The 72,089-nt window shown below is 35.4% G+C and overlaps 2 long non-coding RNA genes across 3 annotated transcripts in view; both read right to left on the bottom strand.

The window, feature by feature from the left end:
• LOC141559654 (uncharacterized) overlaps positions 1-376 on the bottom strand; it is a 917-nt gene extending 541 nt beyond the window's left edge. Inside the window, exons 1-2 of the long non-coding RNA XR_012487516.1 lie at positions 245-376; positions 50-127 (exon numbers count right to left, since the gene is read on the bottom strand). This is a non-coding gene — a long non-coding RNA (uncharacterized LOC141559654). The remainder of the gene's footprint in view (positions 1-49; positions 128-244) is intronic.
• Positions 377-26,214: 25,838 nt separating this feature from the next.
• LOC141559653 (uncharacterized) lies at positions 26,215-51,154 on the bottom strand. 2 transcript variants are annotated; one of them, XR_012487514.1, is made up of 4 exons: positions 51,092-51,127; positions 49,766-49,838; positions 28,875-28,979; positions 26,215-27,603 (listed from the first exon to the last, which is right to left on the bottom strand). It is a non-coding gene; the product is annotated as an uncharacterized LOC141559653 (long non-coding RNA). The 2 variants fall into 2 exon arrangements; XR_012487515.1 differs by lacking the exon at positions 28,875-28,979 and having other exon boundaries at positions 51,092-51,154.
• Positions 51,155-72,089: the final 20,935 nt, after the last annotated feature.

Below are 72,089 nucleotides of genomic sequence, written 5' to 3'. Positions count from 1 at the left end.
GCTGTTATTCCTGCCCCCCCCCCCCAAACACACACAGCATGGTCCGCACATTGAGGAATGCAAGCGGCATTATCACTTCTGGATGGTTGTAGCAAGTGTTGATCTTGTGAAACATCATGGAGGCAAGCTGTCAAAAGGAGAAGAGGACTGTGGTCAGAACAAGCATTTAAGTGTCTCATCAGTCTCCTGGCTCAGCCCTTTGATGTGTTGGCCCATTTAATTACCCCAAATAAAAAATTCTTACCAGGACTCTTCGGCCTTAATTCTGGAAAGATCCTTCTCACGAACATATCTGGTAGTTCTTGTAATTCTTGCCCCATGTTCAGATGCCATATGGGGGATCCCAGAATATTCCAACCCAGAATAGATCTCCCCTAGTGAAAGGATGATACAAGGAGACTGAGAGATAGTTGCTGTTCTCTGATCTCTCTCCTCTTCCTTCTGTCTCCAATTTATCTCATTCCCAATCTACAACACCTGTGTCAGCAAAGGCTGCCCTGCAACTCCTTCAGATGCTATGATCCACAGGTGTGGAGGCTTTCAAAGTAGGGAAAACCAAAGCAGGGGAAAGGTTTTAGCCAGCCATTTGATGTTCAGAAAGCAAAATAATAACTCTAGGAAATACAATAATCTTTGTTTAAAGCAAAATAATACCTCTAGGAAGTACAATAATCTTTGTTTAAAGAAAGAAAAGGAAAATTAAACATTTAGAAAGTTTTATACTTGTTGCAAATTTTATCTACTCAAGAACTGCAAAGTAGAAAGGATTTTACATTTCACTTTGCTAAAGTGATGGAGGCCACCTGTACTGTTTTTCTTTCCTCCTTCAGAGGATTCAGTTAGATGAGTTCTTGGATCACTTACAAGGCTCTTATCTATCAATAAACAAGAATTACAAATAGAATACAAGAAACATTCTCTCCTGACCCTGTGGTTCATGAATTTATGAAACAAAAAGTTTGTGATGAAAATGGTGATTGGGATTTGGAAGATGTCTGACAAAAATTCATATAAAGGTCTCTGGAATAAGAACTTACTATTTGATAAAAATTGCTGGGAAAACTGGAAAATAATATGTCAGAAAATCAGTATAGATCTACATCTCACACTCCATACCAAAATAAGGTCAAAATGGATACATGATTTGCGTACAAAGGATGATACCATAAACAAATTATTCAGATCTTTAGAGAAGGGAAGAGAGAACTAGAACTAGAGAACATTATAAAAGGCAAAATGGACAACTTTGGTTATATTAAATTAAAAAGGTTTTGCTGAAACAAAACTAACAGAAATAAGATTAAAAGGGAAGTACAAAGCTGGAAAAAAATCTTAACAGAAAGCATTTCTGATAAAGGCCTCATTTGTAAAATATATAAAGAACTTTGTCAAACTTATAAGAATACAAGTCATTTCCTAATTGATAAATGATCAAAAAATATGAACAGTTTTCAGATGACAAAATTAAAATTATTTATAGCTATATGAAAAAACACTCTAAATCACTATTGATTAGAGAAATACAAATTAAAACAATTCTGAGGTACTACCTCATACCTTTCAGATTGGCTAAGATGACAGGAAAAGATAATAATAAATGTTGGAGGGGATGGGGGAAACTGGGACATTAATGCACTGTTGTGGAGTTGTGAAATGATCCAATCATTCTGGGGAAAAATCTGGAACTATGCTCAAAGAGCTATAAAAATATACATACTCCTTTGATACAGAAGTTCCATTATTGGTTCTGTTTCCCAAGGAAGTCATAAAGGAGGAAAAAGGACCCATATGTGCAAAAATGTTTATACCAGCTCTTTTTGTGGTAGCAAAGAATTAGAAAAGGAATATATGCCTATCAACTGGGGAATGGCTAAACAAGTTGTGGTACAAGAAATTAATGGAATATTATTGTTATATAAAAAAATACTAAACAAACTAATTATAGAAAGGACTGGAAAGATTTACATGAACTGATGCTGAGTGAAACAAGCAGAACCAGGAATATATTAGACACAATAACAGTAAAAATGTGTGATGATCAACTATGAAAGGTTTGGTTCTTCTCACTGGTTCAGTGATACAAAGAAATCCCAATAGACTTTAGACAGAAAATGTCATCTGCATCCAGAAAAAAATCTAAGGAGACTGAATATAAATCAGCACATGCTAAGTTCACTTCTTTTTTCTATTTTTTTTAATTATTCCATGGATTTTTACTTTTGTTCTGATTTTTCTCTCCCAATGTGATTAACAAAGCAATATGTATTAATAGCTAAGGGACATAGTCAATAAAATATTGAACTTGAAGGCAAGAAAATCTGGAGTTCATAATCCTCTCTCAGTCACTTATTAGGTATAGGCAAGTCACTTAATTTCTCTCAGTTTCAGTTTTCTCATCTATAAAATGGGGATAACAATAGTACCTGCCTCAAAAAGTTGTTGTGAGGATGAAATGTGACAATGCATGTAAAGCACATCATTAATTTTAAAGCACTATATAAATGCCTGGGATGATAATGATGATGATTATTTTAGGAGTCTTCTTTCCTTGTCAGACTCATAAAAATCATCTTTATCATCTGGCATCACTTTCTAGAATTTTAGAATGTGGGACATACTGAATCTTCTCCCTTCCTCCACTTAACTTCAGCCAAGAATGTGGATCCTAACAGTTCTTATTGACTAGCTTGAAAAGAATACCTTTGTTTATTTGTTACTGGAGTTTAGAAAAAGGAGTAGGTAAAGGCACTTTCATGACATTTAGATTTGGCAGATGACTGCATTAGCAAAAACCCTGATTTTTGGAAAGATTGAAGGCAAAAGAAAAGCACAGCAAAAAGGACAGCAGAGGGTAAGAGGGATAGATAACATCAAAGAAGCAACAAATATGAGATTGGAGAGGTTTTGAGGGAAGTAGATGTTGGAAGACCTGTCATGTGTGATCCATGAGGTCACAAAGAGTTAGACACAACTGAAATGATGAACAACAACAGTAACAAAAGCAGTGAAACCTCCAACATCTCTACTAGGAAAACTCTAAATGTGACCGGGCAAAGAAACCTGGTCAATCCCAAAGTGGTTTGCCATTTCCTTCTCTAACTCATTTTACAGTTGGGGACACTGAGGTAAATAGGATTAAGTGACTCGCCCAGTGTAAAATAGCTGGTAAGAGTCTGAGGCCGAACTCAGGAAGATGAGACTTCCTGACTGCAGTCCTGGTCCTCTATGCTACAGTAGACATTTAAATATTTTTGATACAATTGTTGCATTGCCCTGAAAAACACTGTATGGAATTTATTGTCCTGAAATTGCAAAGTGGTTTTTGTCTTACATGTGTGTATATATATTTTTATATGTGTGTATGTGTGTGTATGTATACATATCCACACATATATATGTGCGTGTGTGTGTGTTTGTGTGTATCTATATGTATAGATGTAGATATATGTAGGTTTCTGCCTCTAATTGTTGTAAGCTCTTTGCTCTTTTGCCTTCCCATATTCAGGAGTAAAATTTCAAAGTCAAAAGTATCTGATGTTGCTAATGAAGCATTATCATTAATTTCAAGACAGATGCTGAAAACCATTTTTCATCAGCCTGCAGAGAGGAAAAATACATGTTCAAACTCATTTAGCCAGTTGGAAGTGTAATCAAACCCCAGCATATAAGATCGAAACATTTGAATAGGACAAAAATTAAACTAACATTGAATTATCATTAGGTCACAGTTCCAGATTTACTTTGGCTGGTACAGATATAGCAGAGTGAGCTGCACCTCATGAATGTAATGAGAGACAAGATAGTGAAATCTACTCAATGAAAGAAATTTAAGGTTAGTTATTCTTATCATGAAAAATAAAGTTCACAGTATCCTCTCCAGGTAACTAAACTGATGCCAATTCTGGTTTTCATAGATTCTCACAATTTTAACGCTTGAAGAGTTGTAAAGGATCATCTGGACAAATACCTCCTCTCATTGCTCAAATGAAAAACTCATGTCCAAAGACCCTATAAGTGAAGTCTATGGCTGTTCTTGATCCCTCTAAAAGCTACACTCATTTATTTGGTTTCAACTTATCCCAATTATTAATATTACAAGTAGTCTTAGCTTCATGGACTCTTCTCAATTTGAGGGGGAAAAATAAGACCCATAAATCAGTGATCTTCACCCCCTCCTGCTACTTTCTGTTCAATACAGGATCATTGGTTTAAAGATAGAAGTGGTTTTTAAAGTTACCCAGTAAAATCCCTTCCTATTAGAGTTGAGGTAATCAAGGCCCATATAGGTTGAAAAGATTTACCCAGAATCACACATGTGAAAAACAGCAAAGCCATGATTCTAATCTAATTCTCATTCTTCATTCTGTCCACTAAACCTATTTATATTCATTTACTACCTACCACATGATATTGAAAATGATGATGATGATGATAAATAAAAGTTATGTAAAGCTTTTATGCAAAGCTTTTATGTATATTAATCTCATTTAAGCCTCATGGAAATGTTGTGAAATGTTTGCTATAGGAATTATTAACCCCATTTTACAGATTAAGAAACTGAGGCTCAGAGTGGTTAAGAAACTTTCCCATGATCATAGAGTCAGAAGATTATCAATTCAGAGTCAAAAGATACAATGGAGTTCCTCTAATTCAATTCCTTTATTCTATAGATAATGAAACTGTACCTCAGAGAGAACTAGCCAGAGTCCCACAAGTATAGTCTATGTGAGAAATAGGTTTTGAAACCAAGTCTTCCTGACTTCCTGACAGTTTAAGGAAAACTGTTTTATGTGTATCGTACAAAATTGTTCATTAGAAACAAGAACATGATTCTTTCCATAATATTTAAGCTCGTCATCAAAGAGATATGATCTGTCAGCAAATATTTTTTAAATGCCGATTACAGATCAGGTACTGTGCTAAGTGTTGAGGATTCAAAGACAAAGTGAAACTACTTCTGTTCCCAAAGAACTTATATTCTAGAGTCTCTGAGCCAGAGCAAATACAGGGTATCCTAAAAGTCTTGTTTTAAGCTATAACAGCTTGAAGTTATAGTTTATACACCTTGATAGAGCAATGGATAAAGTGCCAAAACTGAAGTCAGAAAGACTTCTCATCTTCCTGAGTTCAAATCAAGGCTCAGACACACTACTTGGGTGACTCTGTGCAAGTCAATTAACCCTGTTTGCCTCAGTTTCTTAATGAACTAGAATAGTAAATCTACTCCAATATTGCTGCCAAGAAAACCCCAAATGAGGATCATGGATAGTTGGATACAAGTGAAAAATTACTAAACAATAAAAAATAATTAAAGACCATTATAATAAGCTTCAATAGCTTAAAACTGTTCAATGACTTTTGGTGCCCTATATTTATTAATGATTCTTAATCTGAGACACTAACATTATACTTTCCCTTAAAGAAAGCTGAATGATTATGAAATATATCAGTGTTGGACCACAGATAGACCAAGTGCCAGAAACAAAGTCACTATGACTTTTCTCCAGGATTCAATACACAGAGAGGCAATATTTCCAACATATTCCATATAAGTCCCTCAATTGACATGAAAAGAAAACTATCATCTCACTATAAAGAAAATAATATTTAAATAAATAATAATATAAGGAAAGTATAAAACTATCAGCTTCTATCACTTTTTTATAAACACATTTTTCAATACTATACTATATTTTTTAAGGAAAATGTCATCTTATATGCAGCTTTAGCATTAATATTATCCAGAAAATTCTTTACAATAAAAAGTGTGGATCAATGAAAAGGGCTCAAAAATTTGTTCAAAATCTAAACATGTACTTATAGATAATATAACCTTGACTGAGTTTATCAAGAACTCCAAGATTTGGCTTAGTTACTTAAAAATTAAGGGGATTAGACTAGATAACTTCCAACATCCCATGTGGTTATATCTCTATACCTATAGCCAGGGAGTAAAGTTGGCAGTTAGGTGGTCCAATTGGATAATGTACTAGACCTGAATCAGGAAGACAGGAATTCAAATTTGACCATATACTTATTAATTGTCTGACTTGGCCAAATCACTTAACCCTCCACTTCAGTTTTCTTAAATGAAAAATGGAGATAACAATAATAGGAATTTCTTATATATATAAAGAGAGAGAGAGCTTTATACATGCTAATTCTGACTATTATCCTATGATTTTTTTAACTATAGATTTAAAAGCCTTCCTCAGATTCTCCAAGATTCATTACTGAAATAAACTATTTTTCCTGGGGATTTGTCTGTGAGAGAAAGAGACTGATAGATGAACAGCTATCAAAGAAACAACAACAACAATAAACATCTGTGATTTTTATTATCAGTAGCAAATTTTCTCACTTCCTCCAATCCTTGTTTCACTCATTGAGAAGGAAAGAAACACAACACCAATTATATATATGAAATCATGTTTTCATATTACCCATGTTCTGGAGAGAGAGAAGGAATAAAAAAATAAAGTGAAAAAAAATATCAATTTGCAGAAGTTCATCATTTCTCTCTCTGGAAGTGGCTAGCTTTTTTCATCATTAGTCTTTTGAAATCATTATGGATCATGTGTATTTATCAGAGAAACTAAGTCTTTGATATTACATAATTACTATTGTATACAATGTTTTCCAAGTTCTACTAACTTCATTTGCATCAATTCATGTAAGTCTGCTCAGATTTCTTTCATCATTTCTCATAACCTAATAGTTTCCATAACAATCATATATCACAAGTTGTTTAATCATTCTCCACCATACCTTCAGATTCCAATTCCATGCCATCACAAAAACGTTACCATAAATATTTTTGTACATAGTTCCTTTTCCTTTTATTTACTTTTGTTTTGTTTTAATCCCCCTTCTAGGTTAAAAACCTAGAAGCATTATTCTGGATCCAAGGGAATGTATAATTTTATGACCCTTTGAGCACAGTTCCCAATCTGAACTTGTTTTTTTTTTCATTTGATAATTGGTACAGCATAATTGCTTCACCTTGTAGTCCTATATTTTATTATTATTACTTATAATAATTATTATCATTTTTATATTTATTACAGGAGTTTAAGGCTTGCAAATGATTTTGAACTAATTATCTCATTTTTCCCCCCAACAATTCTAATAAATGGAAGCTATTGTTATCCTCAATTTATAGATTAAAAAACTGAGGCTTGCCTGGGATCACACAACCAGTAGTCCTGACTCTAGGTCCACTGTGCTTTTCAGTATATTATCTAGATACTTTATGTTGTTTTATACATTTAAAAATTATTCTAAGAGTAGTTCACAGGTTTCACCTGAGTGCAAAGGGATCCATGACACAAAATAAGATTAGAAGCCTTTGATCTAGTCCAATTCTCATGTTAAAAATTAAACAACTGAGGCTTAGATCAATAAAGTTACTTGTCCCCAGATCATACTAAGAACTGGGATTAGAAAACATGTCTCAGGATTTCAAATTCAACACTTTTTTTTTTACTATGCCACATTGTTTCTATAAAATATCACATTTTTGTTATCAAACTGTGCATACCCTTTGACCCAGCAGCGCTACTACTGGGATTATATCCCAAAGAAATACTAAAGAGCGGAAAGAGACATATATGTGCCAAAATGTTTGTGGCAGCTCTTTTTGTTGTAGCTAGAAACTGGAAGATGAATGGATGTCCATCAGTTGGAGAATGGTTGGGTAAATTGTGGTATATGAAGGTTATGGAATATTATTGCTCGGTAAGAAATGACCAGCAGGAGGAATACAGAGAGGCCTGGAGAGACTTAAATCAACTGATGCTGAGTGAAATGAACAGAACCAGAAGATCACTGTACACTTCAACAACAATACTGTATGAGGATGTATTCTGATGGAAGTGGAAATCTTCAACATAAAGAAAAACCAACTCACTTCCAGTTGATCAATGATGGACAGAGGTAGCTACACCCAGAGAAGAAACACTGGGAGGGGAATGAAAATTGTTAGCACTAATATCTGTCTGCCCAGGTTGCATGTACCTTCGGATTCTAATGTTTATTGTGCAACAAGAAAATGATATTCGCACACATGTATTGTACCTAGATTATATTGTAACACATGTAAAATGTATGGTATTGCCTGTCGTCGGGGGGAGGGAATAGAGGAAGGGGGGGTAATTTGGAAAAATGAATACAAGGGATAATATTATAAAATATATATATATATATATAAAATAAAAAAAAAATCACATTTTTATTTATACTTCTAAATGTCTTAGTAATCACAATGTGAATATATTTTATTACAAGATGGCATATATACAGAATTACAGATGATCATATCCAGAATAATAAAATAAACTAATCATATTTACACAGTCTCAAAATTTGAATTCTCTTCTTCTTGACTAATAGATTAATCATTGATTCTTGTCTGACTCTTTTTTTGAGTCCAAAAGTACTTCTTTGGTTGTTACTCTGCCCCTGAAAACTCTCCGGTACACAGATAAAAAGTGGTTGCTGACATCCTGCCCCTCTAATAAATGCAATCCTTTCCCCAGGTAGAAAATGTTCTTGCTCCAGTGACCTCCTTACTGCCCAGACCCATCACTCTAATTCTAATGACAACTGTTTTGAAATACAGCTGCCAACATCATCCCCATTTAACCAGTGAAAGTTTTATCTTCCTTTATCTGTCCCTCTATTTTCAGCCAGAAAGAATAATGTAGCTACATGATTTAAGGAGGGAGGGGAATATACAAACCACTGATCATAAATGATGAAGAGTAACATACTTGCTATATTTTGCAACTGAGTGGCAATAAAACTTTAACCATTCCCACTGTCTCAGAGAAATTGGTATAATAGAGATTCATGTAATGGAAAGATTGTTGGTTATGGTGCCATGGAAATTGGATTCAAACCTCAATTCTCTTACTTGGTAGCCATGTGACCTTGGGGTGCTTGCTTCACTCTCTAGGTCTCAGTTTCCTGATCTATAAAATAAGGAGTTTGTAGAAGCTAAGTGACAGATTGGATAGAATACAAAGCCTGGAGTCAGGAAGATCTGAATTCAAATACACCCTTAGACATTTTACTAGCTTGTATGATCCTAATCAAGTCATTTAACCCTGTTTGGCTCAGTTTTCTCATATGTACAATGAACTGGAGAAGGAAATGGCAAACCATTTATCTTTGCTCTCCAAAGTCCAAATGGGATCACAAAGAGTAGGACACAACTAAAACAACTGAACAAAAAATAAAAAAAGCTAGACAGAAGAGGCATTTACAAAGCACCTACTATGTGCCAGGCACTGTGCTGAGCATTTTACAAACATTATCTCATCTCATCCTTGCAACAACCCTGTGGGGTAGGTACTGTTATTCCACCTGCTTTATAATTGAGGAAACTGAGGCAGAGAGAGATTAATTGACTTGCACATATTTAGGAAGTATCTGACATAAAATTTGAATTCACACTCCCTGATTCCAGAGCCAGGACTCTTATCTACTCCTGAGCTAGACTAAATGAGCTTTAAAAGCTTTTCCAAAGTCAAGCCCTTTGATTTGAGTTTCTCTTTCCCATCTAGCTCTCCTCACAAGTTTTGATTGAATTCAAAAACTCAAATAATGAAAGGTTAAATATCTTGTTGGTAACTCCCAAAGCCAAGCCAGATATTGGAACCAATTGAGTCATTTTTCAGAAAATCTTTGATCAGCTACATGTGATCATGTAGGATTAGGGCATGCATTTGATATTGCCAAAACATTTATCCCTAACCTTGACATTCAATGCATAGGAAACTCTAATAGCATTTTGCTCTTTTTATTCTCCAATTCAACAATGTGATTCTATAAATATTTATTAAACAAGTGTGTACAAAGCACTATATTATGCTGTGGGAATATAAAACTGAAGAAATACTCTTCTCATTCATGAACTAGAGAAGAACACAATATGGACACAGATAAATAAATTTCAGAACTTGAATCTAGGAGATAGAAATGATAAGGGAGTGTATTCCAAGCAAAAGGAATAGACACAGAGATGAGAGATAGAGTTGAGTTTGGGGAACAGTTAGTTTGGCTGGAATGTTGAATGGAGGAGGGAAAATAAATACAATTAATCTGGGAAGGGGGATGGGTAGTAGAATATGGAGGGCTTTAAATGCCAAATTTAACATTTGTATTTCATCCTAAAGGAAAGAGGAAAAGAGAACTTAAATATTTCCAAGTCAGAGAGCAACATAAAATATTTATTAAATACTTCTTATTTGCCAGCAACTGACTTCAGTATTAAGGAGACAAATATAAAAAATTGAATAGTTCTGGCGCTTAAGGATGTTGTAGTCTTACAGGGTATACACACGCGCACATACAGAATTTCTATATACAAACTATATACAAGGTTACCTGTTATGGTGTGAGATAGTAAGAGTTGCTATGTGAGTAAGTGGGAACTGGGAAAGGCTCACATAGAAGTTGGTGTTACAGTGAGTATTAAAGGAAATCAGGGATTCTATTTCACAGATGGAATATCAGAGGGTAGGAAATAGAGCTTTATATGTGAAAATCAGCAAAGATAGTTTGGCCTAACCATAGGTTTGTGGAGGAGGCTATGGAAATAATAGAAAATAGACCTATGATTTTACTTATCTGGGTAATCTAAGATGAGGACTTGAACCCTGTTTTGAGGGTGATCCTCCTTTGAGGATGGATAATACTATGCCATACTATCTCTTTTATAAAAGGAGCAATGGAAAATAGGGCAAGAAAGGAGAGTGAGTCCAGGTTCTGAAGAACTTTGAATGCGAAACAGATATATATATATTTGATCCTAAAAGAAACAGAAATCCACAGGGAAGTCATATGGCAAGACCTAATTGCTTTGGCAGTAAATGGAAGATGGATTTGAATGGAAAGAGGCTAGAAATAGGGAGGACAATTAGGTGACTGTTGCAGTAGTCCAGGAGAGAGGTAATAAGGGCCTGAATTGGGGTCATGGTTGTAAGATGTGTTATAGAGTGAGAAGCAAGTTTGTCAGCAAATTAGATGGGTGGGGTGAATGATAGTGACGAGTCCAGTATGACTGCAACAATACAAAATAGATAACTGGAGAAATAAATTGTGGTGCTTCTGATAGACATAAGGGGATCTGGAAGAAGCAGGATAAGATAGTAAGTTCTGCTTTGAACATATTAGTTTTGAGAGATCTATAGATCATCCAGTAGGAGCCTAGGAGACAGAGTAGGACTGGGCATACAGGATGAGGTGTCATCTGCATAGACATAACAATGGAGTTAATGAAGTCACTAAGTGAAAATGTAGAGAGAAAAGAAAAGAGGACCCAGGACACAAGCTTGAGGACCATCCACAGGTAGGAGACATGAGATGGCTAAATACCTAACAAAAGAGACCAAGAAAGAGACTGACATATTTTAGGAATCTTTATTCAGCAGATTTATAGAGGCTAGGCTAGAAAAGAGAGAGGGTTTTTAAGCAGGGAAATTCATGTTTTTAAACTCATTTATCTGATAATATCATAGAATGGAATATTTTGGATGAATAAAATTAACCAGATAACTGGTTTGTTTTTTGTTTTTTGGGTTTTATTGTAGGGGGGCCTTTGGTTTAATTTTAATGGAAATCTCTGCCTCCTTAAATAGAGCATATTAAGCATATATAATCTTCCTTCATTCAAAATCATCATTATTAATGTCAGTTATTGTGTCACCTCATATAAAGTGACAAAACCCTCTGAGATCATTGAGCTGAATGTAGTTTATTTATACATAGGCATGTTTTCTCCCTGATCTTCTAGGGTAGGGACTATTTCTTTCTGTCTTTATAACTTCTGCACCTAATGTAATGTTTAGTACATAGCAGGTGCTTAATAAATGCTTGCTTGCAGCAGTCACCAAAACCATTTGGTATTGGCTAAGAAATAGACCGGTCGATCAGTGGAACAGATTAGGTACAAAGGACAAAAAAGGGTACATCTATAGCAATCTAGTGTTTGATAAACCCAAAGATACCAACATTTGGGGATAAAAATGCATTATTTGAAAAAAACTGTTGGGAAAACTGGAAATTAGTATGGCAGAAATTAGATATGGACCCACACTTAAAATCATATACCAAGATAAGATCAAAATGGGTCCATGATTTAGGCATAAAGAATGAGATCATAAATAGATTAGAGGAACAGAGAATAGTCTACCTCTCAGACCTGTGGAGGAGGAAGGAATCTATGACTAGCGAAGAACTAGAGAGCATTATTGATCACAAAATAGAAGATTTTGATTACATCAAACTAAAAAGTTTCTGTACAAACAATACTAATACAAACAAGATTAGAAGGGAAGTAACAAATTGGGAAAATATTTTTATAGTTAAAGGTTCTGATAAAGGTCTCATTTCCAAAATATATAGAGAATTGATCCTAATGTATAAGAAATCAAACCATTCTCCAATTGATAAATGGTCAAAGGATATGAACAGACAATTCTCAGATAATGAAATTGAAACTATATCCACTCATATGAAAGAGTGTTCCAAATCACTACTGATCAGAGAAATGCAAATTAAGAAAACTCTGAGATACCACTACATATCTGTCAGATTGGCTAAGATGACAGGAACAAATAATGATGAATGTTGGAGGGGATGTGGGAAAACTGGGGCACTGATGCATTGTTGGTGGAGTTGTGAAAGAATCCAGCCATTCTGGAGAGCAATCTGGAACTATGCCCAAAAAGTTATCAAAATGTGCATACCCTTTGACCCAGCATTGCTGTTATTGGGCTTATATCCCAAAGAAATACTAAAGAGCGGAAAGAGACCTGTATGTGCCAAAATGTTTGTGGCAGCCCTTTTCGTAGTGGCTAGAAACTGGAAGATGAATGGATGTCCATCAATTGGAGAATGGTTGGGTAAATTAAGGTATATGAAGGTTATGGAATATTATTGCTCTGTAAGAAATAACCAGCAGAATGAATTCAGAGAGGCTTGGAGAGACTTGCATGAACTGATGCTGAGTGAAATGAGCAGAACCAGAAGATCACTATACACTTCAACAACAGTACTGTATGAAGATGTATTCTGATGGAAGTGGATATCTTCAACATAAAGAAGATCCAACTCACTTCCAGCTGATCAATGATGGACAGAAACAACTACACCCAGAGAAAGATTACTGGGAATTGAATGTAAAATATTAGCACTACTGTCTATCTACCCGGGTTACTTATACCTTCAGAATCCAACACTTAACGTGCAACACAAAAATTGGATTTACACACATATATTATACTTAGGTAATACTGTAACACATGTAAAATGTATGAGATTGCCTGTCACCTAAGGGAGGGAGTAGAGGGAGGGAGGGGAAAATCTGGAAAAATGAATACAAGGGATAATGTTATAAAAAAATTACTCGTGCATATATACTGTCAAAAATGTATAATTATAAAATTAATAAAAATAAATAAATAAATAAATGCTTGCTTGCTTGCTTGCCTAATTGTGCTAAATAGTGACTTTTCTATTTCCTTTCTCAGTGTCTTATATAACTTCTCGATGGGTCATCTTCTAGCATTCATTTTATACATACCTCTATTTTTATAATTCAATATCTGCCTAACTTATGAGTGAACTAAATAGTGCAGAAGAAAACATGTAATCATACATATTAAATCTTAATTTTACATATAATATTAAATCTGTGGGTTGAGTGAATTATTATGATGATTATTTTCTTTACTGCTTAGAGATTTTTTGTTTATTTTCCCTTTCTCAGCCATTTACTAAATGGCTCTGATTGCTAGAAATTGGACTATCAGTTAGGTGGATTGTCATGTAACAACAATAACAATATCCAAAAATTATGTCACATGTGCAAAATTTTTCATACTTTTCAATGAACTTTCACATAAATTAGTTGTCATAAAATTCCTATGAGATAGGATTTACTAGGTCAAAGATTATGATCCCCATTTTATAAACAAGAAAATAAAGTAAACAGAATTAAATGATTTTTTTTCCAAGTTCATAGTGACTAGGATTAAATCTGCTAGATTAAATGCTAATTTCAGTTTCTGCTTAAAGGGATGTGTGTATGCGTATATATGTATGTGTGTATGTGTATGTGCATGTGTGCTTTAAAAGAACTAATTCTAAAATATAGTTGTTGGAAGTTTAATTTGACTGAGAGTTCTGAGCCTAGTGGTTACTGATTTTAAATGTGACAAGCTTTTTTATATGACATCCAAGTTCCAGAAATGTTGTATAATTTTGAGAAAATATAAATTATCTAGTTATAGTCTGAACCTAGAAAAGACAAATTTTAGATCTAAATGGTCTAAGTTTGAAGCTGGAAATGATGGATTTTTCAATTGCTTTTGAGGAGTATGTCTAGCTGAGCAGAGGAACATATTGGAAGCAGAAAATCAGAGAAGTCACTTAATGAATTAATTAGTTTGGCTTGAGATGTCATTCCCAATGAGATGTTTGTCAAGCAAAGCATAGATCAACTGAGTTTAGCAGAGGAAGCATCTGCTTAACCTAGAAACCATATTCATCAAAAAAATGTAATGGATGATGTTTGAGAAAGAATAAAGACACCAAGATTTCAAAATTATGAGTAACCCTGAGCACATAAGTTTTTCTCACTTATGTGCCTCTTATTCAGTTTTCTCCCCCATAAATTCTTTTTTATTGTAAATAGCATTTTATTTGTCCAATTACATTTAAAGATAGTTTTCACTTTTTTAAAAAAAGATTTTGAGTTCTGAGTTTTACTTCTTCCTTCCCTTTCTTTCCCCCTCCCCAAGAAAGCAAGCAATCTGATATATATTATACATTTATAATCATATTAAATATATTTGTACAGTAGATTTGTTGTCAAAGAAGAAACAGAACAAAGATGGGAAACCATAAAACAAATAAAAACGACAAAAAAGCTTCTTTGATCTGTTTTCAAACACCATAATTCCCTCTATGGATCCATCCCAAATTCTTAATTCTGTGATGACAGAGTATAACCTATTTACAGATTGTAATGTATGTATTACTCATGAACTTATTTTAATATGAGTATTTATGATATGGCTAAGTAAATGGATATGTTTAAGCTATAAAATGTCATTGTTTTGTGGAGATTATATAAACAGACATACTTCAGTAGGGTTTCAAGAGCTGGTAAATAGGGAGTGTATATTTACCCTTATTATACCTAAGATCATGAGAGAGTTTGAGTATATTATGTAACAGTGGTCTTCTCCTAAGATAAATCAATTTGAGGGAAAGTTAGAGAGAGCAAGACAATCCAAAGAGTTATAAGCTTCATGAGGCACTACTAGCAGAGTCATGCATTTTACATACTCCTTACACCAGATTCTATGCCTACAAGTATCTGTCAATTATGATTCAATTCATAGTTCCTCTACCATCTACCAATCCCTTCTATTTCTTATAGATTTAGTGTTTTTGTTTCAATTGCTCACATGACCTCACTGGTCAAAATTAAACAGCACTTTAATTAGGTTAGTAAAGCATGGTGAAAATCAAGACAGCACTAGGAGCTTCTTTCTTTTTTAAATAGCTTTTTATTTACAAGATATATGCATGGGTAATTTTACAGCACTGACAATTGCCAAGCTTTTTGTTCCAATTTTCCCCCTCCTTCCCCCCACCCCCTCCCCCAGATGTTACATATGTTAAAGTATAGATTAAATAAAATATATGTATACATGTAGGAGCTCGTTTCATAAAACACATCATTTTAAGCATTTCCCAGTTCCAAACTTCCAAGATAGAATTCCTCTCTTAGGTTAGAGTTTGGTCTTTTCCCTTCTTTTATCCCCAAGCTGTATCACAGAAACAAGAGAAAACCAACCCACAAGTTAGTTCATTGTATGTTTATCATACATTTTTTATAGGCCTCCCTTTCCCCCCAAAAGTGAGAGACAAGAATTAGCAATTAATTCACAACAGATTTTCACACTGGAGCATTAATAGTATAGGAGAACTTTTGGTGGTTCCCATGCCAGAGCTGCATAGATAAGAAGAATAGCAGATCTTGGAAACTCTGCTCCAGGACATAATTCATTAGGAATCCCACAATCCTAACACTGGAAAGAATTCAAGTGTTCTATAGGCAAACCACCCATGGGACACTATCTGAATGTGATAAATCTAATGCTGAGGACAACCGAGGGAAATATGCAAACTCTCAATCTCAGGTGTCATTTTTCTCTGTCATCCCCCTTCAATTAATATAATTGATAAAATTAATACTGAGGTAGCTACAAAAAACATTTATTAAAATAATAGATGGAAAGCAACAATGTTTGTGTCTTCTAGCATTGGATGTAAACATCCACTAACTTTTTCTGGGACAAATTATATATGTAACCTATGAAACAATATAACTTATTCTGCCTGAAGAATGTTCAGGCATTAGATGTGGAATCACAAAGGTTCAGTGTGACATTCCCACCACCACCACCAATGGTTCTTACTCCTCTGAAGATAGTGGCAAGATTCCCACACAGAGGAACTCAAGGGTCTTTGATGTATTCTATCTGTTTCATTATGTCTTTGTATTCCCAGGAGTTAGCATAGTACCTGGCATATATTAGATTCTATACATATACACACATTTGCATGTGTATATACATATATATATATATATACATAATATACTTACAAATAATATATATAGTATATTCAGATAGAGGCTTGTTGATTGGTCAATTTAGAACAATTCAGTCAGAACAATTTAGTTATAACTGTTGTACACTGAAGAGGGCCCACAGTTTGGGATTTTGTGAACTGGTGTTCTTTTTTGCTATTGAATTGTTATAGTCACGTTCAATTTTCCACCTCATTAGGACTTTTTTTTTTTTTGGTAGAGTGGTTTGCCATGCTCCTCCAGCTCATTTTTCAGATGAGGAACTATTCAAGGAAAGTTTGACAGAGAGGATGGGTTTCAAGCTGAATCTAAAAGAAAAGATAGGACTTGAGAACTGTGGGAAGGACATACAAAGGGGAAGAAATGGAGTGAGTAAAGGGAAAGAAAGGGGAACGGAATGGTCATGCATGTGTAAAAAGTAAGGCTAGAAAGGCAGGTTGGGAACAAAACATGGAAGGTTTTAAATAGCAGGTCAAGAAGTTTGAACTTTACCTTATAGGTAATTGGCAGTGCTTCCGAGGATTGTTCCACCCTCCACAACAACTATTATGAAGAAGGGAGCAGTCATCTCCTGGCATACTGACAACCTGGCATAGCTGAAGCAGCAAGGCATCATGAGGAAGGAGGTTGCATGTAGATGAGTCAAAGCACAGTCACCACTTCAATTATCACCTCCCCTCAGACTACAATGGAGTCAGCCCAACCCCTGAATCTGACAATTGTATTTTGCTTTACACAAAGAAAATGCTTAATAAATGGTTTTAAATTTATTCATTCATACTGAGGAAGTTTTGTGAGTAGGGCAATGACATGATCAAAGTTGTATTTTGGGAAAATTTATCTGGAAGAAGAATGCAAAGTGGATTGGAGAAAGAAGGGGAACAGGGAGACCAATTAGCTCTGGGAATTAAAAGGAAGGAATAGGTTTGTAACCTTTTTGAAGAAAGAATAAGCAGTATTTGGTGAAAGATTAAATGTAGGAACAAGAGAAAGAGAAACATTTATCTATATTCCCCACTATAGTTTCCAAGATGACTCCATCATTTCTGAATTACTATGGAAAAAACATGCATAGTAAGAGTGGGTGAGTTTGGAGCATCATTTTTACATAGCACAAACTATTTTGGGATATAAGCTAGACAAATTTTAAAATTATATTAGCTCTTTCAGGGGAGTGGGCTATCACAGGAAAATATTGGGGGATATTTGATTAAATAATATCATTAATTAGAACTGTCAGTTGTACAATGTTAACTGATGTTCATAATGATGACCCTAGGATAACACAAGATTCTGAAGTGGCTTCTAAATCATCAACAAATAAATTATCTCTGATATAGTCTTGTGAATTAATTCTCCTGGGATTTCTATTCTTTGAAATATAATCCTTGAAATCACTTAGTATCACTATTAGCCAAAATACTTTATACACCAAACACCCTATTTCTCAATCATGACAGATTATAGAGCTTAAAGTAACAGACCAGAATTTTATGTACTATATGATCTTTAGGCCTGAAAATGTAAAGAGTCTCAAAAATCATCTGGATCACTCAGAAGGAATTACTAAAGCATAAATTCTCCAAATTCTTTGCCTGATAAGTCACATATATGGCATTGGGAGTTTTGTGAATGAAAGTTTTCATAATCGTTTAATCTATTAAAGATATCATAAATAAATGTTTTTTAATTCTATTTATCTATTTTCCCTAATATGGTTTCCAGTCTCATCAGAAAACCCATGTCCTCTAGGTTTTCCATGCTCATACGGCACTCTGTGTCTTGAAATAACTTTTCTCTTCTTCTCTTATTTTCTACAGAGGCAATGTGATGTAATGGATAAAGGCTCTGGATATAAAATCAAAAAGAGCTGGATTCAAATCCTGATTGTGATATTTAACTAATTGTGAGATCACAGGAAAGTCATTTGTCTTCTCTCAGATGACATATCAATAAAATGGGAATACAAATATTTGTAGAATTCATCACAAGGTTTTTATGACATTTGAATGACAATGCAAAAATACTATGTAAATATTTCTTCTTCTATCATTATTATTATTATTATAAATTCTACCTATATTTTTGAGTACATCTTTTGTAAGCCCACACTAGATTCAGCTAATATCAGCCAGTTTAACACTAAAAACTATTCTCTAATAGTTTAGAACATGTGAGCTGCACCTTCCCATAAATACATTTCTTTGTGAGCATAAATAAACTTAAAGGCAAAGTGGAAAGAATACTAGGCTAGGAGGGTCAATAAAATCTAGGTTTAAATTCTGCTTCAGAGCTTACTGAGTGAGACAAAGTGCCAGTCACTGAACCTCTCAATGCTCAATTTTCTCATATCAAAAATGAGAGGGGGGCAGTCTACTGCACAGGGTTGTTTTGAGAGAAAGACTTTGCAAACTTCAAAATCATTATATAAATATGAGTGATTATAACCAATGTTAGCCTCTTCTTCCCTTCACATCCAAGTACACACACACAGCATCCAGAACATCCTGGGCCAGTACCTATAAATAATTGATGGGCTTCTGTCCCATTATAATTATTAAGATGTGCTCTTTTCCCTAACATAAGATTTTGAACCTCAAAAATAACATGTTGGAGGCACTTAGGCCAGGCTTTTGTCTCTATCTGTTGAAACAAGATTAAAAGAAAAAACATGGGTGAAGGGAGGACATGAAGGTAATAAAAAAATGTTAAAAAGTTAATAAATTGAAAAAGAACAATAGATACTGAGCTAAACAAAGCATCCTAGAAATGTCATCATGGGCTCTGTGGTGATTTCTTTCTGTCTAGAGGTCTTGCACATAGTAGGCACTTTTGAAGATAATTACTGAATTGGATTAAACCCACAAGTTCCTCAGGAATAGCAGTAGAGGGAGAGAGTACCTTCAGGAGCAGCTGCCCTAGGTGGTACTGATATTTTAAGAACTCTTGGTGCAAAGAAGTCTTTCATCAGCATTGGGAAGCTGCTAAAAGTAGCAGTAGAAGCAGCAGAACCTTGGCTATTCTGCCACATTGAGCCCCCCCATATCCTTCCCTCTTGCATATACACAAGCCTGAGGCTGTCCCCAAAAGCACCGAGGCATTGTCCTCCTGTACCCCTCGCTGAGATGTTTTGCTTTAACAAGTTCTAACTCAGCAACTTCCCTAGCTTCTCAATTATTTTATGGTGTTCCATGAAATATTGTCAACGCTGTCCATTGTCTCAATCCCTATTGTCACCATATGAAAAGAAATCACAAAGATAGGAAAATTACAGGAACAGGAAGAAACCAACTTCAGACAGAAACAGGTACTATCTTGGAGGTCAGCCCATTAGCCATGATTGCTGCTGAAAATGCATTCCTCATTTCCTTAAAGCCAAAGGTACAAAGAAGAGACATTTCAGAGGCTCCAGTTATTCCCAGGATCCAGTATAAAATCTCCCTTTTGGTTTTTCAAAGCCCATCATGACCTGATTATTTCCTACTTTTCCAATCTTTTTATATCTTACTCTTTGAGTCGGTGACTCTGGCATCCTTACTGCCCCTCACACATGGTCTCTCAACCTCAAGCATTTTCACTGGCTATCTCTTTCCTGCTCATCTCCACCTCATGGCGTTCCTGGCTTCCTTCAAGTTTCAGCTAAAATCCTACCACCTGCAAAAAGGCTTTCTCAGTCTTCCTTAATCCCTCTAAGTCTATCCTCTAGTTCATCGTGTATATATTGTTGAAAGGAAAAAAATGTATTTGGGCTTTCACCATTATTAATAAGGCAAAACTCAGGACAAAGAAAATTAAGTTTTTATTACAGATAACCAAGGTAGCAATATATTGATGGACTGATCCCTGAAGATCAGCAATGGCTTCAAGATAGGGAAAGCTTTTATATTTATCTTTAAGAAGACAATTCAAGTAAGTCTGACTCAGCAGGAGATTTTGAGCCCTTGCATCTCAGTCCCTCTCAAGGAAGCAAAAATATGACAAAGAGTAGGTGATAGAAAAAGCTACAGACTTGGAGTCTCCTTCCAGACCAGAGCCTCCCCCAACATTCTCTCTGGATATGGAGAGCTCTTTCCATCACAAGTTCACAAGTCTATTGGAATTGGCTTGAATCGTTTCATTGATGAAAAAAGGCAAGTCCACCACAAGTCATAATCAGGGGTGGTACAATGGGTAACTGAGTCAAAATAACTTTCAACAGCACTATTGGGTTAGTACTCAGTACTGGCAATGGAGTTCTGTATTTGGCAGATAGGAGAAAATGATCACTTTTAACAAATAAAAAAGATCATATATTTACAAATGGAAGTTATTAGAAGTAATTGAGGACAACTCCCTCATTTTATAGAGGAGAAAACTAAATATCCAAGGGACACTGGCCCAGGTCACACACTTAGTAAGGATTTCAAGCAGTATTTGAATCCCAGTTTTCCAAATTCCAAGTCTACTATATCACACTACTTCAGGAGGTAGTATCTGAGTTATATTTTGAAGGAAGAAAAGAATTTTAACAGGCTAAGAAGTTATCATTTGATCCTCAGGCCTTCCTTCCTTTCCCCACACCCAACACACACACAAACACACACACACACACACACAAAACATCCCGAATACATCATCTCCTCTATTCCAAGGCAAATTTCCCTTTCTGTGCCAAGATCTAGATCCTAAACAGTTAAGAGGGGAAAGGATTTGACAGAAGCAGATAGCAATAGGAACCACAATGGAGGTTCCAGAGCCAGGCACAGAGCATGGCAAAAAGTAGAATTGCAACTTGGATTGTAATGCTGGCTAGTTTCCACCCATCCTATACTTTCCAAATCCTTGGCCTTAGGCAAAAAAAAAAAAAAAAAAAAAAAAAAAAGGGTGGAAATTTTACTGGTGAGGTTATTTATCTCTCCCTTGTTTCAAGTGCTTTGTCTTGCCATGCTTGCTAATTGCTATTTATGAGTTTTTTTAAATGAGTCCACATACAAAATACTCACCCAACACATGATGATTATGCAAGAATGTTAACCTTTGTGGGTAGTATCTGGCTGCCATTCTACTACTTCAGTCATACCGCAGAAGTGCTTAAAGTAGGTTCCTTTGCAGCTTACCCTAAGGCACAGGTTTTTCATCTTAATCCCAAAAACATTTTTAAAAAACTTTTGAAAACTATTTTAATATGAATGATGATCTTTGTAAATTCAAGTATTTTATTTTATGTTTAAAAACTTTATGTATCAAGAGAACATTATTCAAGGCAACAACTAGACTATGTGATGATTAATTGTGGTAGACTTGCCTCTTTTCATAATGAAATAATTAAAGCCAATTCCAATAGACTTGTGAACTTGTGATGGAAAGAGCTTTCCACATCCAAAGAGAACTATAGAGAGTGGACCAAAGCATAGTATTTTCACCTTTTTTTTTCTTCATTTTTTTTCATTTTATATGATTTTTCTTATGCAGCTAGATGAATATAGAAATTTGTTTAGAAGAATTGCACATGCTTAACCTATAGTAGATTGCTTGCTGTCTAGGAGAGGGAAGAAGGAGGGAAGGAGAAAAATTTGGCACATAAGATTTTACAAAGGTGAATGTTGAAAACTATCTTTACATGTATTTGGAAAAATAAAAAGCTATTTAAAAATAAATTAAAATTTAAAATAATAATAAATTAAATAAATGAATGAAAAATTCTTTGCAAGAATCAATAGGTTTCACAAGGCTGCCAATGGGGTCCATCATTCACAAAAAAGTTTCATGAGCTCCCTGAGTCATGTTTAAATAGTTATAAATATAACAAATAATATAAATAATTACATCTAACACATATCACTTTGAGGTTCGCAAGGTGTTTACATATATTATCCCATTTGTGGTGGAGGTGCTAATATTATGAAAAACTGAGGATGATCAAATTTCTTGTCCTGAGCCACAAAGCTAATAAAAGTATCAGAAGCAGGATTTGAAATTAGTTCTTTCTCACTCCAAGGCCAGCATTCTATCCAATATGCTGCCTAGCAGACTGAAGTGATTTAAGAATCATAGGACATTATCTCCACCAGCACAGAAACCATTAGGCAGTCACAAATGCAATGGTACATTTGGATTCTACTGCAAGATGCAAAAAAGTTGGGACAAAATTAGCAATTAGGTGCTACTCCAGGCTTTGGGGAGCCATTAAAGTTTTTGATCAAAGGGGTAATATGATCAAACCTGATGAGGTAAATGGAACCTCAAAATGATGAGGTAGCATGAACCAAATCATGAGCTAAATACCTAATGAGGAGGTATATACCTCAATAGGATTAAGTGAGGTCTAGTGGCAGGATTCAGGGTACAGGGAGTCACATGGAGCTCCCCTGCAACGCCCTTAGGATTCGGCGCCAGGATACAAAGTAAAGTCAGGTCTAGTGGAGGCGAGAGACCCCTGTAAATGAATTTACAGGCCGAAAACCTAGATGAGTAAAAAGATGTTTATTGCCAGGTTTGGAAGCAAGGTTAAGGTCTGATTAGTAAAGGCATTAGATAGAGGAAGATAAACGCCCAAAAGCGGCGGGAACAGAGAATCTCTGATGCAAGCATCTTTCAAATCTCTGACCAAAGAGGATTCTAGCTTTGCTGTTTTTATCTGCTTGAAGAAGCAATGGGCGGAGCTCGGGTTAATTCCTTAAAGACCAGATTTTTTGTCGGGCTTTATCCAACCCAGCTCAGATACGGTGGGGAGGCTGGGTACAAGCCCAAACTAGTTTGACCAGATCTTATATCAAAGGTAGATCAGACAAGGAATCTTAAAGGGGCTACGCCTGCAACAAAACCTATGCCCCAGGAAGGATAATTTTGGCAACTATGTGAAAAAAATAGTTGGAGAGAGGGAGAAAGTTGAGACAGGGAGGCTAATAAAATTGTCCAGACTGGAGATAATGAGAGTAGTTGTGTGAAAATAAAACAAGGCAAGGAGCAGAAAGATTTTATAGCAATCATATGGATATGAAACTAATCATCTGTGATGGATTAGAGACAGGATCCAAGGAACCATCACACAAAATATATGAATATTTTTTATTTTAAAATCATTTTATTTACATCAATGCATTTAAATTATTTTCATTTTGCAAACATACTACTATATAGTTTTAGTTCCAGGTGTTAAAACTCAGCAATATCTTTCTAAGACTCTGACCTCACAGTTACCTTCTGCAATTCTGGAGACCTCTATTTTTACCCCATTTATATCATCAACTGGCATGGTCACATATTGGATTTGGTCATACCATCTCTGAGATCCTAAACCTTACAATTCCACCCTCCTATCATGAACTAATTCTCACATCCCACATATTTCTCACTAAGCCCATTTTTGATTTCCCAGTCACCTCTCTGGCTCCCTTAGCTTCCATGTGGCTTGACCCTATGGTGGGCTAGCACACAAAGAGTATTTAGTAGTTTCTTGTGGATTTAAATTGAATGTTTCATTAGCATCTCCCCCAAAGACCTTAGGAACTTGATTGTCTACCATTCCAACCCCAATACTAAACCTTGGGCAACTCCCACCATCTGATTTCCTTGCCACAGCAGTTGTGCAGTTAAGTGCTGCTTGAGAAAGTCATGAAATTGTGATGATTTTACTCATAATAAATTATAATGAGCTGATGGTGAAAGAGTAGATAGAGGATAATCATAAATTCAAATTCCACATCTGACTTGTACTGGCTTTGTGACCTTAGGTAACTCATTTAATCCCTCAGTGTCTCCTAGGCAACTCTAAACTGTCTTTCTTTGTCATATTTGTATCCCTAGAGTGTAGCACAGTGACTGACACATAGTAGTGCTTAACAAATGGAAGGAAGGAAGGAAGGAAGGAAGGAAGGAAGGAAGGAAGGAAGGAAGGAAGGAAGGAAGGAAGGAAGGAAGGAAGGAAGGAAGGAAGGAAGGAAGGAAGGAAGGAAGGAAGGAAGGAAGGAAGGAAGGAAGGAAGGAAGGAAGGAAGGAAGGAAGGAAGGAAGGAAGAAAAATCAATTTCTAAGTCAAATCTCTACTATGACCTACCAACATTTTATTAGACATTATTGATTTCTCATATCACCTCCCACAGCAATTATTCCATTCTTTCTGCTCATATAATCTGACCCCACCTACTCATACTGAAGCTGATATAACCTCTTATTTACTGGGAAGATCAAGGGCCCACAGTATGTGTTCCTTCAATATCCCTCTACTACACCTCAAAATTTTGTTATAGTTTCAACCCAGTCTTTCCTCATTCCCTCCTGCCCTAGATATTCTTGCCAAAGCTAACTTCTGTCTCTACTTTTCCTTCCATCTCTTCCTGCCTCCTTTAGAACTTTGCTCCATCAATCATTCTCTCTCAGGCATTTTGAATCTCTCCCTCTCTGTTGGCCCTCTACCATCTGCCTATGAACCTACTACCAGCCAATTCACCTGTGAGTAGATCATCTTTCTCTCAGTTATTCTGGAGACTTACTGATAAGCATTCAGCTTATAAGGCTGTCAGCTGTCAGAAAAGGATAGAGCAACAGATTACCTATCCAGCTGCTAAAGAGATGACAAAGACTACAGGAGAATCAGTATAGAATCCCTGGACCAGAGATTCATGAAAAGGAAGATTAGATTTAAAACTGGAAAGAACCTCAAATATCAACTAGTATAATGGTTTCCATTTAGTAGGTCTTACACCTTTTGAGGTTTGAAGATGGTACAAAGTGTTCATAAAAAAATTATTTAGTGGTACTTTAAGCAATAAATAATTGCAGAATATAATGAGTAATATATTAAATTATTCTGGGAGTTCACAGTGTATATTTAAAGAGTTTACAGAAAAAAAAAAAAAAAAGGGAACCACTTATCTTGTCCAGCTTCCTAATTTCACTTATTATCTATGACCCAGGGCTCTCTAAGAATACAAAGGTAAAAAACAAACAAACAAACCAATTCCTGCTGTCAAAAAGTTTGCAGTCCTAGGGAAATAAAGCAAAAGGATGATTCATATGTAAAGCCTTCGTAAAATATGAGTAACACCGTCCCTTCAAGAAAAAGAATTCTACTTACAATAATAATAGGTAGCATTTATACAGCATAATAAGGTTTGCAAAGTACTTTATAAATATTAAATCATGTGATACTCACCACAACCCTAGGAGGAAGATGCTATTATTATCTCTTCTTTGCAGATGAGGATCCTGGAGCAAGTGACTTACCCAGGATCACACAGCTAATATCCATTGTACCATCTCACAGTCTAATTACAATACAAATATAAGAGAAAATATATGCTCATTTCCTTCACCACAGAAAATCCTTAAGTCTCAAATTTCACAGATACACTCAAACTTACATAGAAAATGCAAAATATCTCAAATATCCTATAAAAACCACTAACTTTTAGAATTTTTCTTATAGTATTGTCAAGAGAATTAAATGACTTAATATTAAATATAAAATAGTTTTAAAACTTTTGAGCACTAAATAATTATATTTCATTATTATTTTTATTACTCCTTGGCCTTAGTTTTAACTAAGATAATCAGCTCCATGTTTCTTTGGTACTTACCAAACCACCATATTATGCTATTAGAGAGACTAGATGAAACTACAACTAGGCCAGTTCCTTCCAGAAGGTAGCAACCCTGCCTCATAATGTTTCAGTCTGCACTTCTGCCAGGCCCAGATCTTGTTGGAGTAAAATATTATTGGTCTCAGCTCCAGAAAATTGAAGAATCAAATGTTTCTTTCCCAGTTCCCTCCTCATTAAGAGGTGAGATATTACTCTGGGAAAAATCTATGTTACACTGTTCCTTCCATGCCATCCTGGAGAAGGGGAAGAAAGAAAGGAGCAGTTGGAATCAAGTACTGCTAAAGTTATGATGGTCCTAGGCATCCAGGATGATCAAATAGGTCTTTCCAAGATGATTTTACAGGACAGTAATTGTTCCTTCCAGTTTACCTAGTAATGGCTAATCTTTGGAAACATAAAATTGTCTGAAAAATATTTATGTTTCAGAATTTCTGCTTCTCTTCATTCTCTTATTCATCTTTCCAATAGCAATTGCTTGGGGAAGCTCTGGTCGCCCAGAATTAGTGATTCATGGGCATTTTGTTAAATGATTGGTCTCTTGAGCCTAGAACCGTATTCTGCTCCATTGCTACCACTTAAAAACATACTTTCTCATGTGAGCCCCTCCATCTGCTATGTTCCCAATCGCAAGCAAGTTTCTCTCCAAATGTATCTTCTTACTAAGTCAGGCTCGAACCCCCTTTCTGGACAGAAGCCAGTTTTACTAAATTTAACTTGTACTTGTTAGTGATTTGGATTTGTGTCAGTGAGGCTAAACAGGGCTTAAAAAATTAATTTCAAATCTTGAGCTAAGATGCAATAAAAATCCTAAGGTTTTAGCCCTGACAGCTAGAGCCAACAGGCATTGTTCCATAAAAACAGGAAAAGGACCCTGTTTTCACCAAATACCCAGGGTGGTGTTAGGCCTTAACATAAACTTGTTAAATTCTTCTAATAGTTTTTTTTTTAAAGCTTACCCAGCCACTAGCATGAAACACAATCTACTTAAAACAAAAGAGCTAGGCAGCACACCCATATTGCCAAGGCTAAACGCTTTTAGCTAGTTAGGGCATTAGCCAGATGTTGAAAGCCAGAGGCATCCAACAACACTGATCATTATGGCCTTCAATCACCCCATTATAATTTACAACAAACTAAGCAGAAAGCCATTATTTCCACCTTTAACATAAAGTTTTCCTCAGCCTTGGAGCAGAGTTTTGCAATGGTCTGACACACCATCTGTTCCAACTTCGGGTCGCCTTCTCCTGGAACTTCTAACAGTGGAAACAATTCAGGGACCAGGTCCAGAAATATGAAGATGTCATTTGGTAGTATCTTGGAAAGGTGAAAAATCCCAGAGGGCTCTCATAAGAACCTAAAAAAAGGGGACTGATGCTGTAATTAAGTGAAATAATAACAAACCATAATAAAAAGCATAAAATGAACAAACATTATGAATTAATCATACTTAGACAATTACAATCCATATGGCTTGTTAAACTCAATCTGCTACCTGTAGTGACATCGACTGCAGGCTGTAGATTCAATGCTGAAGCTTTTTTCCCCCAGGATGTAATTACTTAATTTTGTGAATGAGAAAATGATATGCAAAAAGCAGTGTTTCCATGCCTTGGTATCCGCTTAAATCCCCCCAGGTTAGTTAAAAAGCATGCCTGCCAGTTAAGACTTTGGAATTTCTTTTCTCTGGTATTGGTCTACTTTAAAGCATTGATATATTTCTTTCCTCCCATCCCAAATCCTGCATATACCTCTAATTTATCCTAAATATGTAGTTGGAAATTAAGAAATCTTGTGGATAAAACTTCCACTTGAGCTCAGAATACCCTTTACACCAAAAGGGTTAACATTGAGTCTTTCTACCTTTTAATCCCTTAATCCTAACAAGTCACTAATGTGGACAAAAGGTAAATGGCCCTCAAAACTTGGTTCCCCATTAACACCCCCTAGGGAAACTCTCATGTAGAAAGGAGCAGTTAGAGTAGAAAGTAGAAAGGTCAGTAGCATGCTCTTATTCAGGAAGACAGAAGTGAGTGCTATGCTCCCAAATTCAAACTCAACCAAGTCCTTTGTACCCCATCCACCATCACAGGGATCAACTCTAGAAGAACAGTTGAGATAGACTTATCCAAGAAAAATAGTTATCCCTTCCACATAGTGCCCTCCACTATCTAAAAAATCCATATAAAATTTTTTGACCCTCCCTTTGTGCCAGTGAAGAAGTTTTTCCTTTTCTTTTATGGAGTGTTTACCGTATTATGTATGGGCATTTGTTGTAAAACTTGGACATGATTATGGTATTAAAAGAAAATATTTTGATATTATATAATACTATACATATATTTTATGCATTTCTGAATTTCTAAATTTTTTCTATTGTTACCTTCTGGCTTTCACATATAATCTGAGGTTTCTATAAAACTTCCAAAAAAATTCCGATTTAATTTCTTATGCTGTCCTACAATATTTCAGAATCACAATGGGGAAAGTCATGATTTGGAAGGGATAACTGTAATTGTATAATTGTAATTGTTTGAATGCTAAGCATGGGTACTGCAAAGTAGAACTGAATAGAAATGAGAAAGCTTTTTTTTTTTTTCTCCTGAGGCAACTGGGGTTGTGACTTACCCAGGATCACACAGTCAGGAGTTCCTGAGGTCACATTAGAACTCAAGTCCTCCTGACTTCAGGGCTAGCACTCTATCCACTGCACCAGCTAGCTGCACCAACTCTCTAAAAAGAGAACGATTTTTAGAGTCAATTTTAAATTTCCAAAGGCTAGCCATTAGTAGGTAAAACCTAGACATTTACACAGGGGACCCAGCAGCCATGTGGCAGTAACTTCTGTCTTTATCAAGTCAAGTCAACAAGCATTTATTAAGTGCCTACTATATGCCAGATACTGTGCTTTAGCTCTTGGGTTACAAAAAAAGGCAAAAGATAGTCCCTCTTCTCAGAGTTCACAGTTTATTAGAGCAGATCACATGCAAACAGCTATGTACAAACAAGGCATATACAGGATAAATTGAAAATCAGCATGGGGAAGACACTAATTTCTTTTTTCCCATCCCAGTAGGAAAGGTCTCTTATAGAAGATGAGACATTCTCTGAGATTTAAAGGAAATCAGGGAAACCAGGAGGTGGAGGTAGCTCTGAGGAGGAAGACAAATTCAAGCAAAAGAGAAGGTCAGGGAATGTGCTCAGATTGGAAGATGATCCTGTGCCCTCTTATGAATTAATTGTCTTCTAATTAAAATGGACTCTTTGCTACTTCTATCTCAGGGTATTTTTTTTTTGGCTTTTCCAGCCTGTGTGCCTTTACTTCTTAGTTCACCAACAATCATCCATGAATCACTGATCACATGTTGGGCATTGGGCCCTGGGAAGAAAATAAACGGCAAAATAGTCCCTGACCCCAAATACTTTATAATTTAATGGAGGAAATAAAATATAGATAACTTTAACACAAGTCTATACAGTAACCTTTCAAAATAGAATGGTTTTCCTTCTTCCAATTGTTGAAATCTTTATTTCAAATCCCAGGCCATAATCTATTTCATCTCTGAAACTTTCCCTGATCCTTCTGAGCTATGTTATCTTTCCCTTTTCTATTTCTGATGCCCCTCATTTTAGACCTTTCTTTTGGTCTCCTTATAACTTGAATTATAATTAGTTGTCTTTTTCTCTTTTTGCAGACACTAAGAGGATAGCACCTAAAGGCCTAGCACTCTGTTTCATTTCCTCTTGCTATCCCCAGACCAAGTCCAGAGTACTTCACATAAAAGGCACCTAATAAACAATTGTCTAATGAAATTAAATCTATGTATGTTCAGAAACTGAAGGCCAAATAGTCAACCAGCTGCCCTTTTCCCAAACAAGCTTTTGCAGTTATTTGCAGGTGGCAACAACTGCATTTTCAACTGCTTGCAGCTGGCAGGTGGCTATTTTCAGAAATCAGCAGCCATGGGATTCCTTCTTACAAGGGGCAAAGTGACTAATTGCATCCACCTGTGGTCAAACTAGCCCACAAATGGCCAACTCTCCTGCCTGGGTCCCCAGTTCTTGCACCTGTATCAACTTGCAGGAACAGAATCTGCATTGGGGGGGGGGCAGGAAAAAGAGAGACTGGAATCAGAGCAAGATGAAATGGGAACCTTATTGATTCCAAGAAGGCAAGCTGAGAGGTCAGTGTCTATCCTAGGAATTCAGAAGATGTTCAAAGGTCTTGTGTTTTATTTGAAGTGAGGGAGTGCCCTATTTGTTCAAATATATCCATAAGCATCTTTTAAGTATATGCATTCCAAATAATAACGATGAAGATAATAATTAACTGCTCTTTAGATCTTCTGTCCTCTCTTTAGGGAACTGGCTGTAGCTATTACAATTGGGCTTAACAGCCCAAGTCTGAATTTTCCTAAAAAATAAAAATCAGGCTGTATACCAAAAAAATCTACTGTATACCAGTAGAAGATATATTGCAATGTGTGATGTGCTTTAACTGACTTAAAAGGAGTCCAAAGCAAACTGCTAAGTTTGGAAGGTACTAGAAATATGTATACCTTGAAGACCCAGTTAGCTTTTCCTTTAAAGGTAGAAATAAATGTAGATCAGAACTAGCCTGTCTCCCCATCTTCTCCCCCTCCCACAAAAAAAGCCCTTCTCCAAGACACAGCTGCATTACATTATTTATAAATCTTGCAGGTATAGATATAGGCTATGTTGCTCTTGGTCTTAATTATTGCTGACAGCTAGCTCTCAGAGAACCCTGCACTGCCTTGGAGGGCAAAGGTAAACAACCATGTCTTTTCTGCTTGGACTGTGTGATCTGAATAACTTTACAAGTTGAACTGTCTTGTCATAGCAAAGCATTGTCAAGTATTTGGTTTGGTCATTCTGGACACAACTGTATCTGACTTATTGGTTATCCATCATACAGACTGTAATAATGGTTCCTTTTATCCTTGATGCAGATTCCATTTTCTAATAATAAAAAAACCCAGAATTCTACCCAATGCTTTAAAGCAGGGCAGTAAGAGCCCTGAAGCTTTTAAACTTGAAGATGCCATCAAGGAGGTTAATAATTCCTGTTCAATTCTGGACCTGTTACAGCTAGGAGCCCTGGGAATAGCAGTGACTCCCCTCCCCCAACTCCAGACCATCTGTCTGCTTCTAGCCTGGACCTGCAGATAGATATCACTTTAGGGAACAATTCCTGTGGAGAAGGGTCTGGAAAAGCAGAAGAGAAAGTCCTCACACCAAAGTCATTGGCATGGTCAAATAGTACTACACCAGAAACGGGTATGAGTTCATCAAAGGAAATGAAATTAAAGAAGATGCATTAACAATTGCTTTGTTGCTATACCCTAAGAACCATGGGATCTTCTGAGTTGTAACTGAAAGAAAACTATATGTGTTGTCTCCCTCATTCAAATGCATGCTCCTCAAGAGCTGGAACTATGCTCACTTTTGTATTTGCATCTTTGGTACTTAGCACTTTGCTTTGCATATAGCAAATACTTAATAAATGCTTTTTATTCATCTAAATTACATTGGATATTATATATCGTTAATTTGTTAAAATAGTAATTATTTAAATCTTCAAATAATCTAGGACACAAGTTCTCTACAAGCTATACTCTTGTGATATAACTTATTCTCTTGAGCATTTATAATTATCATGTGCATCTTTGGGCATGGAAATCTTAAAGTTTAGGGATGATGTTTTAAAGTCTTTGTAATCCAACCATTTAGGACTATAGGAAGCACACAATAGTTATTTAATAAATTCTTGTTGAATTGAATCTTGTAATCTTCATACTTCTTAGCAAGTTGTATGGCTCTGTGCTGTAGAAATCTTTAGAATGTTGATTTTTTCCTCATACTTTCATCAAGTATACTATCAATTGTTATATAAACCATTCTCAATAATAATTTATAGAAATGAGAAATAAGGCATACGTTGATAAGTCATTCTTGTCTTCATTGTCTTTTAGAGGCAATAATACAGCATGTGATTTTGCCCATTCTTTGGAATTTTTATAAATGCTTTGAAATTTATCTCTTAGAATAATATTTTGCAACTGATACAGATATTTTTTCCATATGGGGGAAGTAGAAAAAGACAAATGTGTTGACTTTAATTTTGGTGTTTCCTGTAAAAGTTTTGCTGATGTAAAATGGTCTCCAAAAAGGCAGTTCTTCTAAACTCTAAGTATGTCCTATTCCAAGAGGACATACTTGGAGTTTAGAAGAACTCTATTTAGGTTCCACATGCAATGTCCACTATGTGCCCACAGCTAATCATTCTATTTCTCAATATATTTGGCAACTCTCTAATTATCAGTTCTAAAGGAGTTGCTCCTCTACATTATAGAAGGTTTCTTTACTGTAAATTTTCCTCATGAAAGAAATCTGAGCTCCAAACAAAACAAAAATACATCTTCACAACAAATGGGCCAACAATCCAGAAAATGCCTGAATCAATGAATACTTATCTTTACTTATTGCCAAATGGAAAGACTTGGTAGATAAAGGTAAAAGTGATTTAAAATATAGCCTCATTTATATAACACTATAGAAAATAACGGTAGAAGGTTATGAGTAGTATCAACTTATAAGACAACCAAAAACAATGAAAGTGAAAACAAATCTAATGAAAGTATAACATGAGACTTGAGCCATATTAGAACACTTAGAGATGAAATTGTCAAGAACATAACAATAGATATAAAATGGAACAATTTTTAATGTTTCTATAATGCTCTATTTTTATCATCAGTAACCAAAGAGCCATCACATTTAGACTTGACATTTTTATTCCTCAAAGTTCTATATACAGAAGTCGAAATATCATTTAGGAAGAAATGAAGAAAAGTGATAGGGACCAGATCAAGTGCTCACTTTTATCAAGTGTCCATATTGGAAAACATAGTGCTGAAGGGTCAAACCCTTTACAAGATAGCTCAGGGAAGGGAAAGTACCAAAAGAAGAGAAGAAATCACTGATAATTTAAAGACCTTCCCCCCCCCCCAAAAAAGGGCAATGGTTTGATTTTTAAAATAATCTCCATAAATCTCCAAAATCCAAGTATATGACTGTATATTTATCTCCTTATATAAGAACAATTTCCATGTTCATTGTACCATGGATAAGTTTTCATGGAAATAAGAGGAGAAAATAGTCTTTCAAAAAAAATACTCTATGATGGATCAGATTTATATGATCATATGACTGACTGAAAAGTGTTTAGGACTCAAGATTCTATCATGATTACCATTCATTGTCCCCAATTTCCTCCAATAATCTGGAAAAAATAGATTTGGTAAGGCAAAACATAGTTCCAAAGGAAGTTTCCTTAACTATTTCTGTGTTATGAATCTTTCTGATGGTCTGATGAGAAGTTCCTCATGCATATGTTCAGATCATATAAGACTTCTTAATGAATGTGGCTACGTTTATAATCACTGATAAAAAGTGAGGCATAAAATAGGCAGTTATATTCTTGCCAACAGTCTTCCCCATTGCTATGGAAAATGTTTTGTTAAAGGTCTCTTTAGATAGTGAGGTACTCCAGATGCCCTTATTTGAAGATTATATTATGCCAATTGCATCCAGACTCATAACAAAACAAGGTCTGTTCAAAGAGATCCATATCCATAACACTCAGCCTAACAGTCCAGAGAGGCAAAACTAAATGAAAAAAAATCTCAATTTCTAGATTATAGCATTGGTCAGCTAGTCTGGTACTCAGAGAGGTGACAGAAAACAGAAATCTTGAATGCAGCACTGATGCCCATCTTTTATTAAAAACACATAAAATACATACAGCTAATATACTGAGTTAAACTTTTAGAGGATTAATGGGAGAATATAGTTATGAATGAAATAGTATGAGTATCACAGGTGAATGGATCTCAGAAACTATTATTATCTCTATAAAAATCCATATTGTAACATTCCCCCAACAAGTGACCATTCACCACTTTTTGGAATATATCTAGTGAGGGAGAACTGAAGCCAACTCAAATTATTAAAAAGCATTTACTTAATCTCAGTCCTCAGGCTTTCTCTACACAATTTCTACTCATTTATCCTAATTTCTTACCCTTCCTCTTCCAAGGCCCAAGCAGGACAAATCTAATTCCTTTTCTAAAAAAGATTTCAAATCCTTTAATGCAATTATTATGTCTCTGCAAAATCTCTTTTCTAAGCTAAATATTCCCAATCCTTAAAATATTCTTTAATCAGTCTTCATTTAGTATGATGTCAAGACATTTTACCATCCTGTTCACTCTCAGAAGGATTGTCTCTAACTTGTCAATATCTTAAAATGAAGCACATAGAATGGAACAAAATACTACAGGGCAGAGAATAGTGGGCCCATTGTCACTGTGATTCCATTGATGTAGCTGATGTTACACTGATTTTTTTTTTGGTCTGCCATTTCACAATATTGGCTCATATTGACCTTGTATTTCACCAAAACTTTTAGCTTTTTTTTTTTCAACAATTGCCTCACTATACACTACCCTGTAAAATGTTGATGCAGTTGTGAGTTTTTTAATCCAAGTATATGACTGTATATTTATCTCCTTTACATTTCATTTAATTGGATCTAGTCTGTTATTTTAACCTATTAGATTCTTTTCAGCTTCCCTATCTCTCAGTATATTAGCTCTCTCTTTCCTCCTATCTACAAATTTGACAAGTATATTATCTATGCCTTCTCCTGAGTCACTGATTAAAATGATGAATGGTACAAGGCCAAGGACAACATACTAAGACATTCTGAGAGAGAGACCTCTTTTCCAGTTTATATTAATTTGTCAAAGACTATTCTTGGATTCCACTTATTCAACTAGTTCTGAATTTGAACTGTACAATCACCTAGCTCACTTCTTTCCATCTCATCCATAAATGTAAGAGACTCTTCAAAAGCATTGCTGAAATCTTGATGAAATTGGAACCTGAATCCCACTTGAGACACTTAATAGTGTCATGACTACGTGTGGGTCACTTAACTGCTCTGAGCCTAAATTTCTTTTCTAAAAGAGAGATGATACCTGCGTACCTTCCTCACAGAGTTGTGGTAAGGATTAAATGAGGTCCTTGGGCACAGAACTGAAAAACTTAGGAGAAAAAGTGTCATTTTTATCATTATTACCCATCAAAGGCAAGAGATTCAGTAAGCAAGGGCAGACTTGGGAAGAGTACAATTGGCTCAAAAGACAGTATATGAGAATGTGTTTTGTATTTCTGGACCATGGCTTTAAATATAAGAGTGGCAAACTTTTGGCCTAGAATAGAATAGGGATGATAAGAATATAGGTGTCAGTAGTATTTATAAATCTAATCAAAAATTTTAAATTTAGAAGAAAGGGAGAGAGAGAGAAAAATTTGTTGTAATTGTTACTCAGTTGTGTTTTACTCTTTGTGACCCCATTTGGGGTTTTCATGACAAAAAAAAATTGGAATGTTTTGCTATTTCCTTCTCCAGCTCATTTTTATAAATGAAGAAACTGAGATAAAGTTGAGTAACTTGCCCAGGGACACACAGCTAGCAAGTGAATGAAGCCACATTTAAATTCAGGAAGATGAGTCTGGTTCAAAGCCTAGTGCTCTACACTACCTAGCTACCCCCAAACTATCTATCTCTATATACATATATCTATATTCATATCTATCTATATAGATATCTATAGACACAGATATAGATATATCTGTCCCCAAACTATCTGTATCTGTATCTATCTATGCAAACTCCCAGTAGTATATCCAGCAAGCTAGGGGGTAGTACCAGCAAAGAAGGCAATAAAAACTACAGTCTCAGAGGCTTATATAAAAAATGCACAAAGCATATATAGCAAACAAAACAAACTACAAATCCTAATACAAGGAGGCAATTTGACCTTTAGATTTTAAAATTTAGACTTGATGGAGCATAGCTCTATGATGATTTTCCTTTTTCAAAAGAAATAAAGTACACGGGAGAAGCCAAAATAGCATTATATATTAAGAAGAAATATTCATGTAAATAAATCCAGGAAAGACTACAGAGGGCAGAGAAGAGGGGAAGCACAATAGACTTGAAGTATCCAGACATAAGGGGGAAGGGAAAAACTTCACCAATAAGAGCCCAGCACTGATGATCATGGTTAGCTTGATACCATTCTTCACTTGCCTCTCTCTGAACTACGTTCTGGTGTTCTGTGAGTGAGCTACAACTGAACAATGCACATTTTTACACACACCCAAAATGTCCCAATGACTTATTATTGTTCTCTTTCCTTTCTGGTTGCATTTGAGTGAGGAGGCAAAAGGGTGCTCTCCATTCTATAGGCTTGAAGTCATAAACCCAATGCCATACTATTGTTCCTGGCCCTGTTATATCTATTTTTCTTGTCTTAAGTAAAGATATAGTACAGATAAAAGAGACACAGACTTTGATCTTGTGAGTTTTGAAAGCTTGGGCTCCTGGAATGAGAATCTATGCCAGATTTTGCAGGCAGATCACCTCAATAAGAACCAAAACCCTGAGCAACCTATTTGACCTATCCAAGTAGTTTATCAGCACTGCTTATTATGTCATCCATAACTTATGCCACATTCAGAGCTGAACATGGTGGGGAAAATATTTATAGCAGATATGTTGAGTTTGAGCCGATTTTCCCCAGGGACTGAGGAGATATAGGGAAGAGTTTGCCCCTGTCTTGGAGATGGTAGTTCATGTCATATCTTCTCTATCCATTTATAAAAATGAATTGGTATTGTGACACTTAAAAAGTTTGAGACATAATTTCTGGAGAATTTAATCATTTTATTAATAATGCCAACAATTCATAAAAGAATGGTCATTTGACCAATTCTCTTTCTTAAACCAATAACCCCTCATGATGGTGGGGTCACAGTTTATATGCTCTCAAAAGAGTAGGTATCCCTGAGAGTGGCAATCACTCTCATTGGTTAACAATTGAAAAGAAAATATATGTTACACTATGCCACCTGCCTGACAAAAGGGAGTATAAACATTTTCCCAGACCTGTCTGAATAAACACAAGGAACAGGAATGTGCCTATTAGCCTAAACTTAGAATTTCTTTTGCTCTCTAATTAGATCTTGGCCTGGGTAAATCTTTGAGAAGAATTTTCTACACTGATTGATTTCTAGATGATCAAGCAGAAAAGGGGAAAAACTTTGGTTCTTATTGAATAATTAGTTATTAATACAAGAGAGAAATAATCATTTGTCACAATGTTAATTGCTTGGGCTGATATTGAGATGCTAATTTTGGTATGAATGATATTGAGAAGATATTAAGTGGTTTTGGCCATTGATATTGAAAAATAGATACCACAATTATAGTTCATGCTCATAAGATAAAAAATACCCCTAGAATCTTGAGGAAGAAAATATAGCCAGCCATGAGCCAAAAAAGTAAGTACTCTATTTACTAGTATGAGAAGATGCTAAGATTTTATGTCTTTATAAAGGCTACATAGAAATCTGCTGGAACCTTCTCTCTGCCAAAAGCAGAGCAACTGATAGCTTCTTGACTTGCCTTAATGTTAATTTTCTCCTTCAAAAGATGGAGAAATCAAATGGCTGGAAATTCTATACTAGATCTGATTTTCACTAACAGATAAGAAATGGTTGTTGGAGTGGAAATGATGGGGACCTAGGGAGAGAAGAATTCCTTCCTACAAAGGTTTGTGATAGAAAAATGGAGAAAATTCTGTAATGGCTTGTCATGCACACCAGAATTTCAAGGGTCACCATATGGAAAAGAGATTAAACTTGTCTTATTTGACCCCAGAGAACAGAGTCTGGAGCAATGGAAAGATGCCACTTTAGGCTTAGGATCAGTAAACACAGCAATTAATGTTATACAGAAGTAGAAGGAATAGCAAAAATTGGATGATCACTTATCAGATATTATAGAAAGACAATTCTTTTTCAGGTGTGGGTGTAATTTGGTTATCGATGTCCCTTTCTACTCCAAAACTCTTGTGATTCTGTAATTCTAGCATTTCTAATGTGACAGCCTTGCTCTAATCTCCCTCATTTCTTTCTACTGTTTTTTTTTCTCCTTATGTTGCAGAGCATCCTGAATGATTTTAATTTGAATAGCCACCCCAGAAAGTGTCTCAACCAAAGTGCAGTTGAATTCATCATAACACCCCCATACTCACGTCTGGCATGAACCTTTGTAGCTATTTCCAAATGACTGATGGGGAGAGAGGAAGGAGAAGCCAACTGCTGAGATCTAGGACACAGAATACTGAAAAGGAAATCCTCAAAATAACTAACTGAAAATGCCATTGAATTTTTAAAGATCTCTGGTTGAGAATCTATTCAATCAGTTGCTTACAAGGTAATTGAAGCAGTTCTTTGCAAGAGGCCCTAATTTAAGTGCAAGTCTACATGTTGGTTAGCTTTCTGAAACTAAGAAAAGTCTTAGAGTTGGGTCATTGGGGATCCTCTTTCAGTGAAGAAATAAGAGCTGGCAACAGAAGGAAAGAAAAGCAGGCAGGAGGCATAAAAGAAATGCAATGTGTTCCACCTCACCATCCATTCCTTTAAAATAAATTGTTTTATTGCTGCTCTTTAAAAAAAAAAAAAAACATCTTGTCAGTTCCAAAGGACTCATGACAAAAAATACTCTACACTGCTGGAAAGAGACCTAATGAACTCTGAGGACAGACTGGCATATAATTTTTTCACTTTATTTTTCTTATATGTGTTTTTCTTTTGCAACGTGGATAATGTGGAAATATGTGTTGCATGATTTCACATGTATAATTGATATCCTATTACTTTCTGAATGAATAGGAAATGGGTTGGAAGAAAAGAGAAAATTTTAAATTTGAATTTAAAAATGTTTAAAATAAATTTAAAAATAAAAGAAAGATGGGAAAATCAGAATGAGCAATAGGTCTTCATGGAATTTGTTTCAATTTTTACAAATATTCATTAAGCATATAATGTGTTCTAGACCCTAGGGCTAGGAGCTGGTAAAACATATAGAAAAAGCTACAAAAACAAAGACCTTCTTGTTATTGCAAAATGATTTTCCCAGAATAGAATCTTCCTTTGTAACAAAGTACATTTAAATAATTATAACAAAGCAATATATTGGATCTGACACTGTATGGCTCATTCTGTCTATACCTACAGTCTAGCACCTTTCTGTTCTTTTTGGTAGGCATGAAGTTGAGTTGAAGAATTTGAAAACTATTGCTTCAGATTAAATAATAGTTTTCTCTCAAATCCAATGTGGTAAATACAATAGAAGGAAGTGGGGATGGTGAGGAACAGAATACAACTTATTCTAATTCTTAGCCTACCAAAGATGGATTGTGCACTGAATTTTCAGTATTGTTTCCACAACACACATTTGGTCATTAATTTTTTTTTCATTTCTCCAGAACTTATATTTGTTTCCAAAAGGATGGAGGTGGAATGATAGAATCTTATCCATAATATCCACAATCTTCTTCTCTCTGCCCCCTGCCCAGAATTTATTTTACAGCAAGTATAATTTGGGGCTTTAGAAAATGTGCTGATGACTGGCAACTGCCCATCTCTCTGCTGTCAACACTTCAGACACCATTTGCATTTTTCTAATTTAGCACTCTTGCTTCAACAGTCATGTAAGATGTTTTCAAAGAGTAGCTTGGCAACCTAGTCACAAGTTAAGATGCCTATTCCCAAGCTGATTTATCCATTTGTTTAAATCTTGTTTGTCAGGTGACTTTGGGAATCACTAACTATATCCACTATATCCAGAGAGTGATAGTATAGGGGTTTTCAACCAATCCTCAAATACTTTGGCATATGTTAAAACAGCTATACCAATGCTATTCTATTGGTTAGTTTCCTCTCTGCCCAAAATGAGCAGATGGAAAAACAATTACAATATAAACCTATCGTTTTAGAATTAGGGCTTGAGATAGGGAAAAAAAGAAAGAAAAAAGAAAACCAAAACTGACCATGTCTCTATCCCTCTGACTCTTTTTACATAAATTATTGTGATAATTAGCATTTTAGGGCATTGTGTTTTACAAAGTTTTTTCTATATAATATCTCAATTGACCCTTACAACAACCCTTACAACAACTCATTATTCCTATTTTATAGATGAAGAAAATAAGACAAAGATTAAAGAACTTGCTCAGTCAGATTATTCAAGGCAATTCCAATAGACTTGTGGTGGAAAGAGGTATCTGCATTCAGAAAGAGAACTATGGAGATTGAATGTAGATCAAATTAGTGTTTGCTTGGGTTTTTTTTTTTCTTTCTCATGTTCCCCCCTTTCAATCTGATTTTTCTTGTGTAACATAACAAATATGGAAATATGTTTAGAAGAACTGCACATGTTTAATCTATTTTGAATTGCATACTGTCTATAAAAGGGGGTGATGGAGAGAGAAAGAGAAAAATTTGGAATGCAAAGTTTTGCAAAGGTGAATGTTGGGAACTATCTCTGCATGTATTTGGGAAAATGAAAGCTATATTTTTAGATTTAAAAAACTACTATGTAAATGGTAGGTATCATTATTATTACTGTTATTTTAATAAAGAAACTCCAGGTCAAAACAAACAAAGAACTTGCCCTAAAATAGTATCTGAGACATGATTTGAACTCAAGTCCTCATGCCTCCAAATCATTTCTATCCATTTCACTACCCACCTGCCTTTACCACTTCCAGGAAAGAGAAGAATGGGAAGAGTATGTTTCTTAGAGAAGGCAGCTAGGTGACTCAGTGGAAAACCTAAGTTCAAATCTGGCCTCAGTCACTCACTGGCTGTTGGATCTTGAGCAAGTCATATAATTTCTATTTGCTTTAATCCATTGGAAAGAAATGGGAAACCACTTGAGTGTCCTTTCCAAGAAAACCCAATGACTAAAGACAGACATGACAAGGGCAATAACAAAATGCTACTTATAAAGCATAGTTTCAAAAACTAGCAAAAGGAATTCTCTGCTTCTCCAAACAGCAACAACCTTCCCTATCTGTTCCCCAATATCTTAAATTCTTTTAACAGAAGACAATAGCTATAATTCTACAACTTGAAATAATTTTTTAAATGCAAAAAGCCTGAGAGACATAAACATGAACTGAAATCAATGAAGAAAAAAGCACTGGGAGTCTGGATCTTTAGATTCTCATTCTACTCTCTGGAGCTCAGGTGTCTCATTAGTAAAGTCAATCAATTAACAAGCCTTTATTAAGCACTTATTACCTACTGGGCACTAAATGCTAGACATTAGGGATAGAAGGAAAGGCAAAAACACAGGCTGTGTCCTCCAGGAACTCACATTTGGATGGTAGAGACAACATGCAACCAACTGTGTATATTAAAAATATATACAACTGTTATAAATAAAACCCAAGAGATTGAGTTTTCAGGTAATTAGTAATCAGCTTGTTAATTAGGGTAGCTAATAATCAATAACTTAATGATTAGTAGTTTCTCTCAGTAACCAAATACACTGAGAAGCTCTGAAATGCCCTAAATGCATCTTCTGACAGGGATCTCCTCTCACAAGTGAAACTTGATCCTGATTGGTAGTACGAGAGATAGGCTAAAGATCTCAGCTCTTCCTGCTAAGAACATGGCTTGATCTTGAGATTTAGCAGCTTTAAGGCATCTGCGCAGGGAAAGCCATTTCCATTCAGAACTCTTTAGCTAGTTTTCTCTTCCATGATCTGGGTTGCCCTTAACTGTAATGCAGGGCATCAAGAACAAGAGTTCCTTCTGCCAAGGTAAGGGCTTGTCCAAACTGGTTCTGCTTATACTCTAAATAGAAATCAGTTTCCAAGTTAGGTGAGGTCCCCACCAACCTACTTAACAAGCATGGGCCTTGCGGGCTAGAAATAATCATATCACTCAATCATGCCCTTCTGAGACCAACTGACCTTTTCATAAGTTAAGTCTTAACAGAAACAGAAACAGAAAGAAAAGAATAGATCATAAACTAATATTTTGTTAGTATAATATTAATTTCTCTCATTTTAAATGAGAGGCTAAACAAAGGGAAGGACAAGTGAAGGGAGGAAAAGAAGGATCAGAGTGTGAAGAACCTGTTGAAGAAGGTAGGGTTTGAACTAAATCCTAAAGGAAGGCAGAGAAGTCAGGAGGCTGCATTGAGAAGGGAGAACAATCCAGGTTGGAGAACAACCAGTTTAAATGCATACAGTTAAGAAATCGTGTCATATTAAAGAAATAGCAGAGAGGACATTTCAAAAGTTTGAGAGACATAATTTCTGGGCGATTAATCATTTTATTAGTAATGCTGGTGTTTTAACAAAAAGTCAGTGGTGTTTTCAATTGCCAAAGACCTTCATGGTGGTGGGTTCATAGCTTATATGCTTTTGGAAGAGGAGTTTCCTATTGGTGGCAATCAATTTTGATTGTTTAACACTTAATGAAAAATGAATATTACAATGAAGAGCTGAGAGTGACATCGTGTCACAGAGAGACTATCCCAATGCCCAGATCACCACCAGCCTTGGGCAATCTGGATAAAGAATCTATCTCCACCCAAGCCTGATTGAGTGGAATTCACCTTAGAGATTCCTTGTAAGGTTGGATAGGGTCCAAAAAAGGAGAATGAGTTTTTTAAATGAGGAATTTAGGGAAAAGGGGAAACTTTTGACCTCCTGAAATAATTTGTTTTTAATAATTAATACTGGGGCAGCTAGGTGGCGCAGTGGATAGAGCACCAGCCTTGGATTCAGGAGGACCCAAGTTCAAATCTGGTCTCAGACACTTAAAACTTCCTAGCTGTGTGACCCTGGGCAAGTCACTTAACCCCAGCCTCAAAAAAAAATAATAATAATAATTAATACTCAATTAATAAAGTAAAAATAATTAATACATTTAAATTAATTAATAATAATTTTTCTCAATAGATCATGAAGAAGGACTTAGTGCAAGAAAGGTTAGAAGGAGCCAAATTATAAAAGTCTTACAAGTCAAGCAAAAGATTTTAAATGAGATCCTGGAAGTAATAGGAACCCACTGAAGAAGGAAGACTGTGATATAGGAAGACCACTTTGGCAGTTGAATGGAGGATGGATTGAAAGAGGGAAAAATTTAAGGGCCTGTGACAGAATTAGAATAGAGGGGAGAGGAAACCTATGTAAGAGATATTTCAAAGGTAGAAATAGCAAGGCTTGACAACATATTTTATATGAAGAGTATGAATTGGAAGTCAAGGAAGACACTGAAACTGAGATAGTTACATTAAGGAGCAAGATTTTCTAGACTAAAATCATATGTAGATATAATTAATTAGAACTAGGATAAAAATTACTGATTTCCTTTTTCCTAAATATAAGAAAGTACTAAAGACGGGAGGAGACTAGAAGCACCAAATACAAGCTTTGTCTGCTTTACAGTTTTGTCCCAAATCAATCCTGGAGGAAAATAGCCAGGGGGAAAAAACACTAAGAATTTTTTTTAATATGATAAGAATGAAGTAGAGCTCACAATAGCCTCTGTTCAAGAGTGAGGAAGAACAAAAAAAAAAAAAAAAAGCTTCGAACAGAACAGGAATCATGTGCTCCCCAATAATTCCCAATCAATTCCTCTACCTTAAAAAGTGAATTACAATCCTTTCATTAGTCTAACTTTATTCAGAAATGATGGTTTTGAGGAAAAATAATTTGTAAGCAGACATCATTCATCATGTTTACATGTATTAAGTTAAAAGTAAAAAGACTTAAAACTTGGTAAATGCTTAAAACATTTTATTAATTTTATTATTTGCAGACCTCTTAGGGATATGATGCTTAGGAAACAAGTCTTAGCAAAATGTTAAATTTGAGTCTTAACGGTAAGATTGATTTTTTTTTTTTTAGTGGTGCAAGCTCTTCTAGAGAATATCTGATTATTGTTATTCTTTGGCCCTCTAAGAAGAAAAATAATCCTTACTTTGTGCTAGGGAATGAGCAAATAGGGAATGAGTGAAATAATGAAAGGTTAGTGTCCTGGCTTCTTTCTATATATGCTATGAAACCATTGCTATGGTTTAACTTTTAAATTCCATTTCTGTGGGTTTGAGCATTAGGTCTTTTGGGGCTGGTGAACACATTTGCATAATCTGTACATGATTTTTTTAATCCTCAAAAAAAAAAAACTAACAAGAGGGTCATTTTGTGCTTTTTTTTTTTTTTTTTTTTAAGAATTGGACTAAATCAAGGCAATTAGTGAAAGGGAAATGTTTATAGCAATCTATCAAGGCAGTTCCACTAATGTAATGATTTAGCTCAAACCCACTAAAACAAGAACATGTATCATTAGAATGAATCAGAATCAAAAGCAATGCAACTTATTGCTTACAGTAATTCCACATACATCATCTCATCAGCAATGCCAGCTATAAAATTAAGGGTATACAATTAGTCAATCAGCCGGTTCCTGAATTAATTAATTATGCGAGGAAAATCAGCAAGCAAGGACAGGACTACATCCAACAACATACTTCCCCTTCTCTGAACAATCCTCTCCATTAATTTTGATCTGTTTATGTAGTAAATCATAGGCCTGAATCTTCTCCAGATGGTCTGAGTGATCAGGGCAGCTTTCAAATCTATCTTTACAATATTCTTACTTTATAGTGACCTGCTTTTGAGCTAATCCACTTTGAAGTTATTTAATCTCATTTCTTCATGTGGGGATGATGGTAAAAGATGGTGGGGGTGATGAGCAGAGAATTGCTATTTACCCAGAAAATCTCAGGTTTTAATTTTCAAGGGTCCATTTAACAATAGTCAATGGGTCCATGAAAAGTGAGTTTAGCCCCCAAAAATCATATGGCCCATAGTACTGCCTTTGCTTCCCAACCTAAGCTGTATAGTATGACTATACAATTCTGCTGCTTCTCAACATTTTGATTCAAGCCTTCTCTTCTCTTCTCTGACTTTCTCTTTTTCTTCTCCTCTTCTTCTTTTTCTTATTTCTCTCTCTCTTTCTCTGTCTCTCTTTCTTCCTTTCTCTGTGTACATTTGTGTGTCTCTGTCTCTCTCTCTCTCCTTCTCGGTGTGTCTTTTTAGCTCTCTTTATGTCTATCTCTGTTTCCATCCCTCTATCTCCCTCTCTCCCATATATGTGTATATGTGTATATTATATGTATCTGTATATCTGTTTTATATCTGTATGTACTTTGGGGAATAGATACCTGGATGGAGAAATGAATGGATAGATCAATGCCATAGGACTCAGAAGCTATATAATAGGAAACAAAAAGAGTGATCACATGAAACATGTAATCGATTGGGAATCAGGACCTCTAGGTTAGAGTCTTATCTCTACCACTAATTTTGTAGCCTCACCCCACTTCTCTAGAACTCCCATATTCTAATTTATGAAACTGTAATAGGAGAAAAGAAGAGGAAGAGGAACACAGATCTGATGCTGTCTTAAAGGCCTTTCCTGCTCTCATAGTTCATCAGGGAGTGCACATGTCAGCAAGGCAGAGAAACTAGACAAAGAGATGCGCTGGCAAAGCACTTTCTCCTATAGGACTAGTTAGGTCTTTTTTTTTTTTCCTTTTGCAAAAAAAAAAAAAAATTCATAAAATGTCAACCAAGAAAAGGCCAACTTTTTGTTAGGACTTTTGCTTTTTCTTTCATAGCTTCCTTTTTCTTGATTTTTTTTCAGGCAGACCCTAGTTTCAAGAAGGTAAACAATGTTGAAAGGGAGATGAAGAAAAGGACAAGCTGATTCATGAAGAAACAAAGTCATTCAGGAAGATCTTTGTTGCTTGTACCTCAACCCATAGAAACATATCAGCAAGAATGGAGCTAAAAGTCGGTCCTTTCAGGGAGAGAGGCAGTATTACTGAGCTCCAGCAGTTTCAAGCTATTTTAGGGGAAAAACAAATAAGAGAGATGAGGGATAAAAGTATAAATGAAAATTTAACTTTTCTTGGGGCAAAGAAGGGGGAGGTTTGGGCTTGCAATAAGTATAAGGAATTCTCAATATTAGAAACTCTCTTTACTAATGCAAGCCTATAACTCTCTATGGTTTAAAGTCTTAGAAAGTTATCTGGGGAACTGAAAAATTAAATGATTTGCTAGTGGTCACCCAACTAAAATGGAGCAATATCAAGACCTGAAACCAGGTTTTCCTAACTCCAAACACAGCATGCTATCATTCTATATCTAATCCACAATAACAGGAAAATTGTATGAACCCAAAGAATATTCTTATGTAAGGATTTTTCAGTACCCCAATTTGCCTTGTTGGAATTGTTCTTTAAGTATCATCCTACTCACTTTTCTGAAGGAAATCTGTACCTCATCCTAAAGATGGAACAAAATATCCTTAGATTCTTCTCAATAAAAAAGTTTTTGGAATATGGTTATTGGCATAGAGAGAGAGAGCAGAGACTCCATTGCAGAAAATTGATATACAAAGGCAGCTAATCACCAAACATTTGGTTTGGCTCAGTATGTGCCAGGTGCTGTGCAAAATACTAGAGGGACAAAGAAAGGACTTCATCCCCTAGAAATAACAAAAACAGTTCTTGCCTTCAAGGAGCCTCCTTTCTAATGAAGGAGACAAGAATCCTCACTCCTGGGCTTTTGTTCTGGTTTTTAGTCTTTAGTTTTTTCATCTATAAAATGAGGTCAAACTTGAGGATCTAGAAAATCTCTTCTTCTAAATTCTAAAATTGCTGATTCTATAAAAATATGAAAGACCAAAGGTAACTACTCCTATGACTAATCTTCTAATGAACTGAATATCCAAAGCCTAGGAGTAACACCACTAAAGTCCTGTTTGACAACTAGAAATTTTTAAGACAAAACAAGCCAAGAAAAAAAATGATAGTTTTAGAATTAGCAATTGGCATATATAAAATTATGTGTAAAAGAAGTACTTAGTTAATAATAAACAGATAAGGAGATTCAGATAACATTGAGAAGGAATATTGGACCTCATGTGATCCAACTGCCTCATTTTCCATTTGACCACTCTCGTGGACTTCATGATTTCCAGAAACTCATCATCTTGTAAAAATGATACCAACCGTAAAATTCACCCCTCATCAGTTCCTCTGATCCTGGGGCTCCTCCCTCCCTCTAGTTGGAAAGTGTAGAGGGTAAGCATCCAAGAGAGCTCCTCCAGGAGCCTCCATCTAAGGAGAGGAAACCAGGGTGGACACCATTTACCACTTGATTACAGGGCTTCATCCTGCCCCAGCTGATGGGAACCCTACTTCCCTGACTGACCCTTTTCAGCTTCTTTTTACATGTTCTCTCCCCTATTACACTGTGAGTTCCTTGAGGGTGGGTATTACCTTTTGCTTCTTTGTGTCTCTAGCATTTAGTTGGGGTTTATGGGGTGTTAAAGGAGGATCAGTATCTCTGTTGTGTTGACTTTATGAGACCTTTTGGGGACTGCTCTCCTCTTATCACTCAATTCTCACCCATGGGTCCAAGAAGCTGTAGAACAAGCAGTGACCACAATCTAGTAAACCATGTTGAAAGTAACATCAGTGAGTTAGGGGAATGCCTAATCCACCAAGATGAAGACTTCTAGCAGAACTGGCAGAGAACAACTTAATCTTATCCAGAGAACCACTCTATCTGGCTTTTTTTTGTGAGCTAGATATAGTCTAAGTAGAATTTAAAGCCTGCCCCCTAGAGAAGAAGGTTCTAATCATCAAACTCTAGCCAACTGGAGCTGAGGTGGTTGTCAGACAGCAAAAGTGTCAACACTCAATTGAGGAGCAACAAAGATATGATGCAGAGCAGAGAACAGCAGGGACTTGTTGCTCATATGCTGACCTGCAGAGAGTTATTCTCTTCAGGGTATAAACTCAGAAAGAGCAACATAATGCAATTACAAAAGATACAAGCAGCCTTGAAGTTTTTAGGTGCCTTTCCAGCTGTATGCCCTAGCTATACACTTCTTCTCTGTGTGCTTCCAAAACTAAAGATTGGTTTATTTGTGGAAAAGTTTGAGTCAAGTTTCTGACTATGGGTAGGGGTGTTCTATTCCTACTTTTTAGTATGTTGTGTCATTAAGTGTTATAGCTTTGAACCATTTGTATCCACTGACTGACTGAAAAAAATAAACATATTCTAATAGTGAGAAAATATAGACAGATAAAGCACCTTGAACCTAGAGAAGATATCCTAAGAGAACCATATGTAAGATGAGATTGTCCCACATGCTACTTATAAAATGTAACTTGTAGCAGATAGATTAAAAAGAAAGGTAGAAGTAGGCAAAAATGCTATTTTTAAAATTCATTTCTAAAACAGTAAATTATATTAACATTATTAGCAGATTCATTAATGTGTTAGAAATGATGTGAATTAAACCAACATCTTCTTATATAGACTGACACTAAGAAAAGGGCATGAGTGTACTTCTATGATATAATCACAAAATTGGTAAATAAATGCAAGGCAAATATTAGGGGAGCATGGTCAAGATTTCTGTGATTTATTTTCCTCATCTACAAAGTAAAGTTCCTGGGCAAGATAATTTCACTATTTCACGAAAAGCCCAGTCTCTCCAAATGTCTTTTTCTCTCTGTTCTAATCCTGAGTCTCCAATCTCTTCCACGTCTGTGTCCACAATCTTCTCATCTTCAAGATGCTTCCTCCTCTATGGTGACTGGTGAATTATTGCCCTGAACTATCATTTCAGAAGAGCTCTGGACATTCATACTCACTCTTTTGCTCCTGACTTTTTAGACTTTTCCACCTCATCCCATACAGCTACCACCATGCTCCATACTACTCCTGATTTCTAGTTTCTTTTTATGAATTGTCTTTCTCATTAGATTATAAACACCTTGAAGGTAGAGATGTATTTGTTGTTGTTTGCTTGTATTTGTATTCCCAGCACTTTGCATAATAGTCTTTTTAAAGTATTTAACAAATATTATATGTATTCACCTATTTACCTATTACCTATCTAAAATGCATCTGTCCATCTATCTACATTCTATCTAACATCTATTATCTATTTAGCATCTATCTATCAATCTAGCATCTATCTGAACACTCTCTGCTTCTATGTAGAGAGTATTTTACAAACCATTATTTGTGAACTTTTCACCATAGGTTGGTCAACTCTACAGAATAATGGAATATCAAACATGAAAGTTCAGTATAAATTTGCATCATACTTAAAAAAATAATCACCTCCCAGTGTTAAGAACATATATACATACATGCATACACATTCATATGTTTTGAATAGTTGAAGTAGATTAGAGGCAACTAGGTGGAACAGTGGATAGAGTTCTGGGTCTAGCATTAGGAAAATCTGAGTTCCAACCTCAAACATTTACTAGATGTGTGACCTTAGACAAGTCACTTAATCTCTGCCTCAGTTTCCTCAACTATTAAATGGGGATAATAACAGCACCTACTTCCCAGGGATGTTGTGAGAATCACATGATAACTCATCAGCACAGTTCCAGGCACATATTATATGTTATATAAATGCTAGCTATTTTTATTATTATAAACCATCACATAAGATCTTACCTCTAACGTGTCTGTTTCCTCACTGAAATTTTTTCAAAAGCTGGTATTCTAAAAAGTTAGTTCATGTGCCTGGCTAAAAAAAAAAAAAAAAAAAAAAAAAACCTTAAGTTATCTTCTTATTCATACTATCTTTCTGGAAAGTTGTTTTCTTTGAAAAAAAATAAAGAAATCTGCCCATTCCAAATCCATAAAATATATTGCAGAGATATTCTACAAAGGAGCCTCAAGGCCATCTATTCCAACCCTCTATTTTAAAGGATGAGAAAATAAATCTCGGAGAGGTTGGGTGTTTTTCCCAAGGCCACACAGATAGAAGGCAGCAGAGGTAGTATTGGAATCTAGGTCCTTTCTATTCCAGAGCAGCACCCTTTGCTCTTGGCATTGTAAGATGTTGTCTCTGGGCAGTGGTTAGTGCACAGCTGTGACGTCAGGAGGACCTTAGTTCAAATCTGACCTCAAATGTTTCTTAACTGTGTCACCCTGGGCAAGTCACTTAACTCCAATTGCCTCAGCCATAAAAGAAAAAGAAAAAAAAAAAGTCTCCCATAGATGGAAGGAAGAATCATCTTGGTTACTTGGGCAACAATGTAACACCTTAAAGAGATTCATAAGTAGCCCCTTGATGTGGGCTGCCAGATATATAAATTACATTTTAAATCAACATCCGCTCAAAACCACCTTTACAGCCCAGCAATGTTTCTCTTACCAATCAATCAAAGGACAGCTTGGTTCTAAGCAAAAGGCATTTCATAAACCAGCAGAGAAAAATAAGACAAGATGGATTCTTACTCCCCTCCCCCTCACTGATATATACATCATCACACACACCTTCCTAGTGAGAAAGGGAGCACATGCAGGGACTAGACACATAGTCACGGCAAGTCATCCTTTCAATGGCACTGCTTACTCCATGATGGAGCCAGTATCGTCGGGTCACTGGGTAAGCTGCGCCACCAGACAGCTTCATTGAGTTGCTCTCTGCTGCCCACTACTGGATGCCTTCACCCTTGCCACCCTCGGCTCCCTATCTCTGGGACTTCTCAATTCCATCCGCCCTTTCTGTCTTTCCCCTCTAGGTGGAGCACTAGCAACCCTTTTAGCTCATATTTCTAGGGGCTGCTTCAGTTCTTTTATGTCAGAGACCCCAGTCAACCACACCTAGCCACTAGCCAGAAAAGCCAGTAAGTAGTTAAGCTTATACACACACACACACACACACACACACACACACACACACACACACACACACACACACACATACATTTTTTTTTTAAGTTGTCTATTTTAAAATACAATCTGTTTCTATTCCACTTGCCATTCACTGACCTTAGACTCACTTGGGGGTTGGAAAATTCTTTTCAGCTCCTATCATGCCTGTCACGGTCCGTGTAGATCTCACCGTGGGAGCAAGACTGAAAGGGACTGGGTGGAACTAGCGACCTTTGTCCCATTTCCCTCCCAGTAACAAAGTCTCTGTCCTGCCTACACACATAATAGAATGGGTGTCTAACATGCATACCACAAAAAGCGTCAGTTTTCCCTCATTGAATAAAAAAGCTGGTATTCTAAAAGCTGGGTAACTAGCCATAAATCTACTTTTTTTTCCTTAAAAAAAGCTAATTTGTCTCCTTATTCATCTGACTCTGGAAAGGTGTTTTCTTTATGGAAAATAAAGAAATTTGTCCGTTCCAAACCCACAAAATTTCCTGCAAAGATATGATATAGTATGGTCATATCCTTTTGTAGGTTTCTCATAATCACACTATGATATTATGAAAATGGCAGAAACATTTATTAGATTATATTCTTCCTTTTACTGATATTATTTCTTTATGAAAATCCCTGAAGACTTAGTCTTCATCTAACCTACACTGCATCAAGCTATCAGCAAGTACAATTTCTTATTCTTGCCAATAACTGTTCTTGCCTACTTGTGGGGTTGTGAGTGTGAGTGCTTGAGAGTGTCTTCATGTAATAACCTCTGGGCACTCAGCCCGGAATAGTGGAAACTTTTTGGTTTAATATGATGCATAGTTTCCCACATTATTTTTTAAGAAGGGCACTTTATAAATGATTAATGCTAAACTATTTTAGCATTTAGTCCTATCTGACTACAGGGAAGAACTTTACTGCAAGGCAGAGGTCTAACAAGGATCCTTTTGTATTTTATCTTCCATAAAGCATTAATAATTTGCATTCATGTAGGCTGTAGTAGTACCAGCTGGTTTGGAGAGGCATTAATGCCCTTGCTTGGGTCTACAGACTTTAGGCAAGGAAAAACATCTACTAAGGTCAGAGAGGGCCCTGCCAATCATATGGGCTACTGGGTTGGGTTCCTTTTGTGATTCCTAATTACTTTCTATTCCCTTTGTGCCAAAGGGTTGCAAGTATCACAGCAAAATCCCTGGTGGTTTCTGTCTTTCCTAGTCCAGCAGGTCCTGATCACACACCACTCATGGTTAGATGAAGAGAAAGAATCAGGGTCAGGGAGCATCTGGAGAAAAATGAAGCCACAAACATGACAGTTTTTAGATGTGTGCCAAAGAAAACTGATGGTCAATCTGCTTTTTATTGTAATGTGTGATTCACCAAAGACAACGCCCTGGATATCCCTCTGCACTTTGCTTTAAGATCTATGTTGTTTGCATTGTTGGTCTTAATTCACCTACAATATAGAGACGTGATTGGAAGCAAAGATTGTGTTTTTTAAATAACAAGGAAAAAGCATTAATCTTTTTAGGGTTCATCTAATACCCTGGCTCAGGGGTGATATTTCCACACCTCTTTCCAGGCTGATATAGAAAACAATTTAATTCATTACTCCTCATCTGTCTGGATTTTTCTTTTTTTTTTTTTTTTTTTTTTTTTTTTTTTGTTTATTTGTTTGTTTTTTTGAGCCAGACAAATGTCTGAGAAGGTTCTGAAAGAAAGGAGAAAAGGGAAGATGATATTAAGGAGTGTGTGGTTAGTAACACTCTTTTCCAGCTGCTACACTTAATTCCTCTCCAGCCAAAATAGTCTAGAGGAATCTGGGACTCTTTCCTCACCCATCCTTGGGGATTACTTAGCCTGAGCAAAAGGGCATGTCACTCTTTGCAAAACTAATGTTAATGAATGTCAGGAATTAACTAACTACACAGGTCATCCAGGAATTACATGCTGGAAGGAGTGAGGAGAGAAGTCAAATCACTCTTCTTAAGACCTCATGGGAAGTTAGTAACAGTGAGGATCTGAATCATTCAGTTGGGAAGGAAGGATGGATAGCATGCTGGAATTGGAAAGTCAATCTTATCTCAGATATTTATTAGTGTGAGCATGGTCAAGTCATTTTACCACTCGGAGCCTGTATTCTCATCTCTAAAATAGGATATAATACCTGTATTGCCTACTTTGCAGGATTATTTTAAGATTAAAAACTGTATAAATGTGAGTTATTATTAACTTTAAGTCTATATGAATTTTGTTTGAAAATATCTCATTTTAAATTGTTTTTCTGCTTTCACAAATATCTACTTAAAGGGGAAAACTTCCAGTTCAGCACAATTGTTATTAGTTGCCCACTATGTATTAAGTGCTAGAAATAGAGAGAAATATTTTAGAACATATAGGTTCTTTTCCTTTCCCCCAAATCATCTTTGAAATATACCTAGTAATGGTGTTGCTAGGTCAAGGGATATACATAGTTTAATAACTCTCTGTGCATATTTCCAGATTGTTCTCCAAAATGGTTGGATCAATTCAAAGTTCCACTAATAGTGATTTAGTAGGGCAAGAGTGAAAGAGTGAAGGGAAGAAAAAACAGAGGGGAAAAGAAAGCAAGCTACGTGTTAATTTCATTATTTATTTAAGAGGAAAAGCAAATTGTGCATAATAAATTAGCAATTTCATGTGCAATCATCTTTTTTCTATTCTCTTAAGCTGCAGAAATGCTTGTTTTATTCCTTAATTCAGAATAAATTAAAATTTAAAAAAGAAAAGAGATACAAAAAGAGATCTTATTCTTGTGGCACTTTATATCTAATAGTATATGATAGATACAAATAGAGAATTACATACATCAGTAACTAAGATAAGGATAGATTCCAAATTTGTGATGTCATTAAGAAAGGAAATTCATAATTCTATATATTTAGAACTAAAAGGAGCTTAGAGGACATCAAGAGCAACCTTTTCATTTTACAGATGAGGAAACTAAGTCTCAGAGATGGAAAGTCAATCAATTAGCATTTTAGTAAGTACTAGTGTCAGAGACTGTGCCAAATGTTAAGTTTATTTGCCTATAGTCACTCTCCCAGTACATATCAGAGATACAGACCTGCTTTTATGCCATCACTATCTATTATACTGCTTATACAATCAAGAATATGATCATCTGGAAAATTCTATCTACATCCAGAGAAAGAACTATGGAGTCTGAATGCAGATGAAACATACTTTTTTCACTTTGTTTCTTTTTTCTTGTGGTTTCTTTTCCTTTTGTTCTGATTCTTTTTCACAACATGACTAATGTGCAAATATATTTAATATGATTGTACATGTATAACCTATATCATACTGCTTGCTTCTTGAAAAAGAAGGAAAAATGGAAATTAAAATATTACAAAAGTAAATGTTGAATTATTTCTGAGATAGCTTCTAGCTCCAAATCTGTGATCCCTATGATTATCAAATCTTCAGAAAAATTGCATTTGAAATGGTCTGTATTCATGGATGAACACAAAAGCTCATAATGGTAGATATGGTACTAACATCTTTGGGATAGTGTAGTATATGTTTTCAAAATGTCTGCTCCTCAATAAAATTTGTCACAAATTATAGTGTGTCAGAGTTAGATGTTATGTGAGTGATTATCAATTACAAACTATACCTAAACCGGAATTTCCGTAATAACATCCCAACAAATAATCATTCAGCTTCTATTGAAATTCCTTGAGTGAACTGGGAACTCTTGGAATAGCATATCCTACTATTAGAGAGGTCTAATTATTCTAGCTTTTTCCCCTCTTACATTCTCCCCCACCTACCCACCTTTAGCAGATGGCCAGAAAGTAGACCCTCTTTATGAATTTTAGCCATTTTCCTAACGGGGTCTGTAGATTATTGTGAATTGTTAATAACTTTTCATTTGCTATAAATACCATTAAAAAGCCAAGAAAGGAACTGAGAGGATATAAGGGCCTTTATATAATCCCTAAACTGAATGAAAACAAATTTATGTAACAAGATGTGGCTAGAAAGTCTCAAATGAGGAGGAAACAAAAATGAATGAATACAGGTTGTCTATCAAGACTTTCTACGGAAACATCCCCTAGCAACAAAGTTAGTTACAAAAGTTTTCTTAATTATAACCATTGCTCCTAATTCTGCTATGCCAGCTTGATTGCCTCATCCATATAAATTTCTCTTCTAATTAGATTTTGTATTTATTAAAAATAATCAAATATTGTATGACAACAACAAAAAGTAAATGTTGGAACCTAATAAATTTTTTAATTAAATTTTTAAAAAATATGATCATTGCAAGGGAAAATTCTAGAGCATGCACTAATATCTCACAAAATATCTCAGAAACAGAAATAACTTTCATCTATTGGAGAAATGGATAGAAGGGGCAGGAAAGGTAGAAGAGAAAAGGAAAAAAAGGCTCAGGATGGAGAAGTTTGAACCTAGGTTGTGTTAGCGGAAAGAGAGGAATTTCGGCAGATAGTACATACAGAGGAGGTCCATTCCAGACATGGAGAAGATGGTGTCATGAACAAGATATGGAATCCAGATAGGTCAAAGCAGATCAAAGAAAGCAGGAATGAAGGAATAGGCAACAAGTATAGCTTCCTATAAACTTGACAGGAAAAGAGAAGGAAGAAAGGGAAAGAAAAAGGGTTAAGGGAAGATTATTTTTGGAACAGAAAGGTGATGTGTGTGTGTGTGTGTGTGTGTGTGTGTGTGTGTGTGTGTCCCTCATAATAGACCATGGAGAGATTCAGACACAGGTCGTGAGCTCTGAGCTTACTGACACTTCTAATGGAAAAAACAAAACCCAGTGACAGCTCCTGCCCTTCATCACTGATGCTTCTGCCTGATATTTCTATGGCAAACTATTCACTGGTACATTATCAAAGTGCTTCTAAGTCACCAATTATAGTCTATGGTTATTTCAGTGACTGAGTTTCATCAAGACAGGAGATTATGAAATTTCTATCACATTTTTTTTCCCATTTTACAAACCAGTGGAGTCATAGGAACCAAAGCCACAGGTGGCTGGCTCAGCAGAATCAATGAAGGCATAATGAATGGGTTCCCCTCCCCTCTCGCCACTTTAGGTGGCTGGTTCAGGTCAATGCTGTGGGGAAGGTTGTGTTGGCACAGCAGTACCTATCACATCTGCTCTGAGAATGAAGAGAAGGCTACAGATGCTAAGGTTGTCAGTCTAAATGAACAAAAAAGCCAAGCGTGTTCAGTAAGGAATGTATTCCTTACCCTATGGGGGACCATCATTAAGAGGCAGGTACCATATAGTCTCCTAGTTGACCTTTCTTAGAATTATTAAACCATAAAACCAATTTCTCTGAAATTTAGTATAGAAATAAATGCATTATCATTTATTTGGGGTTTTTTAAAGCTTAAGTTAAAAAAATTACTCCATTTCTAAGAAAGAATATGTCACACTGAGCATTCAATTGAGGGCTCTAGATTCTGACTCCAGCTGTGCTACTGACTCTGAATAAGTCATTTGACTTCTTCATTGTTCTATCCTTACAGAGACAATATTCTTAACCTATAACTCCTTCCAGATATTAGGATTTAATCCCAAATAGTTTTGTTTGTGTGAAGGTTTAGGGACATGAAAAATGGGATGATGCACAGGAATTCAGTACTAATGGGGAATGGAAATACTTTTGGCACAAATAATTATTAGCTGGGTGACCCAGGTTAAGTCACTTAACCTCTGTGCCTCAGTTTCTTTATCTGGAGAATAGGGATACTAATGGCACCAATCTCACATAGTTATTGTGAAGACAAAAGTAATATGTATAAAGTGCTATTGGGGCAGCTAAGGTAGTGCAGTGGATCGAATGTCAGACTTGTGGTCAGAAGATTCATTGTCCTGAATTTAAATTTGGTCTCAGACACTTACTAGCTGTTGAATATCCTTGGCAAGTCACTTAATGTATGCCTCATTTTCCTATGGAATTTTTCCTATTCCTATTTTATATATGCCTGTATGCCTTGGTTTCCTCATCTGTAAAATGAGCTGGAAAAGGAAATGAAAAACCACTTCAGTATCTTTGCCACGAAAATCCCAAGTGGCGTCACAAAGTCACAACTGAAATAACTGAACGACAACAACAAAATGCTTTGTAAGCCTTAAAGAACTATACATGCCTGCTATTATTAAATAAAAAATATATAGGAGGTAGATGACAGTGCATTTGGTTTCTCAATTCCATGCACCTTCCTGACTTTCCACCAATACCACTGGCTATTTGATCTGTCAATCAGCAAAAGCAGTTAACAATAATTTTAATGATTATGATGCAATTCTACTTTGCCTGATATTGAACAATGTCCTTCTATGACCAAAGAATATGAAAAGATAGGTCATATTCTCTTTCCTTCTTAATTTATAATCAACCAGTCAAATGAACATTTATTAAGCACCAATACACCAAGCACTGTGCTAGGTTCCAGGGACACATAGACAAGAAAGAAATATTCTCTGACCTCAAAAGATCTTACAAACCATGGGAAATAACATTTACATTTTTGTAATGTAAATTACAAAATTTATTGATTGAACAGTGAAGGAATGGGAAATAAGTATAGACAATGGTATGTAAATTACTTTCTTGAGAAGTTTGACAGTGAAATAGAGAGAAGAAAGAAAAGGTTGAGGACTCAAAGGAAGGTCATTCTAAGAACAGAAAAGTTTGTACTTGATAAATATAAATGTGCACTAATTAGTGGGGAGGGACTCTAGAGCTAGGAAATCAGGAAAGGTTTCTTCAAGAAGATGACATAAGCTCTTTTGAAGAAGAGATGAAAGTAAGGGGACAATGTATCCGGGACATGTGGAACAATGGAAAGACATAAAGGTGGGAAATAAAGTGTAGAGTAGGAGGACTTATTGTAAGACCAGTTTGATTAGACAATAAAATGAAGGCAAGAAAATAATATAGAATTAGGCTAGAAAGATAGCTTGTAGTCAGATTGTTAAAGCTGGTAATTTCTAGAAAGAGAAGTTTATTCCAGAGACTATTCTAGAGCCAATAGGAAGCCAAAGTTGTTCATTCAGAATGGGACTAATAGAGTTATACCTCAATTGATTAAATATAAGAAAACTATTCCACATAGCATTCTGAAGATGAAGTTAAGAAAAAGAGTTCTTAATTTTTTTGTGCCATGATCCCCTTTAGAAATATGGTTGAAGTTAGTTTGTGGACCCATTCTCAGAATTTAAAAATAATAATAATTAACAATATTGATAATGATAATAACTGATATTTATAGCAATTACTACATGCTAGGCACTGTGCAAAGTACCTTGTAATTATCTTATCTTTTCCTCACAACAATGCTATGTTATAGTTCCTATTATTATCATCCCCATTTTACAGATGAGGAAACTGAGTTGAGTAGATTAAGCACCCAAAGTCACAGACTAGAATTTAAAATGCACAAAGTGCTTAAAATTAAAAAAGGAAACCAAATTATATTGAAATGTAGCTATTTTTAAAATTGTTTTTAATAGTTCACAGACTTCAGGTTAAGAATTCCTCCTGTATGATGATCAATTCTGATGGACTAGGCCCTCTTCAATGAGATTAACCAAATCAGTTCCAATAGAGCAGTAATGAACTGAACCAGCTACACCCAGCAAAAGAACTCTGGGAGTTGACTAGGAACCACTATATAGAATTTCCAATCCCTCTATTTTTGTCTTCCTGCATTTCCTTCACAGGCTAATTGTACACTATTTCAAAGTCCGATTCTTTTTGTACAGCAAAATAACTTTTTGGACATGTATACATATATTGTATTTAACTTATACTTTAACATATTTAACATGTATTTGTCAACCTGCCATCTGGGGGAAGGGTTGGGGGGAAAGGAGAGGAAAAGTTGGAACAAAAGGTTTTGCAGTTGTCAATAACGAAAAATTACCTATGCATGTATCTTGTAAATAAAAAGCTATAATAATAAAAAAAAATTACAAAAAAAAAAAAGAATTGCTCCTGCAAAAGTCAAAATTCTTGAGGGCAGACACTTTATTCTATTAAAATAAATTTTATTATTGTTTTTGTATCACCAGTATCTAGCATTGTGCTTTATTCGAAGTAGGTACTTAATAAGTATTTTGGTGAAATGAATGAATGAAATGTGGAATTGTCAGAGCAATAACAGATGGCATGGCAGCTCCAGGTTGCTTTTTAATATCTTTCTCCCAACCTGAAGTGTGAAGGATAATGTCCCTAAGTATTCCATTGTAGTTATGATTCTCATGCTTCCAAAGAAGCAGAGTATGGCCAGTATGACTCATAAATAGCTATAGATGTCTGGGGAATCTGAGTATTGATGTTTTAAAATCCTGCTCTCCCCTATAGTGATGCAACTAAGAATCTGGATAGGGATAGAGCTAAAGAAGAGTCGCAAAAAAAAAACAAATTAAATGTCTGGAACAACCTCTGATAGTCCCTTCTCCAAAATGATACATCTGCTCCCCAATACTGATATTTGATATTGATATTCCTTCCCACTCTTATAGATTACAATCTCTCTATAAATTGAGGTGATTTCATGAGTTGCTATAGCTAAAAGAACTCATCCACCCTCTAGTGATGAACCCTACTTTGGATACAAGATGATTTAGAAAGTTAGAAAGGCTTTTGCTAGCTAGCTTGAAAACCTAACCACACATTAAATTCCCAACAACTAATGATCTTCTGAAAAGCAATTTGTTTTTAAGTCAAAAACTGCCTGTTCTTACCTACTAGAATGACCTCAAAGATGGCACTGTGTGACAAATTCTATGTCCTGAAGTGCAGTTACACAGAATAAAGTTTCCTATGATTGGTCTTTTAAAGAACTACACAATGTCAAAGTAAATTCATAGCTTGCATAGTATAGAATCAATGATTCAAATAAATATTAGTCAATTGATTGATCAATAAGTATTATTAAGTGATTACTATTTTTCAGGCATTGTGCAAAATGTTGGGATTGAAAGAAAAAAGCAACAGTCTCTACCTTCAAGTAATTTACATAGGAATGAGGAAAGCAACATGGATATAACAACTTTATAAGATTATATGCAGTGTATATATAATGTTAGAGGGAAAGGTACTTACAGTCAGGAGAAACAGTAAAGACCTCCTACAGCCTAAATCCCACACTTTCCACACACAAAAAAAAAATAATAATAATTTGGCATTCCAGAGAATAAGCACTATAGGACTGGAAAGGTAGAAAAATGAGAATTTTGTATGCAATACTCATTTTAGTAGCCTTTAATACATTGCTAATACATAGCATTTATTAAATGAATTAGTAATTTGTTTTCTTATCTATCTTTACTGTCTTTTTTAAATGTTCTTTATTTCTAAAAGACTTCATAATTTACTAAATTGTGACATGAGGAAGTTCCCACAATGAACTAAGAGGATTTTCCTCAAGAATTCTTCTGTGGTCTATCCATGTTGTCTACATTACATAACAGGAAAAGCAAACCAACCATGAACAGACCAGAAAATGGTGGGGAAATAATAGCAATAAAACTCAGACAATGGTAGAAGGGGTAGCATATCCCTTAAAAAGCAAAGACTGTCATTGCAGGTAGAGGAAGATTGTCTTTCACCAAAAAACACAAAACTAATTCCATCTAACAGGAAACATGAAAACTCTGGAGAGGAAATAGTCTAGGACAGCTGGAGCCCCTCCCCCCCCAAAAAAAAACAGCCAACCCTTTTCAGAGAAAGCATGTGATAATGAGAAAGGGAGAGGCCATTTCCTTAGAAAAAGAGAAAAATTTGTTTCTCTTTTTATTAAATATCATGCAATTCTAGTTCATTTGAAGGACAAAGTTTCTTTTAGGGCCCCACAATTTGAATCTGAAAATGCCTTGTTGCAATCTTAACAATTGAGTAGCTTTCATACTGAGAATCAGAACAAGTTAGGGAACAGTGAATATGCATCCAAAACTGAATACATGTATCCCTATGGAATTTATCCAGCAAACTTTCTGTATCATTGCAAATGTGATATGTGCCAAGGATACAGAATATTGCCAGACAATAATATTTATATATCAATCATTGTGCATAGAGCAATGCATGAAGGGTACTACTCTAAAGGTCTCCTCAGCTTTGTAGTCCCACAATGGTATTTACAAGTCTAAAGTGCTTATAACTTTTAAAAAAATAAATATCATATATTACACATAAAATTAATGCATATGATAAACACAAATCTTGCCAAGCAACTGTAACAGCCAAGTTTAACATATTTCAGATTTGTTCTATTTTTTTAAATCTACTTCTCATAGGCATTCTATAATCTCAAGATTCCATGTTCTCCCTTGCTTCTATTCTTTGTCAGATAAGAGGACCTTTCTTTCTCTTTCTGCCTACTTTTTAAAAGTGTATATTCCATCTCACTTTATAGGATAAATATAGAATATTCCTAAAACATTTTATGCAAATTGAATTTTTGTAGAGAAAAATATATCTAGAATTTTATATTTTGAGGAAGCCCATTGTGAATAAAGTATCTTTGCAAAGCAAATAAGATACACACACACCACCAATATGTTTTATATGAATGTATAAAACATTCATATTTTCCTGTACATCATCAGCTTTTCTTAACATGTAGTACTCCCACACTAAGTCCAAAGCTTCCTCCTGCCAAAAATCCTGGCTTTGTGTCTATCACTTTTGGAATGGCAGATTTTCTCTAGTTTTTCCCATTTTTTTCTGATTCCTTTCTTACATTCACTTCCCATCAGAAAACCCAATTTTCCCCACTGATTTGATTTTTTAAATGTTCTCTGCTAACATTAGTGTAGCGTGAGTATTATACTGATGAAGAGACAAAAGGCATTTTTGTTTTACCCTTGTTCAGTAATAATTTCCAACTGGAAATATTCCAGGGATAACATGAGCTCTGGATTTAGCAGTGACCACTAAGTACAAATGATAAAACATTTCAGCAAATAGGAAATGGATTGACCCAAAGCAATGGATATAGGACTCCAAGTTTTACATAGTGTATTTCAAGGTCAGTCTCTTGGTTTTCCTAGTAATCCATCTGATGACATTCCATTTCACCATCTGCATTGTCATATCATTGCCAATGGAATGCTGGTTATATATACATATATATTGTTTTAGTTGTTTGTTTACATATGGGCTATAAGTCATTTCCTCTGATAAAATGAAAAAAATCCTTGGTTGAAATGTATGTATATATATATATATATATATATACATATATATATATACATATATATATATATATGTATATATATATATATATATACACATACATATATATATGTATGTATATATATACACATACATATATATATGTATGTGTATATATATATATACACATATAAAATGTCTTTCTCTTTGTATTTTCCCTTTGCTCTAGTATTTAGAGCAGCTAAGTGGCACAATAGATAGATCACTAAGCTTGGAATCAGAAAGACTCATCTTTAGGGGTTCAAATTTGGCCTCAGACAGTTACTAGCTATGTGATCCTGGGCAAGTCATTTAACCTTGTTTGCCTCAGTTCCCATATCTATAAAATGAGCTGGAGAAGGAAATAGCAATCTACTCCAGTATGTTTGCTAAGAAAATTCCAAGTGGGGTCATGAAGAGTAAAACACAACTGAAAAAATTCATCAACAACAATCCCTAGCATGAAGCATAGTGCCTGGCATATAGTACATGCTTAATAAATGCTTGTTGACTGATTGGTTACTATCATTCTATCCATTTTTTCTTGACCATAATAATTCTTCCTGCATATAGGCAGCTCAACAAACCCAGTATCTCTGCAACATAGATTCTTTAACTTTCCCCACATTTTTCAACAACATTTCTTTCCTGGTCACCACTATTATAACCCAACCATTTCAAATAATCTTTCATGAGACCCCACAAACCTTGGCAACTATGAACAATTTTTTATCTGATACCAAGACTCTCAAATGCAAATTTAGGATGGTGTCATGGGAAGGACTCTGGAATTGAGGATCTGAGTTATGCATCTGACTTACTAAATCTGTATGATCATAGGCAACTAATTAACCTTTGGGGGCCTTAATTTTTTCATCTGTAAAACTGTGGCCTTAAGTTTCTTCAGTCTCTAAATTTATAATCTTATGATCCTTCCCTATTTCTGAGTGTTTTTAATTTTCTTCAAGGGATAGCGTGAAATTCTTTGAAACAAATAAGCTTAACTTATTTTAATGTAAAAATTCTAAAAATGAGAAGAGTTGGATTAGAGGCAGAGGGAGAAAAAAAATCAAATATGAGATCTTTAGGGTTCTCTTGCTAAACAGTGATTGTTCAATTCCCTTTAGGCATTTCCATTTCTAACAGTTCCAATTCCCACAAAAATAACTTACTTTGAACTTTTTAAGACCAGGGATTTGATCTACTATGGGTATTACATTCACCTACCCATGTCACAATTCTTCCCCATCTTCTTATCTTGTGTAATTCTTATCTACATTTTCATATTAACTCATCCATATAGGTTCTATATGTTGTAGTGGAAACACCAAAAGAACATAATTAATTATTTAGATCAATAAATGATCAATCATGATTATAGAGGATTGATGATGAAGAATACTATATATCTCATGACAAAGATCAAACTGCAAATGATAAACATTTCTGGATTGTGACCATTATAGGAATTTGTTTTGTCTGACTATGCTTATACAATTAAAGTGTTCTATACTTTTTTTTTCTTTTTTGATCTTTCATTTTTTTCCAGTGGGTGAAAGGATATAGATAATTGAAAAAGAAATTAAAATATCTCAAAGGGACAAATATACCATCCTAATGGTTCTCAGGTTCTACCTTCTTATAGAGTTATATATAACATGTATAGATTCAGTTGTTATTCAGTCATTACAGTCATGTCCAACTCTTCATGACCCTATTTTGGTTTTTGTTGGGAGAGGGAGGTTTGAAGGGAACAAAGTTAGTGGGGTAGTTTGCCATTTTATTCTCCAGCTCATTTGGAACTGAGGCACAAAAAGGCTAAGTCATACAACTAAGTGTCTGAAATTTGGACTTGGACAAGATGAGTCTTCCACCAAGCCCAGTGCTCTATCTACTACATTATCTAGCTAGCTCTATAGATTCCGTATATATGTGTATAAACCCATGTGACTAGATAAATCAATAGAAAATTTGTACATATGGGCAAGGGGAGAAGAAGAGATTAAGAGAGAGACAGAAAGACAGAGGCAAAGACAAAGACGAGACAGAGAAAGAAATCCACATACTGAAGTCAGGGATTGTTTCTTAGTTAAACTTTGTGACTTCTCCAGCACAGTATACTATACATAACAGTTCTAAGTAGATATACCTTGACGATGTGCCAGACATGGTGTAAATAGTTCCTACCTTCAAGTATCTCAAATACTACTGGTGGAGAGTATATGGGGGACAATAGGTACCAAGATAGGTCATTTAAAAATATGCAAAAATAAAGAGTAATGGGATAGAGAGACCACTAGCAACTGGGGGAAAATGGCAATATCTTATGTAGGAAATGCCACTTAAGCAAAATTTTGTAAGGAGATGGAGATTCTAAAAAGGAAAGATGAGGAGGCAGAGAATTCAGGATGGAGGTGGTAGTGGAGGGGAAAAGTCACAAAGGCAGGTAATGGAATGGCATATACAGAAAACAGTAAATAAGTCAGTTTAACTAGAACATAGAGTATATGGGAAAAAATAAATGTGAAATCAACCTATAAAGATAGATTGATTCAGTCAGTCTGAGACCATGGTCTTCAAATCAGCACCAGACACAGACAGTGAAGGTATAAACCATGTCTTAGTCTACAGGATGCTCTAGCTGCCTTTTGTTGGACCCCCTTGGAAAAGGGTGGTGGTTCAAATGATCTTTAGCTATGCACTAAAAGAGCTCAGTCTGTCTTGTTAGAGTATGGCTTTCTGGACAAAGACCTTTAAGACAAGGGAGCAGAGATCCAAGAGACGGCCTTATAGAGCCATATCCCAAAACAGGGTAGCATAGAACAACTGGGTGTCTACAGACACTCAGCAGAAAACACATGATACCCACCTGAGAGCATAGACCTTGATGCACAATGAGAGAAGTGGAGACCAAGGGAGCAATGATCACAGAAGGCATCAGAGAGTAGTGGGATGATATTAATAATGAACATTAGTAGTCCTTTAACATTAGATGTATTATTCCCTTGGCTGTGATTTATTCCCTATGTACTGGTCCCATTGCCTTCCACCAATGTGCACTGGCCTCGTGGATTCCTAGTATATACCTCTTCACAAATAACCAACATGTGTTATTTGAATGTGAGCCTTCACCCATAGATGACATAGTAAACTGTATATATGAAGAACTCTTTCCTTGTCATTTTATTTGCTGTACTATTCAACTAAATGGGTTTTGTTTTAATTTATACTTCAACATATTTAACATTTTCGGTCAACCTGGCATCTGGTTAGAACAAAAGGTTTGGCAATTGTCAATGCTGTAAAATTACCCATGTATATATCTGGTAAATAAAAACTATTAAAAATAATAATATGTCTCCCTGCCGTATAGTAAGAGTAAATATGTCAGTGGGGACTTGAGTTATGATTTTGACTCAAAGGATGTTTTGAATCTGGAATACCTGTGTGTGACTTGTATTTCAAATGTTACATATATGTGTGTGTGTGTAAACGTGTTTGTGTATATATACATGTACAATTAATAATTCTATATATTGGACAACATTATTTTCTATGTATATACATATATGTTTATGTATATATTTATATATGTGTGTATGTACATTATATATAATATGTGTATATGGTTAAATATTGATATGTCTTTATTTTATCTGGTCTATGGTATATACTTCCAATTGAAAGCTGTAAAATATAGTGGAAATACTATTGAAATCATAATAGAACAGTGGATGGACTAAGAGTTAGAAGACTTGAACTAGAATCCTAGATTTGATACTTGTATTACCTTGATCAAGTAACTTTTAATTCCTAAGCTCTCCATTTCCTCATCTGTTAAAAAAATGAATAAACATGCTTGCATTGCTTAGCTCATGGAGCTGTTGTGAGGATTAAAAAAGGATATGTTTATGTAAAAGTGATTTGTAACTATCAAGGCCCATACAAGTATAATCTATATATGATCATTATTGTTGTTGATAATAATTTACCTTGATAATTCAATAGTTCAGCAGTCTCATTAATATGATTTTGGTGTCCTCCACCTGGACAGATCCCAGTGCCACTATTGTTTCTCATCTGTGTCTCTGCTAAATCTAAGAGCTACCAAATGTGCTAAAGGCTTTTCCCTGTTTTTCTCCACTTATCTTTTGTGTTTCTTGGTATCTGCTCTCAGACTGGCACCTGGTGTTTTCTGTTAAGTATCTATGATCACCTAATTGCTCTATGCCACCACCTTTTGGCAGTTAGGTGGCACAGTGGAGAGTTTGCTGAATCTGGAATCAGGAAAACTCATCTTCATGAGTTCAAATCTCAGACACTTTCCACTGGCCAAGGCATCTACCCCTGTTTCCCTTGGTTTCTTCATCTCTCAAATAAGCTGAAGAAAGAAATGGCAAACCACTCCAGTGCACTGCCAAAAAATCCCAAATAAGGACATGAAGAGTCAGACACGACTGAAAAATGACTCAATGACAACAAAAACTATCTTCTGGGTTATGGCTCTTCAAGTTCATCTCTTAGATCTCTGTTCCCATCTACTATTTTTTTGTCCAGAAAGCCTTTTTCTGACAAAGACAGACTGAGCCCTTTTGTTGTCAGTCAGTTTTTCAGTCATGCCCAGCTCTTTGTGACCTTATTTGAGATTTTCTTGGCAAAGATACTGAAGGAGATTATAATTTCATTCTCTAGCTCATTTTACAATTGAGGAAACTGAGGCAAACAGGGTTAAGTGATTAGCCCAGGGGTACAAAGGTAGTAAGTACATAGCTAATAGATGTTTAAACCAAAATCTTTAGCCAAGGCAGACAAGGAAAAGCTGTTCTGCAACCTGAAATTGTTTTGCCAGTGGAAATGATTAGACTGAATTGATCCATTGACATTATTTTGCCATGTCTCCTAAGTGACCTTTGACAAATCTTTGCAAGATTTGCTGTTGTAGCCAGGATCGTGGAGGGAAGCAAAATTGAATGTTTTATTCAGGAATAAAAGAGGCACTGTTATCCAGTAAACAGGGCCCAATGGCTAGGTATCCAAAAAAGAAAACCCAAAACAAAACTGAACTCTGGTTCTTCTGATATCTCTGTGATCTTGTATAAATGCAACTATTGTTTCTCATCCACATCTCCTATAAATCTAAGAGCTACCAATGGGCAAAAGGCCTTTTTCCTGATTTTCTTCACTTAACTTTTTTGTTCCTTGGGCATCTGCTCTCAGACTGACATCAGGTGTTTTTTTGCTAAATGGCTGTGGTCACCTGATTGCTCTGTGTTACCACCTTTTCCTTATTAGTATCAGCTTCCTTGCCCTCCCCACTTCACAAAAGTGATATAAAAATGAATTATAGATAGAAAATATGAAATAGGGATGCTATTGTTATTAGCTGTAGGATTTACTAAATCCTAATTTGTTATTTTAATATATATGACAACGCAGCAAGAATTTATGATTTATTGTTTGATGAATCACAATTTATTTACAATATAATCTTGGACTTTCTTGGGTCTCAGGAAGGTCAAACAATGTGCCCTCAGTCAGAATCACAAAGCTAATGATTCTCAGAGATAGTATATGATCCTAAGTCTTCTTGACTCCAAGCCTGACATGCTAAGAATTACATAATTGTTATAATAATAATTGTTATTAACAATATTAATTGTTATACTTAACATATTATAGACTAGGTATCAAGAAGAACAGAATTCAAGACCCACTTCATACACATACTAGCTGGTTAACCCTCGCAAGCCATAAGTCTAAGTTTTCTCAACTGTAAAATGTAAATAATAATAGCAACTATGATAGCATGGTCAGGGGAGCTAGGTGGTAGGTACAGTGGATGGGGTACCAGGCCCCAAATCAGGAAAACTCATTTTCCTGAGTTCAAATCTGGCTTCAGTAATTTACTAGCTGTAACATTTATGGGGGATACAGACAAGCCTTTTTGTAACAAACACAATATACACAACAAAATATTGTAGTATCTTATCTTTCAATTAGCTGTGGGTAGATGTTTCATTATTTAAAGTCATCTGTAAAATATTCTGTTCCAGTCTGTTCCTTCCTATCTCATAAAAATATTAGTTATAATTATTATTATAGCATTTAAAAAGAAAGTTCTTCCTCAATATTAGCTTACTAGAAAACTACCCAGGTTCAAAATGTTCCATAGGTCTGTTTCCACTTAAAATCATAACTCACGATCCTCAAAGTGTTTGCAATTATTAGTTAACCAGGGAACACAATAGCTCAAGACTGGAAAGGTTAAAGTTTCCTTCACAATTTGCTTTTTTTTAAGCTAGTTAAGTTTCCAGGTTATTTATAGTCATTCATATTCAGGTAAACCCTTTGCATATCTGGACTGAATCTAGAAGTCCATATGAAAAGCACTAAGGAAATGAAGAAGAGAGAGAAAAAATATTTGGAGAAACTCAATTGGGCTCATCTTGCTAAGGCAGACTAGAGACTCCTAGAGGAGGAAGGTTTTTTCTCCATCACCCCTCTTTATCCAGTTTGTCACAGTGATTCCTGTTTAGATTGATGAGTCTCAGTTCCCAATATCAAGAGATTGTCTTTTTTCTTCTTAAAACACATTAAAAGCAAAATAAGAGAAGAATTTTTCTTTACAGGTGTTCTGAATGCTTTATCAGATCTCCATTCAAAATGGATTTGGGCTCAATAAAGGATCTCTCCAGGTTGAAGTGAAGGAAGAATTTAGTCTTAGAAAACAGGGAGCATTTATAAGGAGGGCACACAGAAGTGGGCTTTGCTCTCTGTGCTAGAATACATTAACATGCAGATGCAAGCATCTTATGGCACAGCAATTTTGTTTAGTTCTTACAGCACACCTCCTGCCTGATCCCAATCCAAAATTCTAATTAATAGGGATTCCATATTTTCACACAGCTTCAGAAGCCTGAATCTGTGAGTGCTCATTCAATGCTCTGAAGACCCTAATCACCCCTTCAAAGCACATGGTTCTATATAAGGCCTCCCGTGTCTGAAATACAGAAGGAACCTCATCTTCATCATCATAACAGTGCAGCAGCTGTGCTTGCCACCAGCCAGAAAAGTTAGTCCTGTATACAGCAGACATACCTCAGCTACCATTTACCATCTGCCTAGTTATTGGGGAGATAGTCACAGCATACAGAGACAGCTGCCACTGACAATATGAAAAAACATCGGGCACTTCCTTAAAGCCTTTGGCAGTGTGAAAAAACAATTTCTGCAGAAAAGAATATGTAAAATTGCTGCAAATTCTGGATGCAATGGCTATTATGTATCACTCACAACAAAATGATTACACTCAGTAAAATGGATTCTGTTTTGCAACTGTCACAATTAGACACATTTATACAGAATACTCCACTAACAAGGCTAAAAGACCATTGTCCGGGACAAAGAGCTTCTCCTATAAGCTCTAACGTAACAAATGATACCTTTTTTAAAAAAATTTTTTTTAAAACTTGTTTTAAGTAAAACAACTGTCACTCCATAATTACTTTGTTGTAAGCACAAATGAAAAATTACTTAAAGGGTGTTTCTTTCTTCAGAAATTTTGGTTCTAAATAAATTACTCCAGTCAAAAAGATGTATTAAATTAATTCTTTATTAGACATGTTGTAAAATCTAAGGAATTGTTCAGCAGTGCTACATAATAAAATAAGGCGGTACCAGTAGAAAACTGATCCTTCTGGTAAGTAATTACAGTATTTACTTTTAGAAGGAAAAAAAAAAGTTTTCAGAGTTAAAAAAAATATTCAAAGTTGATTTATAGTTTAAGAAGATTCTCAGGGGAAAAGATACTTAGATAAGAATGGGGGTAAGAAGGTGCTATTTCTAGTTTCAGGAAATAATATACATCCATGTTTTCAAGTTTCAGTTAATTAGCATATAAATGTCCAGATATTAACTATGTAATTTTTAAAAATCTCTCTGCAAAGTTATGTGTCTACACTAGTTTTCTGGTTATTTAGTCAAATATCTAGATTCTTGAGTAACATTTACATCAATTTCCCATTTGGAAAAAAATACAGAACTTCAAGTGAATCAAATATGAGTCTTAAAATGAAAATAATACTGACCCTATGGGCAAAATACTACTCTGCAGATGTGAAAGCATCTAGGTTAAAAAAAATAGAGTTCTAATTTTCAGATAAGATAGATCTGAATTCATATCCTGCTTCAGAAAATAGTACATGCTTCTAACACAGTCATCATCTGAGGAAGCAGCCCCTGTGAAGATGTAGTCCAGCAATTGTTTCTGCATGTGAAATGAACATACCTGCTGAAGATTCAGAAAAGAAAGTTCTTTCCACCAGTGCCTTGACACTGTAAGATGATTTAACATCAGACATGGATATGATGTTATCAGTCAAAATGACATTGAAGATAATACAATATCATCTATTTTGCTATTGTACCCTGGGGACCATGAAACCTTTCCATTTAACTTACACCTGAAACTTCCCATATGTGTTCTCTCTCATTAAAATGTGAGCTTCTTGAGAGCAGAAAATGTCTTACTTTTCTATTTGTACCCCAATCTTAAATGCTTCATTCATTCATTAGCTATCTAGATGGGAAAACATGACAACTTCTTTTGATCTCAATTTCTTCATCTGTTAAAAAAAACATAATGGTTGTTCCCCATTTGATAAATGGTTAAAGAATATGGACAGACAATTCTGAGATAATGAAATTAAAGCCATTTATAGTTATATGAAAAAATTATCTAAATCACTATTGATTAGAGAAATACGAATTAAAACAACTCTGAGGTACCACCTCATACCTTTTAGATTGGCTAAGATGACAGGAAAATATAATAATAAATGTTGGAGGGGGTAGGAGAAAATTGGGACACTAATTCACTGTGGGTGAAGTTGTGAAATGATCCAACCTTTCTGGAGAGCAATCTGGAACTATGCCCACAGGGCTATAAAATTGTACATACTCCTTTGATCCAAAAGTTCCATTACTGGGACTGTATTCCAAGGAAATCATAAAGGAGGAAAAAGGACCCATATGTGCAAAACTGTTTGTAGCAACTCTTTTTTGTGGCAGCAAAGAATTAGAAAAGGAGTAGATGCCCATCAATTGGGGAACAAGTTGTGGTACATGAAAATAATGGAATATTATTGTTCTATAAAAAAATGATGAACAAGCTGATTACAGAAAGGCCTAGAAAATTTTACATGAACTGTTGCTGAGCAAAATAAGCAGAACCAGGAAAACATTGTACACAATAACAACTGGAATGTGTGATGATCAATTATGAAAGGCTTTGTCTTCTTAGTGGTTCAGTGATTCAAAGTAATCTCAGTAGACTTTGGATAGAAAATGCCATCTGCATCCAGGAAAAGAACTAAAAAAATTGAATGTAAATCAACAATGCTATATTCGCTTTTTTTGTTGTTGTTTTTTTTATCTCTCCCGTAGTTTTTCCCTTTTACTCTGATTTTTCTCTCCCAACATGATTTATAAAGCAATGTGTATTAAAAATAAACAATAAAAAAAGGATTGGGATCAATAGTCCATAAGATACATGCCAGCTTATGTTTATGGTCCTGTGATCCAAATCCATTTGTTAATGCATCCCTATAAAATTAAAATTATATTTTCAACTCAATGGCAAATCTACCAGGAGAAACAAGCTTCTAACAATGCATCAGCATAGCAGCTGATTATAGGAAGGCTTTTCAAGCCAGATTGTATGAGCCAATGGCATCTTCCACTGGGCTATATACTTTTATTTCTATAGCAACACTCAGCTTGGTGTTAGAACATATTCTTTGAACTTATTGATGTAACACTTCCTCACTCTTCAGCAACCCCTCCCCCCTGCTATGAGAAACAACAGG

This window comes from Sminthopsis crassicaudata, chromosome 3 (assembly GCF_048593235.1).
Source record: "Sminthopsis crassicaudata isolate SCR6 chromosome 3, ASM4859323v1, whole genome shotgun sequence".
Taxonomy (NCBI): Eukaryota; Metazoa; Chordata; class Mammalia; order Dasyuromorphia; family Dasyuridae; genus Sminthopsis; species Sminthopsis crassicaudata.
This window is presented reverse-complemented; position numbering and strand designations above follow the sequence as displayed.